At 36.9% G+C, this 72,089-nt stretch overlaps 1 pseudogene; it reads right to left on the reverse strand.

The window, feature by feature from the left end:
* Window positions 1-14,489: 14,489 nt before the first annotated feature.
* On the reverse strand, window positions 14,490-46,481 carry LOC119535468 (annotated as a pseudogene).
* Between the last annotated feature and the right edge of the window lie 25,608 nt (window positions 46,482-72,089).

A 72,089-nucleotide genomic window follows, 5' to 3' on the forward strand; every position in this document is an offset into this window, starting at 1 on the left:
CAATTTCAACAAAGACAAAGCACTGGCATCAGTGCATAGACCAGGAGTTGTTTCAACTAATTAAATTCAATGCATCATCACAACTAGGTGATCCTAAGTACTTAAATAGCCTTAGCAGGCCATAGTACCTTACTTTTCTGCCTGTTGGAGATGGGGAAAGGGGGAGTGATTTGACATCTCCAGAATGGGTTGAGCTGGGTTAGAAATAGGCACCCAGGGTATCATTAAAAGCAAATTCTATAAACAAATCCCTCAAACATAGAAATCTAAGATTGCTTCTTAGGGAAAAAAAAGGAGTAAAGGTTTCTTCACCTGGGGGAAAAGTTAGCAACTCCATGGTTACTTCCTACCTTCTTGTAATCTTAAAGGAGATATTCTCTGAATCTCAAAAAATTTTGTCTTGACCACTTTGGCATAAAATAGTTGAAGATTGCAGGGAGAAATGAAAAGGCCCTTGGAGAGATAACAGATGAAAATACCCAAATTACATCTTTGTTACTTGAGTGGCCAAAACCAGAAAGCTTCATACAACCCTGTGTCTTGGCAGCAAGCATTGCCCTTACACCATCGAATGTCATTACAATCATGTGGTATCAATAACAAATGAATTATGGTCAGAATGTCCAAGGCTTGTTCTTGTAGGCTTTAGATCTGAATTCCCTTTCTCTCAAATCTCAAATTCATGTTCATTCTGAACTCTGGCCAGTTTTTTTGGTCTTTCTGCTGACCTCCAAAGGTTATATAGTTAGGGTAAGATTCAAACTTAGTGCCTGGAACATCATTCTGAGTGGCCAAAATATTTTCTTTATGACTGTGAGGTAATTTCCAAATCATATTGCTTTCTGTAGCAGAGCTTCCCAGACTATTGAGTATTTCCCGGTATAATCGTTGCCAATTTCTGTTTCAAGTCTTGAGTTAAGCTCTTTCAATATGGTATAAATATTCCAACAATTGATAGCATTCTACTGGGACTACTGAATTTGATCTTGATCCCAGATCCCAGAAAGGGAGATCTATGTTTATTATTTAGACCATTTCTATTGTCCTTGTGGTCAGTATGGACAAGACATAAAAGCTTTAACTAGAGTGGTAGGGAAGGAGAAAATAAAGTAATGAGAAGATTTGTTGACAGTCTGATTGTGGGTTATAGAGAATAAAGAAGCAAAGATGACTAAGTCTTCTGAGTAACTGAGAAAGTAATAATATGCCTAAATGAGGTGATAGGGATGATTTAGCTTTGGATGGTCACTTGCTAAGCTAAAAAGTAATGTATTAAAGTAAGATGAAGTATTTTTAAATGTTATCTTAATTTGATAAAAAAATTATTAGAAGCCTACTTCAAAAATCATACTTAATGGTGAATTACTAAAGGAATTCCCATTGGTAAAAGAAAAAGCAAGACTAATTTTACTCCTGTTATTCAATATTGTTCTGGCTCTATTCCCAATGCAATATGACAAGAAAAACAATGTATACATATTAGATTTGAAGATAAGTAGTTTGCCACTGATATGATTTGCATAAAATGAAATAACTAATTAATAACAATGATAAGGGGACAGATAAAAAATAATAAGCAAAAATTAGTAGCGTAACATGGCCCAGCCCTAATCAGATTGAAGTATAAATGTAAACATTTCCTATTCACATTGTGAACTGTAAAATTCATGAAATAAACTTAGAAAGAAATGAGCATAACATACATGGATAAATCTACAAAATGTTACTTATGGACATAAGATTTAAATAAATGGAGATAAATCATCTGACCAGATGAGAATATTCAATATCATTTCTATGTTGATTATCCCAGTCTCCCCCAAACTAAGTATGTTTCATAAAATGTTTATTGTTTTTTGTTTGTTTGTTTAATAAAATTTTAGTCAAATTTTCTCAATTTCCCTCAGCAAAGCTGGTAAAAAGAAAATTATGATTTGGTTATTGGTCCCTTTGTTTTATTTTGCTTTGATTTTTTTTTTTAATTTAACAGGTTTGGCAAATTTATATCTATTTTGTTTAAGTAGGAAATGTTGCTATAATGTCAGTGGGAATGTAAGTGGGACATTTTGGAGGAATATTTGTCAGTATCTATAGTTTAAAATGTTCTTAACCTTTGACCTAGCAATTCCACCTGTAGTAATTTTTTTCTAAAAAATAGGCACATGAAAATATAAAGATGTATGGGAGGATGTTCACTGCTACATAGTATATAAAAGAAAACCTTGGAAACTAACTTGTAGAAGTTGGAATTCACTTCATATATGAATCATGGAAAAACAACTGTAGCTAAAATAATATGGATATTCATTTCTCACTGATGTCAAATTCTGGATAGGCAAACCAGGGTAGGTTTGACACTTGATTATATCTGGGCTCAAGCTCCTTTCATCTTGCAGCTCATCCTCTAGGTACAAGATAGAAGCTTGTGCCTACAGCTAGGAGAATGGAAGAAAGGAGGTAAAAGGGCATAAGGTGTCCGTATCCTGTCTCTTCAGGAAGGATCCTGGAATCTGCCACATGATGCCGCTACTTAATCTCATTGTCTAGAAATTAATCACATGACCAAAACTAGTTGCAAAGGAGACTGGAAAATGTAGTCTTTATCCTGGGCATCCTTGTGTCTAGCTAAATAAGTGGAGAGTCTATTACCATAGACGGAAGGGAGAATGAATACTGGGGACCCAGTTAGCAGGCTCTGTCACATGACAAAATGACCAACCCTGGGAACTATATTACAGAACATCCCTATAATCGAATACTTTGCAGTCATTACAGACACATGGACTGACATGTATCTGGTTTTCCAGAGCTGCTATGAAAATACCACCCAATGGGGTGGCTTAAACAACGGGCATTTATTGTCTCACGGTTTTGGAGGATAGAAGTGCAAAATGAAGGTCTGGACAGACCATGCTTTCTCCTGGGGTTGGTTGTGTCCTGGTGCTCTTGTTGCATTCCTTGGAGTTGCTCCCTCTCGTGGTGATCTGCCTCATTCTCTGGCTTCTCCTACTACTGTGTGCGGAATTCCTCTGCTTAGAAGGACTTCAACCATATGAATTAAGACCCACCCTCATTCAATTTGGCCTTATCTAAATAGGATCTTTGAAGGTATTTAGAATCACAGATGATTCCATACCTTAACTAATAGTAGCATCTTCAAAGATTGTATTTACAAATTGGTGCATACTCACAGGACCCAGGGTTAGGACTTCAACATGTCTTTATGGGGGACATGATTCAATTCCCAACAATATGGAAAGTTGTTGCAGATCAGTGTTTATTTAGTTCCACAGTTTCAAAAAAGCATGTGTGAGAAATGCCTTTATATATTCATCAAAAAAATGTACTAAACATTCCTTTCTGCATTATTTATAACAGCCCCAAACTGAAAATAATATACCGTCTACCCACAGTAGATTCAATAAGTAAAGTATGTTATATTCATATAGTGAAATACTATAGATCAATGGGAATGAACATGGTGTTGTCATATGCAACAAAATGGATGATTCTTAAAAATATAATGTCAAGTGAAAGAAGCCAGGCATAGAGCACAGAACGTATAATTCCATTCATATCAAGTTCAAAAACAGGGAAGATTAATTTATGTTAGAATCCAGGATACAGTTACCTTTGAGGGGTGATAATTACAGGAAAGGGGCTTGGGGGAACTTTCTGAGGTGCTGATAATGTTTTATTTCTTGAACTGAGTGCTGATTATATGGTGCTGTTCAGTTTGTGGAAATTCATCAAGCTGTACACTTATAATTTGTGCAATTTTCCATATGCATGTTATATTCTGTAAGTTATTTTAAAGCCTATGCATATTTGTACATATGTCAAAAATCTGGAAGCTATATACTCTGTTAAGTCAGGGGTCAGCAAACTTTTCCTATAAAGGGCCAGATATTAACTATTTTAGGCTTTGTCCTTGTTGCAGCTATTCAGCTCCCCTGTTGTAACAAGCAAGCAGCCATACACGATAAGTAAATGAATGAGTGCAGCTATGTTCCCATAAAGGTTTATTTACAAACACAGGTAACAGGCTGTAGTTTCCCAATCCCTGAACTAAATTTTTCAAAATGGTTCCCTCTGGGGCTAGGGTGAAGGGGAAGGGTGACTTTTACTCTTTATATGCTTCTGTAATACTAACATTTTTAAATTATCATATTTATCAAAATATCTACTTTTATTAAAATCTCACTGTCACAAATTTTGCCCTGAATTGAAAAAGGGGATCTAAGCACAATCATAATTGATACAATTCTGATGCAAATCAGATGGCAAAGTATTCATCATATTATCTGTCACCCAAAATACCTACAAGAGTACAGCAAACTTTTTGCCAATCAGTAAGAGAAGATTAACATCTACTAACAATAAAAAAATCTATTCACCAAGATTCTTTATAATAGTAATTTTTCACTTAGATGCAGATATTAATTAAGACATACATGGTGTCAACTTTCCACATTACAACAAGAAAGTCATTCCCCTTACTATAAACATGGGGGATGCATTTTGATCAAGGACAGGCATTCCGGTAACATAGGAAAGGAAAATTATGATTCATGGGCTGGAAGAGCATTCACAAATAAGCTGGCATTTGCCTCTGAACTTTGCTAAGATTTCAACTACTTTGCCTTAGTAATAGGAAAACAAATGTAAGTCAGGGTCCGTGGCCTCTAGTGATTTAAAATCTACTTGTAGACCCAAGATATACACAGACAATAGACAATTAACCTTAGACAACCTGTGCCTCTTAGTTTGGCAGGTATATTCAAGTGCTATAAAAAAGGAGAAGGAAGAAATATTGTGGCTCAGAGTAGAGACGATAGACTTTCAAGAAAACACGATGGATAAGATTTAGAAAAAGTGCAGAGGGAACAGCTGGGGGAAAAGCAGGAGAAAACAGACAACAAAGTTCTAAATGAATATGAGCTGCTCAAAAGACAGGGAAACAGTTTGCTTTGGGGAAAAGCCAGTTTAAAAAGGACAGACTTTTTCCCGAGTTCAGAGAAAAGCCAGTGGGAGATTGAGCATGAAAGTAATGGGTTTTTAAGACGACTAATTTTGAGACCATGTGTGCAGCACATGACCTTCTCCCCTATTCCTTCTAAATATCCATCGCTGCTATTGCAAAAATTCAAGCCAGGATCCGGAGGCTCCAATAAGGTAACAGCAGTATAAATGGTTAGAAAGGGCAGACAGTTTACTTTCCACATCTGAATGACCAATGCTTTTAGCAAAACTGTGACTGGAAAAGGCAGTAGTCTACACTAATGCCGTTTTTTTTGTTTGTTTGTGTTTACGTTATTCTTTTATCTGTATGATTTCTACCAACATATTTCAATTTCAACCAAGCCCAAACCCTGAGAACTCCTGAAAGAAGATCTGATCCCTAGCCAAAGCATTTCTTAAGTATTACAAATTTTTGAGAGTGGTGTATTCTTTCATTCCCATTACATCTAGACTCTGACTCAAGGCTTCTGGGCCTTGCAAAGTGTGAGACTTAGTATGATTGTGGTGAGGCCTTTTGCCTTCTCTCATAGGAATAGTAGGCTTGTTTTATTCTTTGTTTCTAATGTTGGTTAGAATTCTTGAATCAGGCAAGACCTTAGTCAAGCCAGTTTGGGGAGGAAGATCTAAAAGGATCTTGTCGGATAGAGAACATCTTCTTGACCAAAAGGGGGATGTGAAAGGAAATGAAATAAGCTTCAGTGGCAGAGAGATTCCAAAAAGAGCCGAGAGGTCACTCTGGTGGGCACTCTTACGCACAATTTAGACAACCCTTTTTAGGTTCTAAAGAATTGGGATAGCTGGTGGTGGATACCTGAAACTATCAAACTACAACCCAGAACCCATGAATCTCGATGACAACTGTATAAAAATGTAGCTTATGAGGGGTGACAATGGGATTGGGAAAGCCATAAGGACCATACTCCCCTTTGTCTAGTTTATGGATGGATGAGTAGAAAAATAAGGGAAGGAAACAAACAAACAAACAGACAGACAAAGGTACCCAGTGTTCTTTTTTACTTTAATTGCTCTTTTTCACTTTAACTGTTATTCTTGTTATTTTTGTGTGTGTGCTAATGAAGGTGTCAGGGATTGATTTAGGTGATGAATGTACAACTATGTAATGGTACTGTGAACAATCGAATGTATGATTTGTTTTGTATGACTGCATGGTATGTGAATATATCTCAATAAAATGAAGATTTAAAATAAAAAAATTAAAAAAAAAAGGATCTTGTCTTCTCCCATTAATACAAGATAATATTTCTCCTTGGAAGATAGAACTGTAAATCTGAGAATGGAAAAATAGAACCTTGAATATATAGTGAAAGGAACAGAGGCAAATCATGGCAACAAAAAACTTCTCTAAAGAGGTAGCTTCAACAGACTTTCAGTCTTGAAGTCTTTGGTATGCTATTTAGGATGAGATTCATGCACGTGCAGTACAGCAGTGAGCCCAGGAGTTCATACACTATTTTATAGGGCTGCTTTCTTTATTTCCTTCCTTTCTCTGATCTCCCTGATACTTTTTACATGGCTTCTCATTTGGTCCTCCAGCCAGAAAGCTAGGACTTATGTTACCCCCACTCTGCTGTACACTTCTGGCAACTGCACCTGTGTTTGGGCTCTGGCAGAAGGACAGAGAGTAAAAAAGCAATGGGAGTTCACTCACTCTCTTGAACAACTCTTGAAAAGAAAGGTCCCCTTACCTCAGAGTTTAAGGCACCTGTAGATCTCTGCTGCTGCTGCTATCTCTGCATTGGGTGGGGATGCAAGGGAAACAAGAAAAGAAAAGAAATATAAGGCATTTTCACCACTCTTCCTGGGCATGTGGAGACCTCTTTTCATGTCGTGTGCCAGATCTAGAGGGATTTTCCAGGAGCTATTTCTGTCTGGGCCAGTAAACACTTATGGGTTTCAGGCTGCTTTGTGCCCAGGCTAGAGGGGTACTGAAGGGAAGAAAATGGTAAACTTGTCACTGGTTCCATAGTACTTTGAATTCTGGTCTTCTTTTCCAATATGCTTGCTACTGTTAGCTTTCAGAGTCTTTACATAGCTTCTCTAGACATTCTCCACAGATGTAATAGGAGAATACAGTTGGAAAAACAGGATGAAATGTGCTTATTCTGTCTTACCCCAGGATTTATTTTTTTAAATAACTAATATCACACATCATAAAAACAATAATGAAGTGAACAATTTTGCATGTCAGATTTCATTGCATGTAGATTTAGTTGCACGTGCAGATTTATTTCTAAATGTAAAACATTGACATATTAGTTCTAGGTGCTAAAACTTTTTCCTTATCTTGCTCTTCACACGGCAAGTGGTGACAGATGCCAGAACTGAATTCCTTAGTTCCATAGAGCATGGTTCCCAGTAAAAGAAAGCATTCTTCACTTGGACTAACTTATTGTTTTCCTGATCAGTTTAGTCCCCCTTTAGATTTGCTTGGTGCTGGGTATTTTCACATAACCAAAAATCACTCAGTAATCACAGCCCCTGATTAGGTGGTGGGAATTATCTTCAGATTAAGTGACCAGATTGATGGCTGACAGATACTTCCAGATGGATGGGGGTATATGACTAGTCTGTTGAGTAGAAATCTGCTGGGAGCTAGTGGGAGTAAGAGAGTAACTAACTGTCTTTCTAACTCACTAAATGAGGTGAGATTTACTCGTCGGACATCATTTTCTATGCGCATGGGTTGTCCAATGAGTAGATAACTGACTACCTCTAAGATCACAGTGCACTGACCTTGCTCACCAGTCCAATTTTTCCTGAAACTTCTCTACTCTAAACTCTCCCTGTCTGCCAGGTTCTCTCTGCCTTAGCTCAGTCTTCCTTTCTAGGTGGCCTAAGTCTCTGACACTGTATCTTACTCTTACTTAATATTTCCCCATGGTATTTTGTGCTTAACATTTAATAAGAAAGAACATTCCAAGTTAGAATTACTCAGAGTTTGCTGCCACCCAGAGTCAGAAACTTACAGGAATTTGCTTCAGATTTCATAATCTTCCACAGCATGTCAGAAGATGAGTAGCAGGGGAATGCAGAAACTGCCACAAAAACTTACCTCTGAGAAATCCACACCTCATCCATTGTCACAGGAAAAAGGAGATGGTTTCTTATTTTTCTGCCATGCAAATTGTGTGAGAGCTCATCCCATTGGTAGGAGCCCAAACTAATTCAAAAACCTATTGGCAAGGGAGTTGAGGAAGTATAGCTCCCAGGCTTCTAGCCCTTGCAATACAAGAAGAAAATTGGATGGGTATAAAAAGTTCTGAATGCCAGCAGTTAATATGTAGAAAAGTGATAATGTTACATTCTGATAAAAAATATGTGTTTAATCTGGCAAGCAAGTCTTGGTTGGTTCTTATCCCTGTGAAACAGAATTTCATTAAATCATCAGATATCTGATGATCATACAGATACAGTTTTAAGCTTTGATTTTGCACATTGTCTGAGGTTAGTGGAAACAAATGAGAGACTACCTCAATTGAAATTAAAGTTCAGTTGAAAAATTTAAAAACCTTCAGTGTAAGTTTTATCTTGTAGGAGGGGATGCAGAATTCTGCTCTTAGTGTTGATTGATCTGTTTGCTACAAATTCTATTGTAGAAAATCCCTCCAAGTCTATAATTGGAATGAAGTTTCTGGAAAACATTGGGAAACATAAATGAGTCATCTGAAATCACTGTAAATTGGTTTGTGATAAATATTGTTACTCAAACTAGGCTAAAATGGAATGTACCCAAAGTTCATAGTAAAATATGCTTATTGTAGAATTACCATTGTGAGAATGATGCATGTATTTTTCTTTACATGTATAGAGACAGTATTTTTTGAACTTTAAAAATATGAGCAAAAAATAACACTCATTTCACACTTGAACTAACCCATTTAAAATCTATCATTAAATTTGAAATAATTCTAGTAGTGTCAAAATGAATCTTTAGGTACCTCCTTAATCTTCCAAAATAGAACAGTACCTCATTTTTTATCACATGTGAGAAACTGAGAATTATAGACACATTTAGGACAGTGTGGAATGTATATGTAGAAAAAAAAAAAAAAAAGCATGCAAGTGAAACATTTTCAAGTTAAAACAAAAACCAGTAGGCGGAACATTAATGCTGAAAGTAAGATGGATAAATTCCCTGACTTCATCAGAACAGTATAAAATAATGTTTCCAAAGAATGGATACCATATTTCCAACAGTATATGGATATTGATCAAAACAGGATTATAACAAAATGAAATAATATTTGTCACTATAGAACAAAGTAAACTAAGCAATGGCCAAACATATGTGAAAATTGTGCATTTGATGCTAATATGATCCCAGACTTCAATTTTAACAAAACACACAAAGCTTGACTTTATCTAGTATGTCAACTTAATTGGTCTTGGAAGTCTGTTCAACATGATCCTCACAGTAAAATCCCCTTATACCTTGGAGACATTTCATATACTTATTCTGGCCATCTCTTCAGCTCATACTGAATGACCATTTTCTACTCTGCATTACTGAAAGACTAGGTGTACCATACTTGAGCAAAGATGTTGATGGCCATGAAATAGGAATTGTTAACCAAGCTGTGAAGGCCTCAGGAATACAGTGTGTCAACGAAGAAAGTACCAACTAAATCTGATCTATACATTTTTTTCTCTCAAGTTATGTCATATATCACACTTTGAACTTCAGTTTATACTTCCTAAACCTGGCTGTAATTATACTGTGGTTATAATTTGGAAATGGAGCTGACCCAGTTGCTAGATAGGATGGCACAATGAAAATTTACATGTTAATTGAAAATCATTTCATGTTCAAAACAGTGATGTATTTAACTGGAATGATTTCTAACCTTCGTGCTTCTTTAGTTGTCCCAAATATCATACCCAAATAACTTGTGCTCTGCCTCTACTCTCCAATTTCATTAGACGATCAGAATCTGCCAGGAGTTTTAGCGCATGAAATTTGGAATTGAAAGGCTGACATCTGAAGCTAAAAGTTCTTGAAATGAACGGTGGTGGTTATTTTCATTAACATCTTTATTTCTCTAAGGATTTTTGGACCTCGGGAAAAAATGTAGTATAGGCCCAAATTGTGAGTTTTGGTGTCATTTTCTCCTCCTATATAAAGAATCCTTTGCATTATGCCCTTTATTTATTGCTGAACTCAAAGACCTTCTTTCATTGGTAAATCATAGTTCATCCACATAAAGGGAGACACTATGGCCTTGCATTATAGACTTCTGCAGCCTTAGCTGTTCTAGCTCTGACTCAGACCTGTCAGATGCTTGAAAACCTCTGTTAGCCTTTGTGGTAAGAAAGAACAAAACATCATGTGCAGAGTCTCCTGGTTTTTCATGAGCATATAATGTTTCTTGTAGAGGAGTTTTTATTTCCCACTGGATCCTGAAGATCCTGTGAGTCAATGTTTGCTTCTCTAACAACTCATCTGAGAAAGGGGCGCAATTCACTTATGCAACATTAGACAGCAAATAATGAATGATCTTGAACCCAGAGCTCCTGACTCAGAAATCTCATGATCTGTTCACCACTGATAGTCATTCTCAAGTCTTGTTTCATTTGGCTAACATCTCATATTTAAATCCATTGAAAGAGGCGCTGGGATTTCCCTAATTTACCTCAAAATTCTTCTAAAATTTTCTTCCAAGAATCCGTGACAACAATCCATAACTAGTTACAATCTCAATGAGGACTGCCTTTCCACCACATGGGGGAACATCCAGTCATGCTCTCAGTAGCTCCTGGGGAGTGTCTGGAATGCGTGTGCAAAATCAACAATTATCACAGAATTACTGTGGCTAGGCTCTCAATCTTGACTTATGAAGATCTCCCGCTTGACTGTGTGAACAGCTCTTAGCTGAATTGCTGAGTGGTTGCAGCACTCCCTCACCCCTTTCCTCTGCACTTTAGAAAGCCCTGGAGAATTCACAGAATTTGCTTCAATGGAAATGGAACTTCTTAACAATAATGTATTTACGTGATCAGAAGGAGTTGGCTCTGGTAGGTGTTAACTTTCTAGTACCACCTTCAGAATGATTAAGAATCTATGAGCTCTTCATAATTTCCAGACCAAATTTAAGCTATGGTGGTAGCTTGCATCCATATCTTTTTCCCCAACTTTAAGGAGAATGCCTCCAATATATTCTTGCTAAGAGTGATACTGAATGTTGGTTTAAGAGTGGTCCACTATTATGGTAAGGACAGAGCTCTCTATCCCAGCTTATGGAGTTTATAAAAGGAAGGGATGCTTTGTCAAAAGGCTTTTTAGGATCTTGATTGACCGTAACATTTTGTTAGTTCCCTAATCTTAAACCATTCTTGTATTCTGGTTATAAATCCTTACATTATCAGGGTTTTATTATTTTAATATCCTGACTTCTTTTTGTCACTTTCGCTTGCTTTACGAAATAAGTAGATTAATTAACTTTATAAAGAATTCATCACTTCACAATGAATTCTTAGTGTTATAGGGTGATTGTTGCTATTAATTGTCTAATTTATATTTTTATTCTTGATTACTGTTCTCCCACCCTCCATTCTTGATTCTCCTGACACTTACTTTTGCTTCTTGAACATTGTGGTTATTCCTTTGTCACAGGCTTTTCTTCTGGAGGAACCCAGGCTAAAAGGTCTCTTTCAACTTAACAGAAGACTGGATATTTATTTTCTAGAAAGGATGGGTGAGATAGATTTTGGATTGCAACCACAGAGAAGGGCAACATGAGTTGCCACTTACAAAATAGAGGCATTAACTGAAAGTTGACATGATGGACAGTGAAATTCCCAGATCCTCTTCTTCTATAGGTCCCAGAGTCTGTCACCTAGGCTTATACACTTACACGGAAGAGTGAGGATTTATCTCTTAGTGAGGATTCATTTCTAACTAGCTAAAGGAGAGATGCCTACCGAAATTGACACTGGTTCCCCAACAAACTGGCCAGATCCTGTTCAGTCACCCTACAGAAAGATCAACCTGTTACCAAGCAGTGCCCTTGCACAAATAGCTTCCCATCAGCATCTTAGTGAAATTCTTAGACAGAGGTGGAGAGGGACAGACAGCCAGGGGGCACCAGAAAGCACCTAATGTGAACAAGAAGGAGGAAAAAGGAATGTGGAGGACATAGGATAAACAGGGTGCTCATGGGGAAAAATCCAAATAAAATTATAGAATTCTCAAAGACAAGAATATGCTGCCTTTGTGAAAGAAGAAGTAGATGGTATATGTGTTTTAAGAGAATAATCAGAAAACAAATAAGATATTCTGGAAATAAAAATATAGTATGAACAGAGAAGGAGCAACATAGAAAGGGTGAATAGAGAGCAAGATGGAACAGATATGGGGGTGGGGAAGGGAGAGGGAGAGGGAAAGAGAGAGAGAAGTCAGGATCAGAGTGAAGTAGTGAAACAGGAGGAGAAAGGGGGAATCCAGAGAGGAAGAATTAATGAGAGGTGTAGCTAGAGAGGAAAGAGGAAAAAGACTTAGTGATGTAGAGAAATAGAGGAGGCAAGACACAGATAGATGGGGAGGAGGAGCAGATGGGAACACAAAGAGAAGGGAAAACAGTTACAGGGAGAAAAGAAAGTGAAATAGAAAGGGCGAAGAAGCAGGGAACAGAAATGAAGGGAGAGAGAGAAAGAAGGGCAGAAACAGAAAAAAGGCAGACATCGGGGAAGATTGGAAGAGGGAGTATTGAATGAGAGAAAGGCATGGTAACAGTAAGGGAAACAAACAGTGGAAGGAGTCAAAGAGGGGAAGAAAATGAGCAAGGAAAAGAAAAGGATCGGGAAATCACGGAGCAGAAGCAGATTAAGGGGAAAGAAACAGCAAACTGGAGGAATGGAGTGAGGAAGAAAATTTTACACACATGCACATATTATACATATTCATTTTAGATTATATACTAGCAGACTATAGATATAGATTATATTCTTCATTTATCTCTATATTTATATAATTTCTACTAATATATTAGAGTTTTTTGATTAACAGAGGGTTAGAAGATGAAGCTTCAGAAATATCCCTGAATGTTCAACAAAAAGACAAAGGAAAATAGAAGACAAGAAGATTAAAAGAGCAACCCATAAAGTTCAACATCTCAATAATGGGAGTTACAAAAGAAGGAATGAAAAAAGGGGACAGGCAGAGGAGATTATCAAAGAAATTATACATAAATTATCCCATAATTGAATGACCTGAGTTGCCAAATTGAAAGGATTCACCAAGTGCCTGTTACAATAAATGAAAAATGACTCACAACCCTTAAATCACCCAGTGAGGTTTAAAAAAAAGAAAGTCACATATAAAGGATCGAGACTCAGAATGATTTTGAACTTAACAACAACTTTGGAAATAAGAAGACAAGGGATGAATGCTTGCAAAACTGCAAATCATCTCCAATGAAGAATTTCATACCCAGCCACACTGGGTACACTGAGTGTAAAATGGTATCTTGAAACATGCATGCTTTGAAACATTTACTTAACATAGACCTTTTTAGCAGAAAGCTATTGGATAATAAATTTCACCAAGGTGAGGGAATAAACTAAGATAGAGGAAGATAAAAAATTCCAAATGGAATTTCCAGGATGTGAGCAAAGGGAAGCCCCAGGACAACCCTATTTGGTTTCTGGTTGAATCCCCTCTCTCCAACACACTATTCCTAACAGACTATTTTTAGAACAGTTTTATACTTACAGAAAAATTGAGAAAATAGTACAGAGGGTTTCCATATACCCCACACCCAGTTCCTGCTATTGCTAACATTTTATGATAGTATGGTACATTTGTTGCGATTAATGAACTAATATTAATATGTTATCATTAACGAAAGACCATGGTTTATTCAGATTTCCTTAGTTTTTACCTAATTTCTGTTTTCTGTTCCAGGATCCTATTCAAGATGACACGTTACATTTAGTTGTCATGTCTCCTCAGTTAGGCTCCTCTTGGCCATGGCACTCTGAGACTTTTGCTGTGTTTTGTTTGTTTGTTTGTTTGTTTGTAAGAGAACTGAATCAAATAGATTTTATTAAACTTTTTAGGATGAGGAAAACAAATGGTAGAATATAAGTCAAGAAATGTTCTCTTGTACTACTGTCTCAAACCATTTTCAATATTTTACAAAATGTACACAGCAAATATGAAGAAATTCAGCACTTCTTTTTTAACCTCTGCTGTAATAAATGCAGCATTAAAAAACATACAGATTTCTCTGTACCAATCTTGGAAGAAGAATTACTGAATTACTAATTTTTATGATGTTATTCATACATATTTTTATTCATGTACTTGGAAAAAGATCATTGCCTATACATACATTATTTATTCATATACCTAGAAAAAGACCATTGCCAATACATACATTATTTTCCTTAACTTTATTTTTATATCAACCAATGTCTGTCATGCAACCATCAAAAGCTTTCCAGTAAAATTACACAGGTTTGTAGTCCCATTTAGACTCTAGCTTCTTAGAATCAGCCACTTTTCTGATTGCTTTCATGAAGTCTTCCTGTACTACAAAGTCATGATCAGCATGAATTGCAAACATACCTGCTTCAGTACAAACATTTCTCAGGTCTGCTCCTTTAAAGCCAATTGCTTCATAATCTATTTCACCATGCTTTGTAATGGGACTTGTGTGGATTTTCAGTGTATCTAATCTTGCTTGTTCTTCTGGTAAAACAATACGTATTTTTCTATCTAATCTTCCTGGATGCAGTAAAGCAGGATCAAGAGTATCTGGTCTGTTTGTAGTCATGATCATTTTAATTCTATGCAGAATAACAAATCTATCCATTTGATTCAGTAACTCCATTAAAGTTCTCTGAATCACTCTATCAGCTCAAGTACCCTCTGAAAACTGACGACCACCAGTAGTATCTATCTTATCCTTAAAAATGATGCATTTCTGTTTGTCCCTGGCATAATTAAACATTTCTCTGATCAAAAGATCACTTTCCCCCATGTACTTGTCTACAATAGAACTAGAAACAACCTTTAAGAAATTGCAGTCTAGCTGGCTAGCAACAGCTCATGCCAAGAGTGTTTTTCGTGTACCTGGTGGTCCATATAACTAACAGCCTTTTGGAGGTATAATTCCTGCACACTGGAATGATTCTGGATTTGTAAGAGGTTCTAGTACCTCTCTTAATTCCCAGATCTGTTCTGATAGCCCTCCAATCTCAGAATGGGAAACATGCCCAGGGTCCTCATGAGACATATTGTAAACCAGTGGATCTACCTGTCTTGTTTTATCATTTATATCAGTATGAACTCATAAATATTTATTTTATACTTCAGGTTATAATCCAACACTAATTTTTTTTGTTTTTTTTTTTTTGCCTCAGATTGTTCTGGGTTGGTCATTGGGAGCATTTTCAGTTGGTTCCTGTATTTCTTTGATAGATCTTCATCAATGTGTGTGTGTGTGTGTGTGCGCGCACGCACGTATTTTAGCACCTCCTTACTTTCTGGCGTTACAAGTTTCTTAGGTTCATTCTGGATATTTCATGCCTCGGTTCTAGAATCTTCCATTTCTCTAAGCAGCCCTGGCTTCTTTAATTGGATAGTAGTATTAGAAATCAAGATCTGGGTTCTAGGTGCACTCGCAGCTCCTGGGGTGTAATTCTTTTAGGGCCTCTAAGCTGACAGAACACAGAAATATGTATGTGTACTAACCAATGTATACTCACACATATATATTTCTCTATTTATCCAGATGTATCTATATTAAGCTAAATATAACTTAAGTTATATTAAGTTAAAATATTATTCTGACTGTTGTCCCCAACTGCTAACAATTATCACATCTGTCATTCTACCTTCCTTCACTTTCTTATCTATAAACTCCCACTCCAACAGCTACAAACTTGGCTCCCACTATCAATCATCCATTTAATTAATTGTTCAATTCCACTGTATGTGTATGGAAAAAGCATAATTGTTAACTGTATCCCTCTGGGAAACAACTTTATCAATTAGAGTACCATGCTTATATGCAGTTACTTTGGCCTTTAGTCTTATAGACTCCACTTATTTTCAGAGTTATTTAGGTAAGCACCTTTCCCTCACCAGCATTTGGTATAGTCATTGTTTTTGAATTTTTGCCGTCTGAATAGGTGTGGAGTGGTATCTCTAATAAGTATGGAGTTGTTTTAATTTTCAATTCCTTGATGATAAATAATGTTGAACATCTTTTCATATGGTTATTTTCCATCTGTATATCTTCTTTCATAAGGCATCTCTGTTCAGATATTTTGTCTATTCCTTAGTTGGATTGTTTGTTTTTTTGTTAAGTTTTAAGGTTTGTTTGTATATTTATTTTGGATTCAAGTCCTTAATCAGATATGTAGTTTTGCAAATATTTTATCTCAGTCTATCACTGGTCTTTTGATTACCTTAACAATGTGTTTGACAGAGCAGTTTTTTTTTTTTTATCTTCATTTTATTGAGATATATTCACATACCACGCAGTCATACAAAACAAATCGTACTATTGATTGTTCACAGTACCATTACATAGTTGTACATTCATCACCCAAATCAATCCCTGACACCTTCATTAGCACACACAGAAGAATAACAAGAATAATAATTAGAGTGAAAAAGAGCAATTGAAGTAAAAAAGAACACTGGGTACCTTTGTCTGTCTGTTTCCTTCCCCTATTTTTCTACTCATCCATCCATAAACTAGACAAACTGGAGTGTGGTCCTTATGGCTTTCCCAATCCCATTGTCACCCCTCATAAGCTACATTTTTATACAACTGTCTTCGAGATTCATGGGTTCTGGGTTGTAGTTTGATAGTTACAGGTATCCACCACCAGCTACCCCAATTCTTTAAAACCTAAAAAAGGGTTGTCTAAAGTGTGCGTAAGAGTGCCCACCAGAGTGACCTCTCGGCTCCTTTTGGAACCTCTCTGCCACTGAAGCTTATTTCATTTCCTTTCACATCCCCCTTTTGGTCAAGAAGATGTTCTCCGTCCCACGATGCCAGGTCTGCATTCCTCCCCGGGAGTCATATTCCACGTTGCCAGGGAGATTCACTCCCTTGGGTGTCTGATCCCACGTAGAGGGGAGGGCAGTGATTTCACCTTTCAAGTTGGCTTAGCCAGAGAGAGAGGGCCACATCTGAGCAACAAAGAGGCATTCGGGAGGAGGCACGTAGGCACAACCATAGGGAGGCCTAGCCTCTCCTTTGCAGCAACCGTCTTCCCAAGGGTAAAACCTATGGTAGAGGGCTCAACCCATCAAACCACCAGTCCCCTATGTCTGTGGTCATGTTAGCAACCATCGAGGTGGGGTAGGCCAATACCCCTGCATTCTCCACAGGCTCCTCAAGGGGGCACTACATCTTTTTTTCCTTGTTTTTCTTCTTTTTTTTTTTTTTTTTTATCTTCATTTTATTGAGATATATTCACATACCACGCAGTCATACAAAACAAATCGTACTTTCGATTGTTTACAGTACCATTACATAGTGGTACATTCATCACCCAAATCAATCCCTGACACCTTCATTAGCACACACACAAAAATAACAAGAATAATAATTAGAGTGAAAAAGAGCAATTGAAGTAAAAAAGAACACTGGGTACCTTTGTCTGTTTGTTTCCTTCCCCTATTTTTCTACTCATCCATCCATAAACTAGACAAAGTGGAGTGTGGTCCTTATGGCTTTCCCAATCCCATTGTCACCCATCATAAGCTACATTTTTATACAACTGTCTTCGAGATTCATGGGTTCTGGGTTGTAGTTTGATAGTTTCAGGTATCCACCACCAGCTACCCCAATTCTTTAGAACCTAAAAAGGGTTATCTAAAGTGTGTGTAAGAGTGCCCACCAGAGTGACCTCTCGGCTCCTTTTGGATTCTCTCTGCTACTGAAGCTTATTTCATTTCCTTTCACATCCCCCTTTTGGTCAAGAAGATGTTCTCCGTCCCATGATGCCAGGTCTACATTCCTCCCCGGGAGTCATATTCCACGTTGCCAGGGAGATTCACTCCCCTGGGTGTCTGATCCCACGTAGGGGGGAGGGCAGTGATTTCACCTTTCAAGTTGGCTTAGCTAGAGAGACAGGGCCACATCTGAGCAACAAAGAGGCATTCGGGAGGAGGCTCTTAGGCACAACCATAGGGAGGCCTAGCCTCTCCTTTGCAGCAACCGTCTTCCCAAGGGTAAAACCTGTGGTAGAGGGCTCAACCCATCAAACCACCAGTCCCCTATGTCTGTGGTCATGTTAGCAACCATGGAGGTGGGGTAGGCGAATACCCCTGCATTCTCCACAGGCTCCTCAAGGGGGCACTACATCTTTTTTTTTTTTCCTTGTTTTTCTTCTTTTTTTTTTTTTTTAACTTTCCCTTCTTTTTTAAATCAACTGTATGAAAAAAAAGTTAAAAAGAAAACAAACATACAATAAAAGAACATTTCAAAGAGACCATAACAAGGGAGTAAGAAAAAGACAACTAACCTAAGATAACTGCTTAACTTCCAACATGTTCCTACTTTACCCCAAGAAAGTTACCTAATATAGCAACATTTCTGTGAACTTGCTCCTACTATATCCATCAGAAATTAACAGACCATAGTCATTCCTGGGCATCCCCAGAACGTTAAATAGCTTATCTGTTCTTCTTGGATTATTGTTCCCCCTTCCTTAATTGCTCTCTATTGCTAGTTCCCCTACATTCTACATTATAAGCCATTTGTTATACATTTTTCAAAGTTCACATTAGTGGTAGCATATAATATTTCTCTTTTTGTGCCTGGCTTATTTCGCTCAGCATTATGTCTTCAAGGTTCATCCATGTTGTCATATGCTTCACGAGATCGTTCCTTCTTACTGCCGCGTAGTATTCCATCGTGTGCATATACCACATTTTATTTATCCACTCATCTGTTGAAGGACATTTGGGTTGTTTCCATCTCTTGGCAATTGTGAATAATGCTGCTATGAACATTGGCGTGCAGATATCTGTTCGTGTCACTGCTTTCCGATCTTCCGGGTATATACCGAGAAGTGCAATCGCTGGATCGAATGGTAACTCTATATCTAGTTTTCTAAGGAACTGCCAGACTGACTTCCAGAGTGGCTGAACCATTATACAGTCCCACCAACAGTGAATAAGAGTTCCAATTTCTCCACATCCCCTCCAGCATTTGTAGTTTCCTGTTTGTTTAATGGCAGCCATTCTAACCGGTGTTAGATGGTATCTCATTGTGGTCTTAATTTGCATCTCTCTAATAGCTAGTGAAGCTGAACATTTTTTCATGTGTTTCTTGGCCATGTGTATTTCCTCTTCAGAGAACTGTCTTTTCATATCTTTTGCCCATTTTATAATTGGGCCGACTGTACTATTGTCATTGAGTTGTAGGATTTCTTTATATATGCAAGATATCAGTCTTTTGTCAGATACATGGTTTCCAAAAATTTTTTCCCATTGAGTTGGCTGCCTCTTTACCTTTTTGAGAAATTCCTTTGAGGTGCAGAAACTTCTAAGCTTGAGGAGTTCCCATTTATCTATTTTCTCTTTTGTTGCTTGTGCTTTGGGTGTAAAGTCTAGGAAGTGGCCGCCTAATACAAGGTCTTGAAGATGTTTTCCTACATTATCTTCTAGGAGTTTTATGGTACTTTCTTTTATATTGAGATCTTTGGTCCATTTTGAGTTAATTTTTGTGTAGGGGGTGAGGTAGGGGTCCTCTTTCATTCTTTTGGATATGGATAGCCAACTCTCCCAGACCCATTTGTTGAAAAGACCATTATGGCTCAGTTCAGTGACTTTGGGGGCCTTATCAAAAATCAGTCGGCCATAGATCTGAGGGTCTATCTCCGAATTCTCAATTTGATTCCATTGATCTATATGTCTATCTTTGTGCCAGTACCATGCTGTTTTGGCAACTGTGGCTTTATAATAAGCTTCAAAGTCAGGGAGTGTAAGTCCTCCCACTTCGTTTTTCTTTTTTAGAGTGTCTTTAGCAATTCGAGGCATCTTCCCTTTCCAAATAAATTTGATAACTAGCTTTTCCAAGTCTGCAAAGTAGGTTGTTGGAATTTTGATTGGGATTGCATTGAATCTGTAGATGAGTTTGGGTAGAATTGACATCTTAATGACATTTAGTCTTCCTATCCATGAACATGGAATATTTTTCCATCTTTTAAGGTCCCATTCTATTTCTTTTAGTAGAGTTATGTAGTTTTCTTTGTATAGGTCTTTTACATCTTTGGTTAAGTTTATTCCTAGGTACTTGATTTTTTTAGTTGCTATTGAAAATGGTATCTTTTTCTTGAGTGTCTCTTCAGTTTGTTCATTTCTAGCATATAGAAACATTACTGACTTATGTGCATTAACCTTGTATCCCGCTACTTTGCTAAATTTGTTTATTAGCTCTAGTAGCTGTATCGTCGATTTCTCAGGGTTTTCTAGATATAAGATCATATCATCTGCAAACAATGACAGTTTTACTTCTTCTTTTCCAATTTGGATGCCTTTTATTTCTTTGTCTTGCCGGATTGCCCTGGCTAGCACTTCCAGCACAATGTTGAATAACAGTGGTGACAGCGGGCATCCTTGTCTTGTTCCTAATCTTAGAGGGAAGGCTTTCAGTCTCTCACCATTGAGTACTATGCTGGCTGTGGGTTTTTCATATATGCTCTTTATCATGTTGAGGAAGTTTCCTTCAATTCCTACCTTTTGAAGTGTTTTTATCAAAAACGGATGTTGGATTTTGTCAAATGCTTTTTCAGCATCTATTGAGATGATCAATTGATTTTTCCCTTTTGACTTGTTAATGTGTTGTAATACATTGATTGATTTTCTTATGTTGAACCATCCTTGCATGCCTGGAATGAACCCCACTTGATCATGGTGAATGATTTTTTTAATGTGTCTTTGGATTCGATTTGCAAGTATTTTGTTGAGGATTTTTGCATCTATATTCATTAGGGAGATTGGCCGGTAGTTTTCCTTTTTTGTAGCATCTTTGCCTGGTTTTGGTATTAGATTGATGTTAGCTTCATAAAATGAGTTAGGTAGTGTTCCATTTTCTTCAATGTTTTGAAAGAGTTTGAGTAAGATTGGTGTCAGTTCTTTCTGGAAAGTTTGGTAGAATTCCCCTGTGAAGCCATCTGGCCCTGGGCATTTATTTGTGGGAAGATTTTTGATGACTGATTGGATCTCTTTGCTTGTGATGGGTTGGTTGAGGCCTTCTATTTCTTCTCTGGTCAGTCTAGGTTGTTCATATGTTTCCAGGAAATTGTCCATTTCCTCTACATTATCCAGTTTGTTGCCATACAGTTGTTCATAATATCCTCTTATAATTTTTTTAATTTCTTCAGGATCTGCAGTTATGTCACCTTTTTCATTCATTATTTTGTTTATATGGGTCTTCTCTCTTTTTGATTTTGTCAGTCTAGCTAGGGGCTTGTCAATCTTGTTGATCTTCTCAAAGAACCAACTTTTGGTGATATTTATCCTCTCTATTGTTTTTTTGTTCTCTATGTCATTTATTTCTGCTTTAATCCTTGTTATTTCTTTTCTTGTACTTGGTTTAGGATTGGTTTGCTGTTCATTTTCTAGCTTCTTCACTTGATCCATTAGTTCTTTGATTTTGGCTCTTTCTTCCTTTTTAATATATGCGTTTAGTGCTATAAATTTCCCCCTTAGCACTGCTTTTGCTGCATCCCATAGGTTTTGGTATGTTGTGTTCTCATTTTCATTTGTCTCTATATATTTAGCAATTTCTCTTGCTATTTCTTCTTTAACCCACTGATTGTTTAGGAGTGTGTTGTTTAACCTCCAGGTATTTGTGAATTTTCTAAGTCTCTGATGGTTATTGACTTCTAATTGTATTCCATTGTGGTCAGAGAATGTGCTTTGAATAATTTCAATCTTTTTAAATTTATTGAGGCTTGTTTTATGTCCCAGCATATGATCTATTCTGGAGAAAGTTCCGTGAGCACTAGAAAAGTATGTGTATCCTGGTGATTTGGGATGTAATGTCCTGTATATGTCTGTTAAATCTAATTCATTTATCAGATTGTTTAGGTTTTCAGTTTCCTTATAGGTCTTCTGTCTGGTTGATCTATCTATAGGAGAGAGTGATGTGTTGAAGTCTCCCACAATTATTGTGGAAACATCAATTGCTTCCTTATTTTTGCCAGTGTTTCTCTCATGTATTTTGTGGCACCTTGATTGGGTGCATAGACATTTACGATTGTTATTTCTTCTTGCTGAATTGCCCCTTTTATTGGTATGTAGTGGCCTTCTTTGTCTCTCAAAACATCCCTGCATTTGAAGTCTATTTTATGTGAGATTAATATTGCTACACCTGCTTTCTTTTGGCTGTAGCTTGCATGAAATATTTTTTTCCATCCTTTCACTTTCAGTTTCTTTGTGTCCCTGTGTCTAAGATGAGTCTCTTGTATGCAACATATTGATGGTTCATTTTTTTTTGATCCATTCTGCGAATCTATATCTTTTAATTGGGGAGTTCAATCCATTTACATTCAACGTTATAACCGTGAAGGCATTTCTTGAGTCAGCAATCTTATCCTTTGGTTTATGTTTGTCATATTTTTCCCCTCTCTCTATTAATATCCTTTATTGTACCCATACCGAATCTCTTTAGTACTGAACCTTTCTCCAAGTCTCTCTGTCCTTTCTTTGTTTCTCTGTCTGTAGGGCTCCCTTTAGTATCTCCAGTAGGGCAGGTCTCTTGTTAGCAAATTCTCTCAGCATTTGTTTGTCTGTGAAAAATTTAAGCTCTCCCTCAGATTTGAAGGAGAGCTTTGCTGGATAAAGTATTCTTGGCTGGAAATTTTTCTCACTCAGAATTTTAAATATATCGTGCCACTGCCTTCTCGCCTCCATGGTGGCTGCTGAGTAGTCACTACTTATTCTTATGCTGTTTCCTTTGTATGTGGTGAATTGCTTTTCTCTTGCTGCTTTCAGAACTTGCTCCTTCTCTTCTGTGTTTGACAGTGTGATCAGTATGTGTCTCGGAGTGGGTTTATTTGGATTTATTCTATTTGGGGTTCACTGAGCATTTATGATTTGTGTATTTATGTTGTTTAGAATATTTGGGAAGTTTTCCCCAACAATTTCTTTGAATACTCTTCCTAGACCTTTACCCTTTTCTTCCCCTTCTGGGACACCAATGAGTCTTATATTTGGACGTTTCATATTATCTATCATACCCCTGAGGTCCATTTTGATTTTTTCAATTTTTTTCCCCATTCTTTCTTTTATGGTTTCATTTTCCATTCTGTCATCTTCGAGGTCACTGATTCATTGTTCAACTTCCTCTAGTCTTGTACTATGAGTGTCCAGAATATTTTTAATTTGGTCAACAGTTTCTTTAATTTCCATAAGATCATCCATTTTTTTATTTAGTCTTGCAATGTCTTCTTTATGCTCTTCTAGGGTCTTCTTGATTTCCTTTGTCTCCCGTACTATGGTCTCATTGTTCATCTTTAGTTCTTTGAGTAGCTGCTCTAGGTGCTGTGTCTCTTCCGGTCTTTTGATTTGGGTGCTTGGGCTTGGGTTATCCATATTGTCTGTTTTTTTCATATGCTTTATAATTTTCTGTTGTTTTTGGCCTCGTGGCATTTGCTGAACTTGATAGGGTTCTTTTAGGATTTGTAGACCAATTGAAGTCCTTATCTCTAATTTATCAGATCTACAGCTTCGTGGAGTACACTTTCTCTAACTAACCAGCAGGTGGTGCCCACGAGCCACCTGTTCTCCACAAGCCAGTTCTCCCCTGCTTAGCCTTTTTGGTGAGTGGGGGAGTGAGTCTTGTGGGGTCCAATTGGTGTACCAAGCTTGCGTGTGTAGTTGGTGTTGCCTGCCCTGTATATGGGGCGTGTTTCTGGGCAGTCCGGGTGGGGGGTGGATCTAACAATCAAATCTCCCTGGTGATCCTAGAGTTTTATAGCTGGATAGAGCAGTTTTTAATTAAAAAACAGAGAGTCTCATTTATCAAATTTTCTTTCACATATTACGCTTTTCATGTTGTTTGTAAAAACTCATTATCAAACCAAGGTCATCTACAATTTCTCCTGTATTATCTTCTAGAAGTTATATAGCTTTGCATTTTACATTAGGATCTAGGATTCATTTAGAGTTGATTTTTGTGAAAGGTGTAGGATCAGTGTCTAGATTTTCTCTCTGTATCTCTGTCTCTATCTCTAACTCTAATTCTATCTCTGTCTCTGTCTCTATCTCTGTCTATCTCTTTCTCCTCTATCTCTATCTCTCTCTTACATCCAGTTGTTTGAGCAGCATTTATTGAAAGGCTATTCTTTCTCCCTTGAATTGTCTTTGCTCTTTTGTCACAGATCAGTTGACAATATTTGTGTGGGTCTATTTCTGGGATCCCTATTCTGTACCATTGGTCTACATCTCTATTCTTTCACTACTTCCATGCTGTCTTGATTATTGTAGTTTTAAAGAAAGTCTTAAAGCCAGAGAGTGTCAGTCCTCTGCCTTTGCTCCTCTTCAGTGTTTTGTTGGTTATTCTGGGTCTGTTGCCTTTCCATAGAAAGTTTGGAAACAGGTTGTCCATATATGCAAAATAGCTTCATGTATTTTTGAGGATTGCATTGAATCTATAGATCAAATTGGGAAGAACTGACATCTTAACAATATTGAGTTTTATACTCTATGAAAATGGAATATCTCTTCATTTATTTAGATCTTTGATATATTTAATCAGAATTTTATAGTTTTCCACATACAGCTTCTGCACATATTTTCTTCAGTTGTATCTAAGTATTTCAGCTTTCCATGCTAATGTAAATGGTCTCTTCTTTCGAGTTTTCTACACAATCATGTCAACTGTGAACAAAGAGTTTTATTTATTATATTTCCTTCCTAATTTTTGTACCTTTTATTTCATTTTCCATCTAATTGTACTAACTTGGACTTCTAGTGTGATATTTATTAGGAATGGTGAGAGGATGTCATCCTTGCCTTGTTCCTGAAGTTGAAGGAAAAGCATCCAGGTTCTTACCATTGAATAATATGTTACTTGTAGGTTTCTCTATGGATATTCTTTATTAAGTTAATAAAGTTCTCTCTTCCCCTAATTTTCTGTGAGTTTTTATCAAAAAAACCTGCTGGATTTTGTCAAATGCTTTTTCTGTATTTGTTGATATGATCACATGATATTTCTTCTTTAGCCTGTTTATGTGATGGATTACATTAATTAATTTTTGAATGTTGAACCAGCCTGGCATACCAGGAATAAATCCCCTTTGGTCATGGTGTGTAATTCTTTACTACATTGTTGGATTTTATTTGCCAATATTATTTTGAGGATTTTTGCATTTATATTCATGAGACGTATCAATTTGTATTTCTTCTATCTTGGAATGCCTTTACCTGGTTTTGGTATTGGGGTAATGTTGGCCTCATAGATTGAGTTAGGAAATGTTCCGTCTGTTTTTATTTTCTGGAAGAGATTTTAGAGAATCAGTATCACATTTTCCTTAAATGTTTTGTAGAATTTGTCAGTGAAACCATATGGGCCTTGTGCTTTCTTTTTTGGAACGTTATCAATTATTGATTCAATTGATTCAATTTCTGTAATAGATATAGGCTTATTCACTCCTGTGTCAGTTTTGGTAGTTTGTGTCTTTTGAGTAGTTGAAAATTATATTTATGAATATAATATTTATGAATAAATCTGGGGGCATAGTTATTAATAATATTATTTTATTCTTTTACTGTCCATAGATCAGTAGTGACCATTACACCTTCTTTTCTGGCATTGGTAATTTGTGTCTTCTCTCTTTTATTCTTAATTCATTCATGTTAGAGGTTTACCAATTTTATTTATCTTTTCAAAGAGCCAGATTTGGTTTCATTGATTTTTGTCTATTGTTTTCCTGTTTTCAATTTTACTAATTTCTTCTCTAATTTTTATTATTTCCTTTCTTCTACTTGCTTTAGTCTTTTCTAATATATGTGTTCAATGCTATGCATTTTCCTCTAAGCACTGCTTGAACTGTACCCCACAAGTTTTGATAAGTTGTATTTTCATTTTCATTTGTTCAAAATATTTTCAATTCCTTTGAAACTTATTCTTTGATGCATGTGCTATTTAGTAGTGTATTATTTGATTTCTAAGCATTTTGGGATTTTCCAGCTATCTTTCTGTTACTGACTTCTAGTTCAATTCCTTATGGAATTAGAATCCTTCTGTAACTTCTATTATTTTAAAATTTTCATGTGTGTGCTTTTTGTCCCAGAATGTGGTGTATCTTGGTGAATGTTCCATGTGTGTTCTACTGTGGTTGGATGAAGTATTCCATAAATGTCAATTAGATCGACTTGATTGATGGTGCTGTCAGATTGATCATATCCTTACTGATTTTTTGCTGGCTTGATCTATAAATTACTAGAATAGAGGTATTGAAGTCTCCAATTACAAAAGTAGATTTGTCTGTTTCCCTATGCAGTTTTATCAGTTTTCCTTCACATTTTGTCATGCTGTTGTTCCAAACATACATGTTAAAGGCTTATTTTGTCTTCTTGGAGAATTGACTCCTTTTCCATTATGTAAAGCCTCTCTTTGATAATTTTCCTTGTTTTGAAGTCTGCTTTCCCAAAGATTTATATATCTTCTCCAGCTTTCTTTTCATTAATGTTAGCATATTATATCTTTTTCCATCCCTTTACTTTTAACATATCTGTGTCTTTGTATTTAATGTGGGTTGCTAGTAGACACTGTATACTTGGGTCTTAATTGTTATCCATTCTGATAATTCTGCCTTTTAACTTGTGTGTTTAGATCATGCACATGTAAAGTGATCATTGATATTGTTGTATTAATATCTACCATGTATTTTTAAAATTTTAAACTGTTTTCTATTCATTGCAGTTGTTTTATGTTTTGTTTTATTTTTATTTCCCCCTCTTCTGCCTTTTCATTTTATGTTATTCTATTTCTCTCCTCTCTTAGCATATTAATTATGCTTTGAGTGGTTGCCCTAGACTTTACATTGTACATTTACAACTAATCCAAGACCGTTTGCAAATAACATTATTGCACTTTATAGTTAATACAGGTAACTTATAGTATTCCTGATTCTTCCCATCCCTTATAATATTGGTGTCATTCATTTCACTCATTCATATACTGTAATAACTCAATACATTGTTAATATATTTACTTTTAAAAGTTATCTATTACATCATTTATGAATAAGAAAAAGAAACTATTTTATTTTACCATTCTTTGATACTCTTCCTTTCTTCATGTAGAACTGAGTTTCTGACTTATTTTCCTTCTCTTTGAAGAATTTCTTTTAGGAATTTTTTTCAGTGTAGGTCTGATGGTGATGAATTCCCTCAATTTTTGTTACTCTTAGAAAATTTTTGTTTCTCCTTCAGTCCTGAAGGTTAATTTAACTGGATATAGAATTCTAGGTTAGCTGAATTTTTCTTTCAACACTTTAAATATTTCATTCCACTCTCTTCTTGCTCACATGGTTTCTGATGAAAGGTCTGATTTAAATATTATTCTTGTTTCTCTGTACATAAGACTTTCCTCCCCTTTGGCTGCCTCCAAGAATGTTTCTTTGCCTTTGGTTTTCTGCTGTTTGAATATGTCTAAGTGTAGATTTTTTTTTTGGAATTTATCCTTCTTGGTCTTTCTTAACTTCCTGGGTCTGTAATTCTGTGTCTGCCAGTTGTTTTGGGAAAATATTACTTCAAATATTTCTTTTGTTCCACTCTTTCTTTCTTCTCCTGTTATTTCAATTATGTAAGTACTATACAGTTTTTAATTATCCTATGGTTTTTTAAATATTTGAAATTTTTGAAATTGTCTTTTTCTCTTTGCATTTGAGTTTGGGATGTTTCTATTGACAGACCTTCAAGCTCATTAATTCTTTTCTTAACCTTGTCTAATCTACTATTGAACCAATCAATGCATTCTCAACTGTAGGTGAGACCTTTTGATTAGATTATTTCCATGGAGGTGTGGACCCACCCATTCAACGTAGGTCTTAATTGGTTTACTGGAGTTCTTAAGAGAGCTCAGGGGCCAACACAACTCAGATGCTTGGAGATGCAGACAGAAAGATGTTTGGAGATGCTGGGCTAAGAGATGAAGCCCAGAATTTGCCCCAGAGAAGCTAAGAGAGGACCCCCAGACACTTAGAGAGAAATGCCTTGGGAGAACAAGCAAGGATACACAGGAGCTGAGAGAGAGAAGCCAAGAGACACACAAGCCCAGAGATATTTTGGAGAAAGCCATTTTAAAACCAAAACCCAGGAGTAAAGGACCAGCAATGCCAGCCACATGCCTTTCCAGATGACAGAGGTGTTCTGGATACCATTGGCCTTTCTTCAGTGAAGGTATCCTCTTGTTGATGCCTTAGTTTGGACACTTTTATGACTGTAGCCTAATAAATCCCCTTTATAAAAGCCAATTCATTTCTGGTATTTTGCATAACAGCAGCTTTAGCAAACTGGAACAACATATTAATCATAATTATTTAAAAATATTTGTCTGATAATTCCAAAATCTGTACCATATTTGAATCTTGTTCTGATGCCTTGTCTCTTCAGACCATGTTTTCTCTTGCCATTTAGAATTCTTTGCAATTTTTTTGTTGCAAGATGGCCATAATTTATAGGGTAATAGGACCTGAGGTAAATAGTCTTTAGTGTGAGGTTTTATGTTTATTTGACTAGTAATTAGGCTGTGTTTAAAGTTTGCTATTGCTGTAGGTGCCAGAGGCTTCAATTTCCTCTAGTGCCCTTGTTTTTGTCTCCCCTGTTGTCTTTAGGTTTCCCTAAAAACTCCTTCTTAAATAGAATCTGCTCCTTGTAGACCTTTCATCTCTAATCCACTGTTATTATACTGGAGCCCTGTGGTAGTGGTGGTAAAGTGTGGGAGGATGAGATGTATCCTGTAATCCTGTGATTAAGTCCTAGAATTTTAGTGGGTGTATCCCCTGGGTGTGACATTCTCAAGTATTTTGTAGCTTTCTTGACCCTCTTCCAGCCTTGTAGGTGAGACAGGAAGGCTGCAGAAGGTTGAAGTTGGGTAATTTCTCTTTCTCCAGTTAGATAAGGCTCTTAAGAAGTCTTTTCCTCTGCTGACTGGGCCTTTAGGCCTTTGTTGTAGAAAATGTTCTGAGCATATTTCAAAGTAGCTACTTTTCCCCTCCTCCTGCTATAAACATTTTTTTTTCCCCTTGGTTCTTCACTGTGAAGACTTGGTGGGAGTCTTTGAATTAAAACTCAAGAATTTATGGGGCCCCCTCCAAAACTTGACCCCCAAGAGTTTTTAACTCTCAAGTTAGTACACACTCAATCTGTAGCAATTCGTAAAAATTAGCATTTAAGTGCTCCTACCAGTTTATAGCTTCAGTGGCTTCTCCTCCCACTGAACTGATCTTGATTATGATTCTTTGTAGTCACCTGTCTCTACAGAATTTGATGTGGCAGTTTATCCTGTGACCTGAATTCTCTGACAGGTCTAAGGAAAGTCATGGATTCTCAGTTCTGCTTCCTTCTCTTTGTGAGGTTGGGAGTGACGACTTCCAAACTCTTTACATGTTGGAACTGAAACTGGAAGTCTACCTGAAGCCCCTTTCATTGCTACATTGGACAACAAGTTTTACTCACCCTCACTTTCTATCAAAAAGCTCACGATCATTGATTAATTGCTAAGGCACTTGTTATTTCTCTATAAAAATAAAAAGTTCTCAAAGAAACTTAATCCTGTGTTCATTAGCAGGGTAGGTGTGTGATCAAATTTAGGCTTACATCTTTGCTCATTTTTCCAGTGCCTTTGGAGTTGATCATTTTGATTCAAGCAATCGCCTTTACCTGATTGTGAGACATACCTAAGAGAAAGTATAAACCAGGACAGATTTCAGCCATTCACATAACAATTGTATGATTCTTTTAGGTATCTGTACACCATTCGTATTATTATTTACCTATTTCCCCACGTGCACCCTCTATTAAAACTCATCATTATCCTAACCATTTTTTTTAAAGAAATCCAAAAGCTACTGTAAAGCATTATTTAAATATTCACAGTTCTAAAGGATTTTCTATCTGTAGGCACAATAGGATGCTTTGTCAGTAATTTGTTTTCATTTCCAGTAGCCGACCATGAAAAAAAGATTTCATCGTCTCTCATGGGTGACCATAACTTTCCCTGTCCCAGTCTCCAGAGCTGATTGTCGTGATGTTTCTGGGACTGTATTATAGTGAAAATTACACTGTTGGTAATGAACAGTCAGGAAAACACTGAAGAACCTAGAAATATATGTTTTCTCAGACTCAGACCTCTGGAGGTTCCTCCTATCTCTACAATGTGGTGATTATTGTAATCACCCCAAAATGCTAAAATCTCTGCCTAAAGGGGCTGGAGGCACATGGTTTGCATGCCTTGATATGTTTCTAGAAATTTCAACTTCTGATAATCTTATTTAACTCATTCCAAATGTTAATATATTTTCCTGTCATATCTTTTATTTAAAATTACATCACTGTATTTTCGGCTTATTTCCTTCTCTAAATTTTTGTCACTCAGTGTCTAATACATTTTTATCTTGTTCTAATCCTGTAGGAGAAGTTGAAGATAACTCCTACCACTATAGACATTCCCAACATATAAAAATTCCACATAACCCTAGGAATCTTCATAGAAACTTAACTCACAGTTGTTCCATTTATTCCCAATGACCCAGATTTGGCTTAGATAGTAATTCCCAAAGATTTGAGTAAAGGCTTTCTAATTCTAGGTAACACCTGCAATCTGTTGGCTCAATTTGCAGCATTTGCACCTTATTCTAAAGAACCAATTATGGAAGTTTGATGAGATACATTTTAACAAATCCCAAATACTATCCTGTTGCATTCTAACATCATACCTAGATAAATGCCAACTCTGACCTAACTATAATGAAGAAAATGGACTGTTACTGTTTTTTCTTTCAACAAAAACTTGACATTTCCAACTCTTTATCTTCTCTGTTCATTTCCAAAATACCTCTATGTCATCTATTCACACACATAACTTCTTTTGGCAAGCATAATGTCACTAGTTGATTCTCTGCTAAGATCCATCATGCATATCATATTTCTCCACATTTTACACATTTAAGTGCTAACGTTCTAGCTACAAATTTTCGGATATCCAGAATGAGCCAGTTATTGTGGGATTTTGAATTTCTTTCCTTAAGTGTTTGATGTTCTATTGGCCATCTGGCTCAGTGCGCATGATGCTTTGTTAGTGTCTCAAGTTATGCTTGGAGAAGAACTTGTCCAAAGTCTCCATTTCACCTCCATTTAATGCAACTGTTGGTGAGTATGGACATTCTCTTCAAGATCAACATTGCTATGAAGAAGCCCTAAGAAGACAATATTGCCCTTGAATTGGAGCAGTTACCTGGCAATTACCAATTGTAGACTTCTCTGTGTTGATAGGAATCATTCAACAGGTTCTTTTTTAAAATAGGTAATTATCCTTTAAAGGATGAAACTCTGTTTCATAGCCTGCAATTTTGTTAACCACTCTGTTTAGAAAACCGGGCTCCCTCTGGTTTCTCAGTGCCGGTAGCTCCGCTTGACGCATGAGCTTGGGGCAGCGTTGGTCATGCCACTTCAGATTACTGGATCTCACAGGATGCTGTGAGACAGACACACCCCAGGGTGACTCACTGAGTGGGAAGTTTAAGAAGATGGTTTTCCTCAGCCATCAATTAGATGAACCACATTTTCCAGGAGAAAAACAGCATCTTGAAAAGTTCTTTACAAACAAAACTTTTTTGCTCATAATGCTTTGGGTCATGTTTTCTTGTGAAGGGAAATAGGACTTTAACCTTAATTGCACTTACAAATTAGCAAGTAAAATAATGCCGACCTTTCTCCTCTCCCTTCCTTCCTTTCCTTTTTTTTTTCTTCTTCTTCTTTTTTTTTTTTTTTTTTCCTTAGAAGGAGACACTTTCATGATTTTAGGTCTGGTAAAATTAGAGCATCCTTCCTCTTTGCCTCTTCCTTCAGACCTGTGGTTTTGATGAACCACATGGTGAATAAGTTGTAGGTGCAAGACTGAGTCCTGTTTCCTCTGCCCCTGGTTATACTTTATACACTTTCTTTCTACCTTAAATTGTTACCTCATTGAAAAGAAACTTGGGAAAAAATATTTACAGGTTGTGCCTCTTTGAAGATGGCAATTTGGATTTAAGCTGTAAGTCAGGAGGAATCAATTACTGTATGAACGATGTAAACCTCCTTGCCTTGTGATTTTCTGATTTTCTAGTGCTGGCTGCATGTTTGGTAAGTACAGAATAGGTTTCTTCCTTTGTATTGTAAGAGTCCCAAGGCCAAAGGAAATGTCTGTGATTTCTATCTTCGGGTGTACTGGTGCACCTAATACACATTCAGCAATGTGTTCAAAAGCAGACCTCTTCATCATGTAAAAGAGTAAATAAGAGAAAAAACATGCAATAAAATCTTTTGTACAGAATATCTCATTTCCAAGATTATACTCATTACCCTAAACTTGAGGCCAAAATGGCAATGACTAATAGCTGGGGGTCCCGCTAAATAGAGTCTCTGGATCTGGGGATCATCTCATGCATATTCTTCATATAAACATCTCTTGGATCAGAGGAGGATGGTCAATTATCACCTCTCGCTACCTGCACTGTCTTGTGATGGTCGCCCTTGGGTTCTGTGAATTGTAGGGATCCAGGAACATAAAGTATCTCCCTGCTGGTTGGTCTCTTAGCATTTTGTCTCCATTGGAGCCAACTTAAAGTAGCCAAATATAACATGTGCTCAGTAAATGCTGATGAAAGTAATGACAACGGAAGTGACCAGTGTAACAAGGTTTACTGTATGATTTTATATGAGGGTGTGTATATATAATATTCCACTTAGGTCTCTTGATAATTGAAGAAGGTGCTATCTCCATTTCACATATGAGAAAATGGAGACTTTAATGCGTGGCTTGCTCAAAGTCAGAAAACTAAGAAGTTGTTGATCCTGGCTTTAAAATGTGAGTTCTTAAATATTAAATAATGCTGCTTCCACAGTTATATTTCCTCTCTATATCAGATATTCTGCCACTTGTTTCCACTTCAGTTCTCTTCCTATTTTTTGAGACTTAATTCACAGTACAGTGGTAGGATAACAGATACTAGGAAGAAACAAGAAAGTCCATCATCTAAAGTTTAGCTCAAGGGAACATGGAATCCTGATGAGTGTTCTAGAATCTTGAAAAGCTAAGATCACTGGCTGTATAACTTTTCTTACTGTGTATTTAGTGGTTAACTTTTCTTCCTAGTGAGTTACCCAACTAGGATTCTAACTCAGTTTGTGTTGGCTATAGAGTAAGTTGTCATTTCTTTCAAAAACAGAATTTCAAGGTGTCTTGAAAGGCAATACTGGGTAATAAAATGAGAAGAATGAAACAACTGACTGCACACATCTTCCTGGGAGTTTCCTATAATAGATCCTCACCCTGCCCACTCCACTATTTCCAATCCCAGCTCTATCCAGTTCTTTGCACCTGGAAAACCTCACAATTCAAGACAACTCAACTCTCTTAAAAGTTGGTTGTGGAGAACCTAAGACAGTGGCTAGGAGAGACAGGGCAAAAAAACACCTCCATGAAAAATACTAGATAGAGGCCAGAAAGTGACCCAGAAAACCAGTTCCAGCAATGCACCAGCTGGTCAAGGTCTGCTAAATCCACAGGGACCGTGCACTTGGTGAAACTGGGAGTCTGCATTCTGAAACGAGTGAGTGAGCCTGCTGAATGTCCAGCAGCCATGCTGTGGTGTGGGGAAACCATGGGTTGGCATTTGGAGGTGGACTAGTTCTTTTTTAAAAAAACCCAAAAGTGGCTGCAGATACGGCAGGCAGAACCACACAGTGAAATGCAGCAAGAAAGGGCTGTGTGAACACCTCAATATCTGGCGTGGAAGATAGCCTTTCGCACACCCACTGCTAGTCATCTCGGAGCAAAGAGGGTAGAGGTGAGCCAAAAGGGGAAAAAAACATGCCCCTTGCAGCCATCTTCCTGGCAGGCTGGGAACACTCCTACCCAGCACCAGAGCCACAGCCCAGAGCTGCGCCAAGGGACCCAGTGTGATGGGAAGAGTTTCCAGAAACACTGCGCACACGCCACAATATCAGGCATGGACAACAGCCTTTCACGAACCCACAGCTAATTGTCCTAGAGCTGGGAAGGCAGAGCTGTGCGAAAAGGGGGAAATTAACACGCCCCATTCAGCCATCTTTACAGCAGGCTGGGAACACCCCTGCATGGCCCAGCAGCCCAGGGCTTCCCTTGAGGGACAGTGCGCACTTGTGATGTAGCACAACCTTCCCTCAGCAGAGACCCTAGAAGGGCACGGCTGGGAAGAGGAACCCACCCAGAAATCCCAAGGACCCTATGCCAATACCAAGGACTTGTGGGTCAGCAGCAGAGACGATCTGTGGCAAAACTGAACTGAAGGTTTAGACTCTTGGAACAGCCTTAAATCTCCAGGAACACCTGGGAGGTTTGATTATTAAAGCTGCCCTGCCTCCCTAACTGCTCAGACACACGCCCCACATTCAGAGTGGATAGCACCAACAACACACCCAAACTTGGTGCATCAGTTGGACCCCACAAGAACCAAACCCCCACACACCACAAAGACAAAGTCAGGGAGAACTGACTTGAAGGGAATAGGTGACTCGCAGACACCATCTGTTGGTTAGTTAGAGAAAGTGTACACCAACAAGCTGTAGATCTGACAAATTAGAGACTGGTGTCTGAATAATCCTTAATATCCTAAAAGAACCCTATCTAGTAAAGCAAATGCCAAGAGCCGAAAAACAAGAGAAAATTTTAAAGCATAGAAAAAAACAGACGATATGGATAACCCAAACCCAAACACCGAAATCAAAAGATTAGAGGAGACACAATACTTGGAGCAATTAATCAAAGAACTAAAGACAAACAACAAGAGCATGGCACAGGATATAAAGAACATGAAGAAGAGCATGGCACAGGATATAAAGGACATGAAGAAGATCCTAGAAGAGCATAAAGAAGAAATTCCAAGAGTAAATAAAAAAAAAAAGATGATCTTAAGGAAATAAAAGAAACTATTGAGCAAATTAAAAAGATTCTGGATACTCAGTACAAGACTAGAGGAAGCTGAACAATGAATCAGCAACCTTGAGAACCACAGAACAGAAAATGAAAGAACACAAGAAAGAATGGAGAAAAAAAATTGAAAAAATCTAAATGGACCTCAGGGATATGATAGATAAAATAAAACGTCCAAATATAAGTGTCATTGGTGTCCCAGAAGGGAAAGAGAAGGGTAAAGGTCTAGAAAGAGTATTCAAAGAAATTGTTGGGGAAAACTTCCCAAACCTTCTACACAATATAAATCACAAAGCATAAATGCCCAGCGAACTCCAAATAGAATAAATCCAAATAAAACCACTCCAAGACATATTCTGATCAGACTGTCAAATACTGAAGAGAAGGAGCAAGTTCTGAAAGCAGCAAGAGAAAAGCAATTCACCACATACAAAGGAAACAACATAAGACTAAGTAGTGACTACTCAGTGGCCACCATGGAGGCAAGAAGGCAGTGGCATGACATAGTTAAAATTCTGAGAGAGAAAAATTTCCAACCAAGAATACTTTATCCAGCAAAACTCTCCTTCAAATTTGAGGAAGAGCTTAAATTTTTCACAGACAAATGCTGAGAGATTTTGCTAATAAAAGACCTGCCATACTTCAGATACTAAAGGGAGCCCTACTGACAGAGAAACAAAGAAAGGAAAGAGAGATATAGAGAATGTTAACAGACATATATAGAACATTACATCCCAAATCACCAGGATACACATTCTTCTCTAGTGATCACAGAACTTTCTCCAGAATAGACCATAGGCTGGTACATAAAACAAGCCTCAATAAATTTAAATAAAATTGAAATTATTCAAAGCACATTCCCTGACCACAATGGAATACAAATAGAAGTCAATAACCATCAGAGACTTAGAAAATTCACAAACACCTGGAGATTACAAATGAGGGGGAGATGAAAACATTCCCAGATAATCAAAAGCTGACAGACTTCATCAACAGTAGATCAGTCCTATAAGAAATGCTAAAGGGAATTGTGCAGGCTGAAAGGAAGGGACACTAAACAATTGACTGAAACCAATGAAGAAATAAAGATTTCCAGTAAAGATCACATGGTAAGTATAAATACCAATACTACTGTATTTTTGATTTGTAACTCCACTATTTACTTCTACAGGATCTAAAATACGTGAAGTGTAATGATAAATCAGTGGTTTTGGACTCAAAGTAAAATATGTAATTTTTGACAAGAACTACATAAAGGTGGGGGAATGGAGGAGTATAGGAACATAGTTTATGTGTCCTATTGAAGTTAAGTTGGTATCAAAGAAAAGAAGATTGTTATAGGCTTAAGACATTAAATTTAAGCCCCACGGTAAACACAAAGAAAGTATCAGAGAATGTGATCATAGAGATGAAAAGTAGAGTATGGGTTACGAGAAGTGGGGGAAGGGGCAATGGGGAATTAATAAGAAATGAGTGCAGGGTTTCTGTTTGGGGTGAAGGGAAATTTCTAATAATGGATGGTGGGAGGGTGATGGCATTGCAACATTGTGAATGTGATTAATCCCACTAAATGGAATGCTTGGGAGGGGTTGGAATGGGAAGATTTAGGCTATATATATGTTTCCACAATTGAAAAAAAAGACAGTCTAAATAGATAATGACAATTAAATGCCATAGATGATCCTGGATGAGATCTAAGAATTGAGGAGAAAAGGCTCAAAAGGACACAATAGGGATATAAGAAAAAAATGAAATATAGAATGTAAGCTTTATATCAATCTTAAATTTCTTGAACTTCTTAGCTACACTTAATGTGATTACACAAATGAATATTCTTGTTCATAAGAAATGTATATGTGAATTATATTATTTGTTCAAGGATGTATGCAACTTGCTCTCATATGTTCAGAAGACAGAGCAATAGATGATGGATGATAGACAGGGAGGGACAGAGGGAGAGAGGGAAGGAAAGAGAGAAATGGTAAAGTGACAAAATATTAAAGTTGGTAGATCGGAGTATTGGTGGAGGGGGGTTGGGGTATGCTGCAGTTCTGTGTATGGGGTTTATATTATTTTTGCAACTTACTGTAAGTTTGAATTTATTTCAAAATAAAAATTAAAAAAAAAGTCAGTTGTCCCATTGCAACTGGATGCTGGCTACCTGTTGAGAAGGATGATCTGTTCCCTACTTAACATCCCTCCTTAATGATCCTCCTTGCCTGCCATAACTACCAATTTTGTGCCTTCTATAAATATCATCCATTCTATGACAGTCCCATGTCTTCTGTTCAAATTGATAGAGATGAATATATTGAGCACTCATGTTTCTTGTTGCTATCATCTCAACAATGAATATAGTAAGAAGCCAAGAGGGGCTAAGTAAACTTTCCATGGTTTCTAGTAAATGGTTAGCATCCTAACCATTATAGTCTCTCTCCAGAACCCAAGTTCTTAAGCACCTATACTGTTCACAGATCTTCCCTATCCTCTTTTTCTAAAATAGTATCAAACTAGACATAGCTCCTCCAAGGCCTATATTACTGTTTATATTTGTTATCTGAATCTGACTTTCTAAAATTCTTCAGAATTGTCTCCTGTATCACAAGTACCCAGTGTGATTTTATTTGCACTCATTATTAAAAATGAAAAACAGTGTTCTGATTAGGGAGAAACTGAACTTGCCAGATGTTGAAATCAGCACATTCTTCATCATGCTAAACTTGTGTCAGTTTCCACATTGTGATTTGTTGATTGTATATTCTCCTGACTCTGTCCCAATGAATCTAAACTTCAGCAAGTCTTTTCACAAGGAATCTTGGGAAAGTTTTTCCTGTAACGAGTTCTTATCATGGTTAACGTGGACAACTAGAGATGATAGCTGAAAGGACTATTAATGGATTTGATTCAAGTTGGGGAGAAGTTTCCAGGACTGCTTAGCAGATGTCTTAGTTTGCCAGGGCTGCTTATGACAAATACCACATAGTGGGTTGGCTTAAAGAACAGGAATGTATTGGCTAGAAGCCCAGCATCAACGTATTGGCAGGGCTTGCTTTTCTCCAGAGTCTACGGCGTTCCAGCCATCCTCTGTCACAGGGCGATCTCTCTCTCCTTATGTCTGCTCCTCCGATTTCCATTGACTTATGGCTTCTGCTGACTCCTGGCCTTTACCCACTGCTGTATCCAATTTCCTTTGCTCATTGGGCTTCATCTATATGGACAAAGACCCACGCTGATGCAATTTGGCCTCCTCTAAATAGGATCGTCAAAGATATTCTTCACAAATGAGTCCACGCCTTAACGAATAATAACATCTTCAAAGGTCTTATTTTCAGGTGGGTTTACACCCACAGGAACACAGATTAAGACCTGAACATGCCTTTTGTGGGGGACATCATTCAATTCCCAGATGACGTTAATAAGTATATACTCATTTAATCTGGATGACGAGAAACTGGGGTGGCAATGACAGAGCCAGAGTGAAAATGGAACCGAGAAGCCTTTAAATGTGACTGATCACTAAGCAGAGCCAAATGTAAAATCCTGCACCCAGAGTAAAAAGGAACTCTTTAAAATGTAGCATGTGGCTTAACAGTAACGCATGGTAAAACAACTCAGTTTCAAGAACCACTCTTTTGAGTCAATGTTAGAGTGATCACACAAATTCACTGCAATATTAGAATGATATATTTATACCTGAATCCAGAGAAGTACAGTAGACTTGATATAGTCTCACTACATCTAGGGAATGGAGTTCCACTGTGGTTACTTCCCTTTAGAGAACACATACAGAGAATGTAGAAAGGAAAATAAAGCCACACACAAATGCGAATGATTGTAAAATATGAAAAGGTTTCTGAATTGGCATTAGTGCCACACAAGTTTCAACATTCAGGAAATTTATTCTGCCTTAATGTCACCACCTTGCAAATCCATATTTACAAATATATAGATAACAATGACAATGTATTTTTTGTTACTTGCATATACATTGTGATTTCTAATGAGATGCCGGGAATTTTCCCATAGAAATGGAAATATTCATTACTGTAAGTCATTGCTGGTAGAAATTCAGTAAATATTTCCTTTTCCATAGATAATAATGCAGGTATAATTTGGTACTATGATTCACCTGCCAGCTCTTTTATTGTCTCAGAAAATACCAAGAAATACATATTTTCCTCAAATAAAGATGATTCAAAGTCAATAAAAGTTTTCCTACAAAGGAAACATCAGACCCAGAAAACTTTACAGAGTAATTCTACCACATAATCTAGGGGGAAAAAAAATCTAAGTTTTCACAAAACTTTTCTAGATAATCAAGAGTGAACACATCCCACCTTGTTTTATGAGGTCAACATTTTATACTAAAACTTGGCCAGAACAATCCAATAAATAAAAAATTATGTAAAAACCACACTCAAACAAAAATGCTAAATATTAACAATTAAATAAAATGCCACCAATCCATATGCAGTAACATATAAGAAAGATAATACTTCATGAATAAGATGAGTTTATCCCAGAAATACAATGTTGATTTAATAACAGAAAAGCAATTAATATAATTTACCACATTGTTAAATTAGAAGGGAAAAGGCAGGTTACTGTCTTAATAAATACAGAAAAACACATTTAAAAATCCAATATCCATTTATGATTTTTAGAAAATGTCTTAGCAAATTATAAATTACATGGAACTTCCTTAACCTGAAAAAATGCAATTAAGAACAAACAAAAAATTTAGAGAAAACTTATGAAACCTAAAGGTGTAATGTTGAAGGCATTTTCTTTAAGATCAGGAAACAGATAAGGATGTCTGTTATCACCACTTCTTTTCAACCATCCACTGGTGGTTCTAATAGAACAGGGGTGGGGATGGGAGGAGAAGTAAAAGCAAAATAAGGGGAAAAAAAAACAAAAAATCTCATTATTTTTTGCAGATGATATAATTGGCTATATGAAAAATCCAAAAGAAGCCACAGAAAAATTAGGAAATTTAATAAGAAAATTTGGTAAGGGTTCTAGTAACGGTTTAATTAATTTTAAAAAGTCAGAAGCAAACAGTTGTAAATCAGTTTAAAAAGAAACATTTTCACTCACAACTAAAACATAAGAATATGTAAGGACTATTTCTATCAAAAAGTGTGCAAATCTATAATAGAGAAAATTGTGAAATTTTATTAAAAATCTTGAAGAATGACTTAAATAAAAATAGAAATAACCTGCTCCTGAAAAGACTTAGTTTTGACTCTGTTAAAGTACAGACTCTATGAAATTCCAATAAAAATCCCAAAATGGTTGTAGTGGGTGCTGTGGAGCTGTAGGGCCAGTTTAATGTGTCTCGGCAGAAGGTGAGAGAACTCATATAGAACTGGATCCTGAGGGTGCTGGCTGAAGTGTGTGAGAACATAATTCTGGATAACAGTGATTGTTTTCACTTGGGAGCACATTTCTTCATTAAATGATTTAATTCACTAGAAAGGACCCCAGGAGACAATGATAACAGTATGAGTCTTGAATGCCTGGAAAAAACAAATCCTTATCAATGAACCAGAAATGCTAGAATTACCATGGCAGGCAGTAGAGAACAGGGTCAAAAATTTCAGAGAAGTGGGTATTCAAAAGTGGTTATACAATCTAATGCTAAAAACCCTGCCAGCTGACTATATCCTCCAGGAAGACCTGGAAGACATTCCACTTATTAGAATAATAACAGATGTACTGGTGAGAGAGGCACACAGTACCACTGAGAAGCTCTCTTCATGAATTGCCATTAGAGAATAAAGCTCACTGATTGCAATGGGGATGATCCAAAAGTAATAGAGGCCAGGAGGCATGGCTTTACCATCTGAATTAAAGTGGGCGCAGTTCTCACAATAAATGGCAGGGTAGAGTGGCAGTCAAGAACAGGTATGGATATGGTTAATAGAAAACAGTGTCCCGAGAAGCCTGGGAGATGGACAATTTTATGACCCAAATCCATTGTCTTAAGCAGAGACTGGGTCACTAGGAGAGAGGATCCTGCAACATCACAGCACATTTACCCAGTAGTCATTTCTCCAGGTCTTTCTTAAAAGAACATGTAGTCATTTATCACTGGGAAAAGACGAAAATCCAAGCATTTTGAGGAGTGTTGGCTATAGCAACAGAGTTGACATTGATAGTAAGAGTCCCCAAATGGCCAGTGGTCCCCTTTTTAGGATGAAGGCATGTAGGAGTCAAGTAATAAAAGCAGTCTTGACCCAGAGGGTCTCCTGAGTCCATGGACCTAGCTGGTGGTCATTTCCCTCAACCCTGATTTTAAGATTGGAATAGATATACTTAGTAATTGGCATAATAGTCACATTTATTCTTTGATCTGTAGGTTAACACCTATCTCAATGAGAAAGTCCAAGTTGAAGCTGCTGAAACTTCTCTCCTTTCCTGGCCAAAATAGTAAATCACAGAAATATATTGTATCCTAGAGTGGTCAGAGATGTATGCTACCCTCCTAAAGTGTGCAGAGGTGGTGCTCTCCACCATATAACCACTTAATTCACCCATGTTCCCTCTACAAAACTAGATGGATCCTAATGGATGATAGAAATCTACTTCAGACTCAACCAAGGTTTATTCCCAATTGTAATTTCTGTGCTGGATGAGGTATGTTTTGCTAGAACAGATTAACACAGCTTTAGGTACATGATATCTCTGATTAACGTGTAAACACCTACCAGAGAGCATTCATTCTGCAAGTGCATTAAACCACCACATATACAGAAAGATGTAGCCAGTTGATCTCAGCCATCCTCTGTCATTGGCTGCCTCAGTGATAGCACAATGGACTCAAGAATGAATAGTCGTGGTGGCAGCAATGGAGGCAATGCAGGGTCCTGTGCGGCAATGCTGACTTAGCTACTACTGTTGAGAAATTTCCAGACTTCCAGCAACAAAAACCAATGCTGAACCCTCAATTCAGCATATTCCTCAAGGGTAATAGTCAGCCACTTGGTGGCAAGTTGATTACATGGGACCCCTTTCACTCTGGTAGGGACCAGCAATTTAACTCATCTGCAGTTGACACAGACTGTGTGTTTGGTTTGCCTTTCCTGTTCACCAGAGCTCAACCAGCACAAACAGAAGACTTGCAGAGTGATTTACCAACTCAGAACAGTGACTACTACTTAAGACTGTCTTTGACCAAGGGACCCACTTTACAGGAAAGGAGGTACAGCTTGGACACATGTCCATGGGATCCATACATCTTATCACAAAATGCTCTACCCAGAATATACTGGCCTCATAGAGCAATTGAATGGCCTTTTGAAGGTACATCTTAGGCATTAATTAGGTGAAGATACCTAAAAAGATGGGATGCCATCATCCTAAATCAACAACCACTTATTGGTGCTGTGTCCCCAGTAGGTAAAATACAAGGGTTTAGGAACCAAGTGGTGCAAGTAGGAGTGGCCCTGCCATCCATCACTCTTAGTGACTCACTTGGGTAGGTTGTGGTTCCTTCTCTGCAACCTTAGGCTCTGTAGGTATAGAGTTCCCAGTTCTCAAAGTGGGGATTCTTCCACCAGGGAAACCAGAAGAGTCTCATCAAACTTTGAGCTAGGGGTACTGCCCAGTCCCTGTGGGCTCCTTTTGTGGAAAGAACAGCAGACAAGGAAGGTGGGTAATTGACTCTGATCATCATCAAGAGGAGGTAGGGGTGCTATTTTGGGTTAAATTGTACCCCCCAAAAGACATGTTCAAGGCCTCATACCTGCTCTTGTCACCTTATTTGGAAATCAGGTCTCTGAAAATGTTACTAGTTAAGATGAGGCCAAACTGGATTAGGGTGAGCCCTATTGCAACATGACTGGTGTCCTTATAAGAAGGGGAGAATTAGAAAGACAGAAGAGGGGAAAGCGCTATGTGATGACTGAGCCAGAGAATGCCATGGATTGCTGCCAACCCAGATACCAAGAGAGAGGCATAGGACAGATTTTTCCCTACAGAATTTAGAGAAAGCATGGCCCTGCTGATGCTGTGATTTTGTACATCTGGCTTTCATAAGGGTGAGACAATAAATTTATTTTGTTTTAAGCCACCTGGTTTGTGGTACTTTGTTACAGCAGCCCTAGGAAACTACACAGGTGCTGTTATATAATGTGGGAAAGGAAAAATAAGTTAGGTGCCTAGACGATACACTGGAGCATCTCTTGTCTCTCCCTTGCCCAATATGGAGAGTAAATGGACACATGCAGGTGTCACGTCCTGAGAAGGTCATGATGACTAGAGTGTCAGACCAATAGGAGTGATGGTTTAGGTCATGCCATGTAAAAGCCACCTAGACCAGCAGAGGTGCTAGCCATGAGTGAGGTGAATCTAGAAAGAGTGGTGAAGAAGAATGATGAAATCAGTTATGTTCTTGCAACCAGCTGCAATGGTGGGGCCTGTAGTTAATTCTACTAGTCTTCTTGTAGATTTCCCACGGAAAAGAGACCAACCAGAATCCTGAAGAATCTCAGTGTAGTGCATGCTGTGGGCATGATCCAGACCCCTTCTTAAGGAGCAAAGCACTCATTCCCTGAGCTTCCTGGTATGTTGACAGAGACAATTTATAGCTCAGTTGCACTCTGTGAGAATTGCCTTCAGCTGAAGACTTGTTCAAGGTTATATCCCACTTGCAGGAGCAACCCACACTCAATGATTGCTGACTGCGGAGGTTGAAAGACTTGGCCTCTTTCACTCAATTTGATACATCTCTGAAGAGCCTTCCCAGCTCCAGAGCTCCGTCTGGGATACTCGGAGGCCTTTGCTGTGACTGCATTACAACTCAACTTCTTCCTCTGTTCAGTCCTGTTCCTTCACTCGGTCTCAGGTGTTGATCACAAATGCACTCCCCAATAAACCTCCTCTACACAAATCCCCCTTCTATAGTCCATTTCCCCAGGAACCCAAGCTAAGAAAAGTGTTTACTATGGAACTTGGAAAGCTGATCTCAAAATTTGTGTGAAAGAGCAACAGTCAGGAATAGTCAAGAAACTCCTAAAGAAGAACAAAGATGGGAAATGAATGGTGGTGTCGGGGGGATATCAAGACTTATTATAAAGCCGTAGGGAATAATAGAGTATAATTTCACCACAGAAATAAATAAATAAGCTGATTGAGAAGAATAGAGGATTGGACATAGATCCAAACATACATGGAAATTTGATTCAAGAGAGAGCGAGTGTCAGAGATCACTGGAGGAAGGATGGTCTGTTTAATAAATTGGGTTGGGAGAATTCTCTGTCTCACATCTGAAACAAATTATTGCAAGTGGATTAATGACTTAAATGAAGAAGACAAAACTGAAAAACATTGAGATGATAATAAAGGAAAATATCTTTATATCAGGGTAGGGAAGGATTTCCTAAACAAGACACAGAAAAGGATAGGCCATAAAGAAAAAGATTGATATATTTCACTATATTAAAACTAAGAATTTCTGATCATCAAAAGTAACCATAAACAGAAAGAACAAGTAATCCAAAAATTAAAAAAGATATTTGAAATTCATACAACTAAAAAGGATTAGCATTCAGAATATATGAAGAAATGCTACAGATGAATAAGAAATGAAAAATTCCATTTTTCAGAAACAAGATTAGAAAAGGCATCTTGTGACTTGAATAATAATCTCCCTCAAATAATTTGTAACAAAATGGGAAGTGTTTGAAAATGTATACCACCCAGCTAGACATACATGAGTTTATCCAGGGAAGGTGCGTACTGGGTTTCAGATTCTGAATATGGACTACCACTTACATTTTGCTAAGCTATATCCACTTCTTTTTACTTTTCCAGTGATGTCAATGCTCATTAAAAGCTCAGCTTTAAAAAATTCTTTATGTGTTATTTAAGTATTAAGAAAAATTGGCTTTGTTTCAGTCACTCAACTTTATTTTCAATTCTTAAACACTAAGTTAAAATTCTTCCACCAAGCATAAGAAGCAAGTGAGAAATATACATGTATGCATATATGTGTGAGTGTGCATTTTATATGTTTGCTTGTTATAAATATGTAGTATTTATTTTTAAAATCAGCCCTGAAGGAATTTCTGATCCAGAAGATTTGAAGCATGGTATAAACTCCCTAGGGAATATCAACTAGAAATGGATTATTTGGCCTGTTTCTCAAGGTAAGTTCTCACTCTCATGATCCAGTAATATCAAATATCAAATGTGCTGCCTCTTCTCTCACACTCAGTCCTTGGCAGGTATCACTAACTGATTTAGCATCTTTTTAAATAGGGTACCAACTTTATCAGAATCCCTTCCCACAGCGTGTTTCAGGAAGCTACTCCCAATTCATTAAAGTAGGCAAAATAGATGAAACTTATTTGGCATTTCTATACTAGACCAAGGACCATGATAAATAGACATTTTTCATTTTTCCTTTCCCTCCTCTACAAATAAGGCAAAGTGTTTCTTCCCCTCCATGGGTACCCCTGCTTGCATTCTTGAGCACCAAACCCCAGAACCGGAAGTACTGGATGGCCCACTGGCACACCCTGCCATCTTCTAATGCTAGAAGAGTTTGTTTTTATAAAAGCCAATCTTATTTTTAGTCCTACTCACTTTAGTCACTATAACCAAAATTATGTAAACTTTCTAAATAGACTAAATATTCTAAAAATATAGTAAAACACCAGCCTCCACATGAACCAAGTCACAATATGCGTGTCTGGCCTAAACCCACAAATGAGCATGATGGGAAGGTCATTTATCAAACTGCAGTGACCGTAATATGCTCCCATTGCTCTATCAAAAACAAATGCAACCAAACGGCTCTTACTCAAAGGGATCCAATTAGCATTGGGAAAGCATTTCTTCTCTGCATACCAATAAATACTTATCATATGAGACCCTACATTTTAAATTTAATAATTATATGAATTGTCTTTTGAACATTTTTCTATAACTTGGAAAATGGTGGAACTTTTTTACCTTTGCAAACTACCTTGAAGAAAAAAAATCTGGAGCTGTGCAAAAAGAATGTTTCAATTGATACATAATACTTACAATGTGGCTTTGGGTACTTTGAATCCTAAATGAACGACCTCAACCTTAGGAAGAATTGTGAAGACAAGTGCATTGAAGATTACAATATAGGTATAGTTTGACTATTTATTCACCACCTGCAAATATAGCTCCATAAAGCCCCTTTCCCTAAGTATTTCAGGTCATACCCACGAGCTCATGAAGGTGTCCTTTCAGCTTCCAGGCCTGCCTACTGTCGCTTTCTTTCTCTTCTCCTCCCGTAGCCATGCCTAATGGACATACCTCTACTGATGTCTCTGAATCATCTCTGCTAAGTGTCTTCTCTTCGCCACTTGCTATTGGAAAGGTAGCAAAGCTAAACTTTATACTTGCCACACTGTCTGTATTTACTTCAAAATATTTCAATATAGACAGTATGATGTGTATGTGTGTAACCAATCTTCCATCTTCAAGCTAGAGTAATTAGTAACAGTTGAGGTCTTCCAACCCTCAATTCACATTCATGAGTGGGTTAGTTACTCCTTGAGAGACTCTAGCAGGTATTCAATATCCAGAGGCAAACACAAAAGTACTTAAAATCTCTCCCATTGCACTCTCTGATTAGCTGTTGGAAATAAGTTTTCCTTGGTGAAATGAGCGGTGATCAAGATATGTGCTTAGCTAGGAAGATTAGTGTGGGCACCTTGACCCTGTCATAAATGGGGTGTAAGAATCCATGAGCTCAATAGCCTAATACTTTTGGAGTAAATAAAGCCTTGGACTGGAATTCCATATCCCACCACAACGCCTCCTCTCCACTGTCCACTGCCATCTTTCAGTAGAGGACTGTGCCAGTTTATCTGACTGAAAAACAAGTGATCCTGCAGCCAAAATATTTGTTTCATTTCCCTTGGGATAAACCTTTAAAGCAAGGTGATTTCAGAGTAGGAACTTCTGGGAGCTTTGAGGAACAGATTAGACTGTTTTTGTGCCTGCATACTAATAAATGCACATGTGAAAAGTTCAGTTTGAGACTTATTTCAGTATAATGTCATTGTGAGGTTTGGGGAGAAGAGTCAGAGATCCCTCCCACCACTAGCTGTTGAAGGCTACTGATATATATCAAAAGAACCAGAAATTGGCTTAGAACAGTTCTTGGCAACATCTGTTTGACCAGAAAAATTTAAATGAGCACAAACATCTATTGATAGCATGGCTGTGGGGAGAAAAGTGGAAATGAAAATACAGCCTGTTTTTAAAAAACAACTGACAATGTCTATTAAAACCCTAAATTTTCATATACTTCAACCCAACAATCCCACTTTAGGAACCTATCCTATGGATGTAAGAGCATGAGAATATGTAAAAGGATATAGGTAACAAAAATTTTTATTGCAGCATTGTTTGATGTGCCAAAAATTATGTGTAAGATGAGTGGCTGCCAAATGGAAAATGGTTTAAATTATGCATGGACTATTATACAATATTTGTAACTATTATTAAAGAATAATTAAGAAAGGTTACTGAGTTAAGGGAATTCTGAAATGTGTTGAGTGAGAAAAATGGCATCTAGGTAAGAGAGTTTAATATTCCATTTTAAAAATTAAACAATGATGGGAACGACATTATCAACATGGTAACATTAACAGCTACTGAAAAACTCTCCCCAGAGATTCAGTACAAGAAAGGACAGTTCTCACTTGTTCAGAACTCTGGAGGAAGGTATAGACTGGAGAAGGACCCACAAACACTGAATCAAAGAAAGAGAAAAATATCAGGTAGGAAACTTCTGTCTCAGAGCAGCTGGTCCAAGAAAAAAACAAAACGAAACAAAACTTCCCACGCAGCTTGGGAAGTTCCCAGAGGCAGCATCTGAGACCCTCCCACCTCCCACTGGGGACAGACTCTAAAATTCCTCACAGCAGTGAGACAGTCCCCACTTATATCCAGACACAGACCCAAGCCCACAGGGATCCACAACAGGACTTAGCTTCAGGGGAAGGCAGAGTACAAAAAGGCAGCAAGGAAGAGCTCCCAAAATGGAGGATCATGGAGGGAACTGCAAAAGCTTCCCTAAAAGCGGCAAGTAGTCAGGCAGAAAATACACAAATCAACTGTTGGGGAGCCCGGGGGACAGGGAAGGACACTTCAAGGTCCAGGTCAGTAAGGGACAAAGAGACTGAGAAAATGTGGACAGAGACTGTGTTTCCAGCCCTGGGTCCTGGTGTCCATCCCCTACCCTTGAGGAAAACAGCAGCAGGAGGCCCAGTCCTTGCCTGGGGGCTGGCTACAGATTGGGGCAGCTGGGGGAATCCTCCACCACACGTAAAGTGGGGACACAGCCCCACACTGAGCCAGATTTTTGTTGGCAAAGTGAGAGCACAGGGACCCTGCAATTTCAGCCCCATGCAGTTGGTTGCTGCTGGGATTCCAGGAGGGATACAGTTTCTGAGGGTGATTAAGTCACTGAATAGTGCCATCTTCTGGACAGGCTGGAAGGTGCAGGGTAACTGCAGGGCTCTTCAGATTCTCTCCAGACTTTATCTCAGGCCCATCGGAGCTGGTCTACACCCCCTACATGGGTGCCTGGCCCTGTTTGAGTTGAGAATTACGGACGACCCAACTGTCAAAGCAGTGCCCTAATACAAACCCAGGCTGCAACTAAACCCTAAACAAGAGAGAGAAATCAACCTTCAGAACAGACCCGTAAAGATAATCAGGTGACCAGATACCAGCAAAAAATTATAAGACATACTAAAACTCAAGAAGAAATGGGCCAGTTGAAGTAACAAATCAAAAAGTCAGAGGAGATAGAGAATCTGGAACAACTAATCAAAGATGAGTAAACAAATCTCCTGAATCAATTCAAAGAAATGAAGGAAAATGTGTATAAAGAGATAAAGGATATTAAGACACTAGAAGAGCATAAAGAAGAATTTGAAAGAACACATAGAAAAATAACATACTAGGGAAATGAAAGACACTGTAGATGAAATTAAAAATATACTGGAGACACACAGCAGCAGATATGAAAAAGCAGAATCAGTGAGCTAGAAGACAGATCAACTAAATTTTAACAAAAGAACAAATGGAGAAAAAGTGGAGAAATTGAGCAGAGTCTCCGATAAATAATTGATAACACAAAGCACACAAATGTAAGCATCCTTGGTGTCCCAGGAGGAGAAGAGAAGGGAAAAGGGACAGGTAGAGTATTTGAAGGAATAATGATTGAAAATTTCTCAACCCTTATGAGAGACATAAATGTATAAATCCAAGAAGCCCAATGTACTCCAAACAGAATAAATCCAAATAGACCTACTCCAAGACACATAGTAATCAGACTGTCAAATACTGAAGAGAAGGAGAAAATTGTGAAAGCAGCCAGAGAAAAGCAATTCACCACAGACAAGTGAAGCCAAATAAGACTAAGTGCTGTTTCTCATCACACACCATGGAGGTGAGAAGGCAGTGGAACAATATACTTAAGATACTGAAAGAGAAAAATTTTCAGCCAAGAATTCTCTATCCAGCAAAGCGGTCCTTTGAAAATGAGGGAGAGTGTAAAATATTCACAGATTAATATTAATGAATTAATATTCATTAATATTAATGAAGCTGAGAGTTCATTAATAAGAGACCAGCCCTGCAAGAATTACTACAAGGAGTCCTGCCGGATGAAAAGACAGGACAAGAGGCCTGGAGGAGGGTACAGAACTGAAGAATAGTAGTAAGGGTAACTTAAAGGATAAAAAGAGAGAGAGACAGAGAAAATAGATCTAACAAATAAAAACCAAAGGAGAAAATAGGTGAATCAAGAACTGCTTTTACAGTAATAACTTTGAATGTTAATAGATTAAACTCCCTAATTAAATGACACAGATTGGCAGAATGGATTAAAAAATACGATCCCTCTATATGCTGTTTACAAGAGACTCATCTTAGACCCAAAGATGCAAATAGGTTGAAAATGTAAGGGTGGAAAAGATATTCCATGCAAGTTGTAACCAAAAGAAAGCTGAGGTAGCTATACTAATATCAGATAAAATAGACTTTAAATGCAAAAATGTTATAAGAAATAAAGAAAGACACTATACAGTAATAAAAGGAGCAATTAAACAAGAAGAAATAACAATCATAAATATCTATGCTTCTAATCAAATTGCCCCAAAGTACATGAGGCAGACACTGGCAAAAGTGAAGGGAGTAATAGATGACTATACCATAATAGTGGGAGACTTCAACACACCACCCCTCCAATAGATAGAACAACTAAACAAAGAATCAATAAAGAAAAAAAGAGCCTAAATAATATGATAAATGAACTAGACCTAACAGATATATATATATAGAACACTGCATTCCAAAACAGCAGGATACACATTCTTCTCAAGTGCTCATGGAACATTCTCAAGGATAGACCATATGCTGAGGCACAAAATAGTCTTAATAAATTTTAAAAGATTGAAATTATACAAAGTACTTTCCTGATTATAATGGAATGAAGCTGGAAATCAATAACAAACAGAGAACTGGAGGATATAAAAAAAATATGGAGCTTAAACAACACACTTTTAAACGATCAGTGGGTCAAAGAAGAAATTGTAGGAGAAATCAGTCAATATCTCAAGAAGAATGAAAATGAGTACGCAACATATCAAACCTTATGGCATACAGAGAGGGCAGTGCTGAAAGGGAAATTTATAGCCATTTATAGCTCTAAAGGACAAAAGAGCTAAAATAGATGGTGACGATCTAACTGAGCAACTGGAGAAACTGGAGAAAGAACAGCAAACTAATCCCAAAGCTAGAAGAAGGAAAAAAATGACAAAAGATAGAGCAGAAATTAACGAAATGGAGAATAAAAAAAACAAACAAACAAAAAAAAACAATAGGATCAATGAAACCAAAAGTTGGTTCTTTGAGAAGATCAATAAAATTGACAAACCCTTAGCTAGACTGACAAAGACAAAAAGAGAAAAGCTGCATATAAATAAAATCAGAAATGGGGGGGGGCATTACCACATAAAAATGGTCTTCAGTGGTTGCTATGAACAACTGTATGCCAAAAAGCTAGACAACTTAGATGAAATGGACAACTTCTTACAAAACATAAATAACCTACACTGACTTGAGGAGAAATAGAAGACCTCAACAAACCAATCACAAGTAAAGAGATCAAATCAGTCATGAAAATCCTACCAACAAAAGCCCAGGACCAGTCAGCTCTGAAGGCAAGTTTTACCAAGCATTTCAGTAAGAATTAATACCATTCCTGCTCACACACTTCCAAAAATTGAAGAGTTGGGAACACTGCCCACCTCATCCTATGAAGCCAACATTAACCCAAAACCAAAGCCGTATAAAGAAACTACAAGGAAAGAAAACTTCAGACCAGTCTTTCTAATGAATATAGATGCAAAAATCCTCAACAAAATACTTGCAAAAAAATTTTTTTTTTTGCAAAACCACATGATTATCTCAATTGAAACAGAAATGGCATTTGACAAAATACAGCATCCTTTCATGATTAAAAAAAAAAAAAATTTCAAAAGGTAGGAATTGACGGAAACTTCCTCAACATGATAAAGGGCATATATGAAAAACCCACATCTAACATCATCCTCAATGGTGAGAGACTGAAAGCTTTCCCTCTAAGATCAGGAAGAAGACAAGGATACCCACTGTCACCACTGCTTTTTGACATTGTGCTGGAAGTGCTATCTAGAGCAGTTAGGCAAGAAAAAAATGAAAGGCATCCAGATTTGAAAGGAAGAAGTAAAACTGTCACTACTTACAGATGACATGATCCTATATTTAAAAATCCAGCAAAAGCAACAACAAAGCTACGTGAGCTAATAAGTGAGTTCAGCAAAGTAGAGGATACAAGATCAACATGCAAAAATCAGTGGTGTTTCTATACACTAGTACTGAACTATCTGAGGAGGTAATCAAGAAAAATAACATTAACAGTAAGCAGGGTGAGGCTTCTGTAAAATTTTCTCTGGTATGTTTTGTAGGAAGTAATGACACATTAGTAAAATCATTTTTGCTTTTTATAGTATAAAATTCAGATGAAATAAGAAAGTATGAATGATATTCCAATCCTCTATCTTTGTTTTTATAATTCTTGTTGAATTAGCAGAATCTTTCTACTGAAAACTGGCACTATAAATCATGATGTGACTTCTAAGGAATTCATTTGATGGGAGGTGGGGTGTAAAGGAAATGAAATAAAACCTGTATGGGATTTTCTTTGCTGTTGTTTTTGGTTCTTTTGTTTTGGGCTAAGGTTTTAGTGCAGTTAGGGAAAATATGAAGTGGTAGAGAAATGGGATTGTGTGATTTAGGGATTAATAACTGAACAATATGGCCCCAGTGAGACGTACAGGTGGGGTTTAAATGATGGGTGTGAAGGAAAATGAATTAAAAGCTAGTCTATTTTTGTTTTGGTTTTGGTAATTTTGCTTTTTTAACCTAAGGTTGCATTTGAAGCTATATTTATCCCTCTAGAAGATTATCAGTAAAATACAAAAACTAGTCTTTATTTCAGACTTTTAGGTGTGTGTGTGTGTGTGTGTGTGTGTGTGTGTAAACTGGCAAAACTTGCAAGCTGTAAGTTCTAATGAACTTAGAAGAGACATACCAATTTCTGTCTCATCATGGCATCACTATTTATCTACCTTTCCCATAACTAACTTCAGATGTCTGACCACAAGTTATGGTGAGGCTTTGCTTATGTTGAGTGCAGCCTGTAACCTAACTACTTAGCCCCGTAAATGCCACTCGCTCTGTGAATTCAATCAGTACGGAAAAAGAAAAGTGTAAATGTCAGAATCCACCTTAGGCATTTAAGCTGACTCCAAAATTTAATAAAAATATTCATATAAATTCCAACCTTTAAATATTTTACTTTCTACCTCAGGTCCATCAAATTACAAGTTAAATACTAATTTTAGTTGATTGAATAAAACAACAGACCAAAAATTTGTAATTATTTGCTTAACATGCAATTATGTTTGGGTAATTTCACTGAAATGTTTTTATTTGTGTCATGAAAAATATGTATATTAACACTATTGAACATTTAATAATCTGTCACTTTCAAAATACTTTGAAATATCAAGTCAACTATAAATTCTTTAAATTTTAAAGAGTTTAATCTAGTTGTACCAAGAATAGCAACACAGAAAGATATTATTCAGAGGTAACTTTTTTGACTATTGCAAGGAAAATGTAAATTGCAACCATGTTTTCAATAGGTTCAAAATCAGAAGTTAATTTTGTATTTCAAGGGAACAAAATTATTTTTTTAAAAAAGCCAATCCATTATTCTAGATCACAGACTTATGAACTGACAATATGCTAGAAAAGATTTAAAGGATTCCCACAAATAGTTAAATGCAATCACCGGTGAAATACAAAATGAACGCATTCTAGATAAGTGGTTCCATTTAATTGCACAATTACTTGAGATACTTTGGTCTCTTTATCTCTGTGTCTCTCTCTTTCTCTGTGTCTTTCTCTCTATATCTCTGATGATGAAGAAACCATTGATAAATAGAGAAACAGAGAAAGAGAGAAATCAATATAATCTTAGTATTTGTTATACTTCATCAATGAGTATTTGAGATTATTGCTTGGTCATTGCAATCACTATCTGTAAATCAGTGTTTGATTAGTTGGTTTTCAGGTTGCCAACTTCTAATATTTTATTTGGTGAGGTTGAAGCACTGTACACTATCAACCCACCTTCCAGATAATGTTTCATTACTGTATCAAGTTTGCCTTAAGAAAATCACACTCTCTAAATAAACAACCATATTAAAATTTATCTGGTGATAAAATTAATAAAAATTTAGATCTATTTATCATAAGAGTCAGAGGTATGTTTGATTTAAAGCTCACCTATAAAACACTGTTTATCCTGACTATTCGAGGACCTGACTTCTTGCTTAAGTGGATGGAATCATTTCTCCAGAGGTGCCTGATTTATGGTAAGCCTATGACCAATTTATTAAATATTCAGCAAAATACCACAAGACAGTTACCCATGCCCAAGAAAACACAATGCAATGATGAGAGGAAGAAAAACTTAAGAAAAAAAGGAAAATGAAACTAGCTTATCTAGAAATAATCAGTGAACTTATTGAAGTGGATTGTACCTCAAACTATTGGAAGGGCACTATTAAAATAATCACATATGATGCTAGCATTCTTTCCACAGTTAGCAAAGCCAGTTGATGAATTTTCATCAGGCTTTTCATAATAATTGTAGTATGAAAGCTTAACTTTTTTCCCCATGCTTTAGACTTATAAAGAGCATGACTTGCTTTTCAGTGATTGGGGTCTGCACTCTAAATTCATTATTTTATAATCAATTATATTTTTCAATATAAAAAAGACTGTGTATTATGTAAAAGAAACCATTTATTTTAATATAAACCATTGGAAGTTTAAAATTAAACTGGGAGAGAAGCTTCTGTTTTATAACTACAATGAAATAATAAAATAACAGTGGTTATAACATTCTTTTTACATCATGGACCCCTTTTTTTCCAGGAAAAATGCATATTAAAACTAAATTTTGTACACAAGTTGTATGCATACTTGTCTTTTGACTCCAAAGTTTAAAATCTTTGAAGTAGAAGTTGGAACCAAGTTAAGGAATGCATGCATGCCAGCAATAGAGATCTCTGCATAATGTTTATTATTATAAGACTGAGCCACAATTTGACTCATACTCCTAGCAGCCAGGGGGAAAAGGAAAAGCCTATTTGGTGACTCTTATCAAGAGAAAGAAACATAGCACTTACTGAAAACAAAGCTTTGCCTAGCAATAAATTATAAATAATTTCCCTTGGGCCTGTTTAGTAAACTTTACTTGAAACTCTGCATAATCTCAAGTGCTATAGTAAAATTTCATGCGGCTTCTTCTTTGATGCTTTGACCAGCCCATTGGTTGAGTCATATAGGATATGCATTCAACTTACCCTCTTGTCCATAACTTCTCTCCTTGGAGTATGTTCCCTAAAATTTTACTGCTCACCTAAAATTGGGCTTTTGGTAGGTACAGTTCAGATACCAGTCTTCTGGGAATCAATAATACATCCATCCTTTAGGAAAATAGGAAAAGAAGACACAACATATGTATAATAAGAGTTCACAAAGAAGCAAACCAAAGCAATAAAAACAGAGAGACAAAAAAATCTATAATTAAAAAAACTTTCCTGTAATAAAAAGATATGAAATTACATCTTGAAAAGGCACACTAAATACCTGGGAATATAGAGCAAGAACACTGAGAAAAGTTAAATGAAATTATTGGTCTTTAAAGAATGGATGCTTTAACATCTGGACAAAAAGACTACGTCACTCATAACTGAAAGAAAATAAGATTGTCTACAGAATATTCAATAGCCACATTTTATGCCAGAAATATAATCTTAGTCACATATTTTATATCCAGGTAAACTGATTTTCAGGTATAAATTCAAACCCTTATCAATATCCCATGAGTTCTTCCTAAGTACTCTACTAGAAAATAAGCTTCATGCAACTACAATGACTAGAGATACAGCAGTTTAAGGACTGGTAGTGAGCATTAGCATATAGTTAATTGTAGCACTATGATTAAATGATGGTAATGAGGGAAAAAGTTTAGTATGTAATAGCTATATGTACCAGTCCTAAAGTTGATGTCTCCTTCTAAAGGCACAGAGTTAAGTAGGGTGAAGGAATAGTGATAGAAACTAGGCCTCTTTGAAATATACCTTCTTTTATAGAAATGGCTTGGAAACTATTTAAATACATACTCCAAGGGGAGAAGTTACTGACAAGAGGGTGAGTTGAATGCATATTTTAATTTTAATTAAAAGATAAATTAAAAAAAACTATCCCTGAACTGAAACTAAAATGAGATAAATGAATCTAGATGGATACTTAGTTCCTGGTATAATCACAAAGAAAAGAACAATCCAAGTGCTGTTAAAACAGAGTTTGACTATACATCCACAATGGAATATATTCTAAGGACAAAATATGCTGCAAAAAATTTTAAACATTTTCATTAACCATATTGTAGGTGGTAGTATTGGTTTTTGTTATTCAAAAAATGTTGTGTGTATAATGTCTAATTCTGTGATATTATAATCCCAGTGTCCTTCATGAGCAAGATTTTTGGCAAAAGAGAAAGGAAAAACAGATGTAGGAAAAAAGACTTTAAGCAAAAACCTTTTAGTCCTGAATTTGAAGTGTCAATATAAATTGAAGATGCTTCCTGTTTTTATTTTTTAAACTATTCTCTAAATTTTTTCACTAAAAAGGCCTAGAAATAATGCCCCCACCCCCAGTAGCAATGAGTACCCCAGTACCCAGATTTTGATGTTGAAATACAATTTCCCTCTGAAAGGAACTAGGGCCTATCAGAGAAATGGCTAATTCCAGGTCTGGGGAAGGAAATATATCAGTTCATCTTTGAAACGCTTGTCACACCAGATAAAAGGAAGCTATCAAAGACTACTAGCTTTGTGTCAATAGGACTTGGGATAAATTTTTTAAAAAACTCATAGGACTGTGCAACACAAACACGGTACAATTATAATAATATTCTTTCATCAATTGTAACAGACATACCATGCTAATGCAAGGTGATAATAATGGGGAGGTGTATGGGAACTCTGTATTTTCTGTTTGATTTTTCTGTAAACATATGACTTCTTTAATACCAGTAATAATAATAATAATATAGAGAGAGGACTTGGGAATCACTTGAAAAGACTGTTAAAGATGAGGCAAGATGATGATCAATGAGGATAAAAATTGGAAGAGACTGAAACACATCAAATAAGTTTAAACCCATGAGTTCATGATGCTATTTAAAAAAATAATTGGTCATCCATTGAAAGATACTATTGAACCAGCACATTATTTTGAAACCGCACAGACAAGAGAATCACTGGGTAACCAAACAGGAGTAAGATTTCTTTGTGGTATTTCAGCAAATAAATGAAATAATAGAGTTAGAATATCATCATTTTCCAACACATTTTGAATTAGTGAATCTAGGCATTAAGCATCAATGACTGCTAATACCACAAAGAAAAAGATAACCAAATATTAGATGCCTACTGATGGAGTAATAACCATCTCTATTAAGGAGTCTTTCCAGAAGAATCAAACCTGAATCTGACCAATCCTCTAGATCCAATTACCAATTTTTAGAAAATACAGAGGATAGATGAACATGTTTAACTACACTATGGGGATGCAAACAGCAAAATCCTACAGGACAAACAATCAAGTTTGCTAAGCACATAAATTGCAGGGGGTGAGTAGTTTTGGGTGTAGGAGATAGTAATAGGTGAAAAGAGACTGAAAGATTATACATATGCACATACACACATATACCAATCATTGTGTGTAGGTCTTATTTGGATCCTGATTCAAACAAACTAGAAAAAATTATGGCATTAAAGAGACAATTGGAAATTTGAACACAGTGAGTATTTAACAGCATTTGGGAATTAATAATTTTTTTAAAGATACAGCCATGGTACTGTGGTTATGTTAAAAGAAAGGAATCCTTTTCTTTTAGAGTTAAAAAGTGATGTGGATAAGGGTATACATGAAATAAGTTTGTTGAAGCTGAATAATGGTACATGGGGCTTTTTATGCTCTCTATATACTTTGAAAATTTCAAAAATAAAAAATTTAAAATAAAGGCATACATTTGATGGGTTTGCCTGCTTGGTATTGCTTTGTCTTGATGGTACTTAAAGGGTTGCTATTTTTCTCCATTACAAGATATTTTCTTTCTCCCTCTGTGTCTGTAAAAAGCAGTCAGTGCTGCACCTAAGACCAGCAAGGGTTAAAGAGGACCCACAGTTGATACATCTGGGGAGCATTAGCTATAATAAGGACAAGCCAGCAAGAAAAGGTAGCCGGAAGAAGCCGCTGAGTCCGCTCTGGTCAAGTCTTGAGGTCATTTGAATTAAGGGATTGCGGTTTCCAGTTTAGCAATGGACATATATCATTTCAGCGCTTTGTTTCAAACCCCAGCACAAGAGTTCCTTTGGTTTGGAATTTGTACAAAACTAAGTAGAAGCCTTCTTTATTCTCAGTAAGCAATTTTAAATGTTTTGTATCACAACACCTTTCAGGACAGAATAGACACGATGTACATTTATGATAACAAAAATTTAATGTTTTCTATGTTGCAGAAATTCCCATTAGCCAAATATGTGAATATAATGATAAGCGCTTAGTTTAATCATCCTGTCAATATTTATTATGTGGCATCACTGTGAAAATCACAAGAATGATTATACGGGCATTTTAGTTTCATGGAAAGTGGGACTTGGAAGTCAAATGGAAGTTGTTTAAAATCTTGATTCTGCTATTTCTCAGCTTGTTGGGTTGAACACTCTCTAGTACTTGGTTCCCTCATTTTAAAAATAGGTCCTACACTGGCAGAATGGATTAAAAAACAGGACCCATCTATATGCTGTCTACAAGAAACTCACTTTAGACACAAGGACAAACATAGAATGAAAGTGAAAGGTTGGAAAAAGATATTTCATGCAAACAACAACCAGAAAAAAGCAGGAGTAGCTATATTAATATCAGACAAGTTAGACTTCAAAAGCAAAACAATTAAAAGAGACAAAGAAGGACACTATATATTAATAAAAGGATCAATTCATCAAGAAAACATAACAGTCATAAATATTTATGCACCAAACCAGAATGCCCCAAAATTCATGAGGCAAACACTGCAATCACTGAAAGGAGAAATAGATACCTCTACAATAATAGTTGGAGACTGCAATACACCACTCTCATCAATGGGTAGAACATCTAGACAGAGGATCACTAAAGAAACAGAGATGTTGAATTGTATGATAAATGAACTAGACTTGACAGACATTTATAGAACACTACATCCAACAACAGCAGGATACACTTTTTTCTCAAGTGCTCATGGAACATTCTCTAGGATAGACCACATGTTGGGTCACAAAGCAAGTCTCAACAAATTTAAAAATATTGATATTATACAAAACACTTTCTCAGACCACAATGGAATGAAGTTGGAAATAAATAAAAGGCAGAAGGTCATAAAATTCACAAACATATGGAGGCTAAACAACACCCTCTTAGAAAACCAGTGGGTAAAGGAAGAAATTACAAGAGAAATTAGTAAATACCTCGAGGCAAATGACAATGAAAACACAACTTATCAAAACTTATGGGATGCAGCAAAGGCGGTGCTGAGAGGGAAATTTATTGCCCTAAATGCCTATATTAGAAGAGAGAGCAAAAGTTGAAGAGTTAACTGCTCACCTGGAGGAATTAGAGAAAGAACAGCAGACTAACCCTAAAGCAAGCAGAAGGGAAGAAATAACAAAGATTAGAGCAGAAATAAATGCAATTGAGAACAGGAAAACAATAGAGAGAATCAACAAAACCAGAAGTTGGTTCTTTGAGAAAATCAATAAAATTGATGGACCACTGGCTAGGCTAACAAAAAAAAAAGAGAGAGCAGATGCAAATAAATGCAATCAGAAATGGGAAAGGAAATATAACTACTGACCCTGCAGAAATTAAGGAGATAATGAGAAGATACTATGAGCAACTATATGCTAATAAACTAGACAACTTAGATGAAATGGACAACTTCCTAGAAAAGCATAAACAACCAACATTAACTCAAGAAGAAATAGATGACCTCAACAAACCAATCACAAGTAGAGAGATTGAGTCAGTCATCAAAAAGCTCCCAAAAAGGAAAAGCCCAGGACCAGATGGTTTCACATGTGAATTCTACCAAGCATTCAAGAATGAATTAGTACCAATCCTGCTCAATCTCTTCAAAAAAATTGAAGAAGAGGGAAAGCTACCTAACTCTTTCTATGAAGCCATCATCACTCTAATACCAAAACCAGGCAAAGATACTACAAAAAAAGAAAATTATAGACCAATTTCTTTAATGAATATAGATGCAAAAATCCTCAACAAAATACTTGCAAATCGAATCCAGCAGCACATTAAAAGAATTATACACCACGACCAGGTGGGATTTATTCCAGGTATGCAAGGCTGGTTCAACACAAGAAAATCAATTAATGTAATACACCACATCAATAAATCAAAGCAGAAGAACCACATGATCATCTCGATTGATGCAGAAAGGCATTTGACAAAATTCAACATCCTTTCCTGATGAAAACACTTCAAAGGATAGGAATAGAAGGGAACTTTTTCAATATGATAAAGGCAATATATGAAAAACCCACAGCTAACATCACACTCAATGGGGAGAGACTGAAAGCTTTTCCTCTAAGATCAGGAACAAGACAGGGATGCCCACTATCACCATTGCTATTCAACATTGTGCTGGAAGTTCTAGCTAGAGCAATTAGGCAAGAAAAAGAAATAAAAGGCATCCAAATTGGAGAGGAAGAAGTAAAACTTTCACTATTTGCAGATGACATGATTCTATACGTAGGAAATCCAGAAAAATCTACACCAAAGCTAGTAGAACTAGTCAATGAATACAGCAAAGTAGCAGGCTACAAGATCAACATGCAAAAATCTGTAGTGTTCCTATACACAAGTAATGTGCAACAAGAGGAGGAAATCAAGAAAAAAATCCCATTTACAATAGCAACCAAAAGAATCAAGTATTTAGGAATAAACTTAACCAAGGACACAAAAGACCTTTACATAGAAAACTATAAGAAACTGCTAAAAGAAATTGAACAAGACCTGAAAAAATGGAAGAACATACCATGTTCATGGATTGGAAGACTAAATATAGTTAAGATGGCAATTTTACCTAAACTGATTTACAGATTCAATGCAATACCAATTCAAATCCCAAAAAGTTACTTTACAGAAATAGAAAAACCAATAACTAAATTTATTTGGAAGGGTAAGATGCCCCGAATAGCCAAAAATGTCTTGAGAAAGAGGAGTGAAGTGGGAGGTCTCACACTACCTGACTTTGAAGCATATTACAAAGCTACAGTGCTCAAAACAGCATGGTACTGGCATAAGGACAGATATACTGATCAATGGAATCGAACTGAGTGTTCAGAAGTAGACCCTCACATCTATGGACAACTGATCTTTGATAAGGCAGTGAAGCCGAAGCAACTGGGAAAGAGCAGCCTGTTCAATAAATGGTGTTTGGAGAACTGGATATCCATTTCCAAAAGAAAGAAAGAGGATGTCCATCTCACACCTTATACCAAAATTAACTCAAAGTGGATCAAAGACCTAAACATTAGCACCAAGACCATAAAACTCTTAGAAGAAAATGTAGGGCAATATCTTAAAGATCTTGTGAAAGGAGGTGGTTTCTTAGACCTCACACCCAAGGCACGAGCAACCAAAGAACAAATAGACAAATGGGATCTCCTCAAAATTAAACACTTTTGTACATCAAAGGACTTTGTCAGAAAAGTCAAAAGGCAACCTACACAATGGGAGATGATATTTGGAAACCACATATCAGATAAGGGTTTAATATCCCGAATATATAAAGGAATCCTGCATCTCAATAACAGAAAGACAAACAATCCAATTAAAAAATGGGCAAAAGACATGAACAGACATTTTTCTGAAGAGGAAATACAAATGGCTCAAAAGCATATGAAAAAATGCTCAACTTCACCGGCTATTAAGGAAATGCAAATCAAAACCACAATGAGATATCATCTCACACCTACCAGAGTGGCCATTATCCAAAAAACAGAAAATGACAAGTGCTGGAGAGGATGTGGAGAAAGAGGCACACTTATTCATTGTTGGTGGGAATGTAGAATGGTGCAACCACTCTGGAAGACAGTATGGAGGTTCCTCAGGAAGCTAAATATAGATTTGCCATATGACCCAGCTATTCCATTGCTGGGTATATACTCAGAGGAACTGAAACTTAAGACACAAACAGACATTTGTAAACCGATGTTTATTGCAGCATTATTCACAATTGCCAAGAGATGGAAACAGCCCAAATGTCCATCAAAGGACGAGTGGATAAACAAACTGTGGTATATACACATGATGGAATATTATGCAGCTGTAAGACAGAACAAAGACATGGATCATGTAATAATGTGGATGAACCTTGAGGACATTATGTTGAGTGAAGTTAGCCAGAAACAAAAGGACATATTCTGTATGGTCTCACTAATATGAACAGACATTAATGAACAAACTTTGGGAGTTAAAAGCTGACAACGCAGGTGACCAGAAGATAGAAAGAGGGCAGAGATCAGCCATTTGATGCTGAAGGACTACAGAATGTTTAGGATTGATTGCATAGATCCAGAAATAGATAGCATAATACTGTGTGATGGTAGCACAGTATTGTAAGTACACTGAACAAAGATGTCTGTGAGTAAAGCTGAAAGAGGTGGGATAGGAGAATGTATGACACCAGAGTTAAAGATAGATGATAAAGACTGGGACTGTATAACGTGGCAAAAACTGGAGTGGCCAATGACTGTTACTAAATGTACAAATATAAAAATGTTTTTGCATGTGGGAAAGCAAATGAATGTCAACCATGTAGAAATTTGAAAAAGTGATGGTATTCAGGAAAAAACATAATCAAAGCAAACTGGAGTCTATGGTCAACAGTAACATTGTAATATACCTCCATTAAATGTAACAAAGGCAATATGCCAATGCTAAATGTATATGAGAGGGGGATACAGGGGAGTAATATGGGATTCTTGGTAGTGGTGTTATTTGCTGTCCTTAGTAGTATATTGTATTGTATGACATGTTATTTTTCTTTTTATCATTTTTTCTTATTGCTAAAAAAAAAAAAAAAACAATTTTTCTTGTAGTAATCAGTATGTTCAAATGCTGACTGTGGTGATAAATGTACAACTTTATGATGATACCATGAACAACTGATTGTACACTGTGGATAAATGTATGGTATGTGAATATAACTATAAAATTGTAGGAAAATAAAAAAAAAAAAAAAAAATAGGTCCTACAGGATTGTAGTGAGGTTTAAAGATGATGCCGAAAGCACCTACCCCATAGTATGCATGCAGTATGTGGAAATACTGTTTCTAGAGCTGCCTTCCTACGGTCAACAACTTTGCCACTTGCCTTTAAATAAAGCAATTTTATTAGGCATCTTTTCCTTATGTAAAGACCACTATGATGTGCTCTCTTAGGCTACTAGCTCAATCTCTGTTTTGGACAACTTGGAACAAATTGACAATTACAGATTAATTATTCTCTTATGATAAAACATTTTTGACTAAAAGTTTAAGGCTATCTGTTTAACAGTGTATCCTAAGGCCCCAAGTATTGGTTTTAAATTTCTAATACCTTGATACCTTAATTAATAATAAGAGGGATGCAAACATAAGTGCAGTGGATTACGCTATTTGAGAAAATACAGCTCTGGCTTAGTCCTGATGAACACAGAATACTGACTGAATATCCCCACTCTCCAGGCACTTACAGTTTGAGCTAAAGACTAGGAGGTAGCTTCTCTTCCTAGTCTCTTGTATTTTACAGTTGAAAACAGAAGTGAATAATTAAGTTGTGTATAACACATTGACCTAAACTTAATGCATGTAACCTTACACCATGCTTGTAACCAGCCACTTCTGGACTCCGTCCTAAGCAGCATGTGCTTGCCCTCATTATTGCTAGGTAGTAAAAAAACAAGTTATTTTTGAATCAGAAGTTCTGAATTCAAGTCTTTTTGTGATCTTCCATTTACTACCTGGGCAAAGATCTCCCTAAGCCTTAATTTCCTTACTTGTTAAATATTACAGGACATACCTCATAGCATTCCTCTGAGTGGACTCTAAGGCATTAAACAGATGACTGGTATCTCTTGAAACAAGTACATACGTGTAGAAGGTTTTGTAATTCTGAAACAGCACGTGTTCCCATTCTGATTGTATTAAAAGACATAAACATTTAGGGGAATAGACCTTTTTATTTTCTTCCACCATGTAATTCAGGGAGTGGTGGCACATATTCCTGCCCATATTGTGTAGAAAATATCGAAAGAAAAAGAGAGGAATTTGGAAGAAGTCAGACTTCACAGGTTAGGGAGGGAGAAAGATTGTAAAAAATAAGAGGTGTCTATTCCATTTATAGATTATAAATTAAATTCTTACTAGATACTGAGATAAGCTTATTTCACTTACAATAAAAGCTGAGGCTAACAAGGCTAACCAGCAGCCCAATTGGCATTTGATGTAAAGACAGACGCTTCCAAAGTTAAATATCTGATAGTTTAGGTAAAGTTAGAAAGGCCGTGAGGCCTCTTTACCAGCCTGTGGACCTCCTACCTCCATTCTATACAATCTAGAGGCTAGAGCACTGAAAAATATTATACTTTTTATTGGACTCAGCATACTTATTTTATAAGCAATCTAGTTTCATTACATTAAAGTTAGAAGTGGGAAAAGAAAACAGAAAAAAAGTGCTGCATAAAAATGCATCACTCAGAAGTATCTTCAGATTTTGTATGACCCTATACATAATATATTTTTACAAAAATCAATTAATCAGATATATTCCATGACTTATTTTCCTCACTTGATACTCCCCTGAATATTTTCAATGGTATTCAGTATAGCCCTCCATTAAATTTTGTGAGACTATAATACTCTGTTACATGGAGGACTCGTGTACTTAACCAATGCTCTGTTGCATCTTTGTTGGTTTTACTCCTCTTATAAATATGTATCTCAAATATATACATTTATACTAAGGAAATATGATGAGTGAAAATTCCCAGAAGTGGAATCTCAGTGTGTTTTAAATTCCCCTCCATAGTCCCCCCAGCTTGTGCTCCTTAAAAAAGATTTACTTCTTTCTCTTTCCAGGGCAGACTTTCATATTAGGTTCTCACCTGTGTTGGTGACACAGCATATCAATGAGAAGAGGCCGTAGAAATTTGATGGCAGTTGGTATTTTTTTGATCCATCTCCCTTGAACTGGGTTTTGGTCACTTGAGAGAGTATTTCCTCCCACCCCCAGCCTGGCTGCTGGTGACTGACTCCGGGAATGAACAGGGTCTCGGGGAGGAGAGGCATGTTCTCTGGAATGATGGCCACCACCATAATTTGGAGCCGTCTCTTCATTTGAGGGCTTGAATCCACATGACTAGATATTTTGGAAAGCTTTTGAACAGCCAAAACTTTTAACTCAGAAGTACCTTGGTTCTGTACAAAGCCAATACCATTGTACTCTTTAGACCTTTTAAACTGTGAATATGAAATATGATTTATCAAACATTTTAATGGATGTTTTGTGCATTATTTATCTCTGATTCCATGAAGGCCACACATTTGTAAAGCTTCTTCATCAGGTTCCAACTTTCTATTACTACTCTACCAAATTCAGCCATTTTCCATGAAGAAAACCAGAATAAAATGTCTTGCTTCAAAATCAGAATCCAATTACATTTTTGGTTTCAATGATTATGCATAAGAAATACTTTGGTGACCAGAGCTCTGTAATTTTTAGTGACTAACTATAAGGAAAATATTTTTTAAAAAAACAACTTTAGTCAGTGCCTCTGTAGCTTATACAGACTGATATGCCCAGGGTTCCATGCTACGCGTGTTCTCAACATATAACACACTGTTGGCACTTCCTACCTCAACACCTAATTTAGGGGATTCCATGTACCAGAGGAGTCAGGTTGTGGCCAAAATTACGAGGCCAACATTCCCAACAGACTGCTCCTATGTACATCCCTGCACACGGCTTGGATTCATCCGTATTTGATTTGAGTGAATAATGCCAGCCCTGGAAAGAGGGGAGGTAGATTAAGACTTGTATCTCAGAGTACAGAAAAATATTAGGATACAGCAGATTGGGACAGAAACAGAAAAGGAGAAACACGCATGAACCAACTGATGCCAATTTAATTACAATCAAGGATCTGGAAGCAAAACAGCTGCCTACATCGGTAGTAGTCTTTATGAAATACTGCTTTCACCAGGTCTGCCCTGTCTTATTTTACCATACCTAAGCTTACAGAAAGTTTGACCAGTCATTTGTTGACCTTTTGCTAGTTATGTTAAAATTAGTTTGTGTGTCTTCCTCATACAAATGGGTCATACAAGAAAGGAGAGTGTAGAGACAAAAGCTTGACTAAAAAATATGTATCCATACGCATGCAAGCAACAGGCTCCTTTTCAATCCTGGTTCTGGCAGAACAGTGGTAAGCAGCTGGGGGCACGGTTTGCTTGACTATGGGAGTCTGTGGGGGCACAACTAGTTACACTAACCAGGAAGGAGTTTCATCAGGTCAGGACGGTATCTAAGCAGCCCTTGTAGCAAGGATCACATTGCTGGTGACTTCTAGCTCGGCAGATACACAGCAACTCAGGGCACAGGGAAGGTCAGAACAGACTTGTGCAGTCTGCTTAGGCATGCTTGGAGGAGGGAACCTGTCTCAGTGCAGCATTGCCATGGGTCCCAGAGCTGCGGTCCCAGGGAATCAAACTGTACCAAATACAAGTTGAACTCAGTTGCAAGGATGACAGTGGGAAAATCCCAGTTAGCTATGGTATTGGCAACTGCAACCCCTATATTGGTGAGTTGACATCACTCTAGAATATGCCACTAGTGTAGAGAATTCCAGTTTTGTAATTTGTTCAAAACACCTTGTTGGCCCTAGAAAGGAGGTAGTTACAGGGCTTAAAGAGGCAGAAGCATTAAGCAGGTTAAAGCCTGGGGGTGGGGGAAAGGCATCTGATATTGACAACCAATCCATGGCAGTGCTCTTTATAACATACTGAAGTACCAAACCCAGTCAGGACCGATGTACCTTCACTCAGCCCTGATGCCAACGTTGGGTCAGGCTTTATGCGGAGGTGACCATCTGCTGGCATGAAAGGGCTCAGTAGATATTGGAAATCAACCTACTATTTTTCCAGGAATATCCAAGTGAATAAGTAGAGTGGAAGCATACCCATAGGGACTTAGACCAAAATCGAGGTCCCCACACAGCTAGTATTAGGGTGGGTGAGCCCTATTGCATAGTAGGAAATGGACAGAACATAGCACAGCAGAATCTATTTTAGGGATCTCTAAGGAGCCACAGCATGTCTTAGCAGGAAAGACAAAGTGGAGCCTGGTAGTTAACATCAAATGATAGTGGAATGGAGACTTAAAGAAGGATCAGCTTTTTACTTAATGAGAGAGTGACACTAATTTGCTATAGCAATTCTCCCCGTAACAGTGTTCTCAAGGGGGTTGTAAGAACCACCCAAGGGCATTTTGGAAATTTTAAGAGGCTTTTTTTTTTTGTCACAATGATCAAATGCTACTGACATACAGTGAGGTGGTCAGGGATATAAGAGATCCTGCAATCAAATAGTTGTCTTGCATCCTGCACAACTTCTAAATTGTCTCACCAAATGCTCACATAGATGAAAAATCTACCTGTACTTTCTAAACCTAGAGCTGAACTTCTTTTATAGGTATAAACACAAAAGTATTTTTGTGCAGTTTTAATATATGTTGACTCTTCTAGTAATGTAACTGAAAACTCAGAAAGATTGTATTTGGTTTGGCATTGATTCCAAGAGCTGTTCAGCATCTCAGAAAATCACATCACTGATAGCAAATTCATGACATTGGGGGAGTCACCTACACAACACACCTGCATCATCAGAACGCAGCATCCAGCCACTTAATTGTATCTTCTGGGGCAATCACATCTGAGAGATTATAAGTTAAAATGAATTCCACTACAAACAAACATACAATAGAGAAAACAGAGCTAAAAGTTAGTTCTGAGAAAAGATTAATAAAATGGATGAATACCAACAACAACGAAGAACAGAGTAAAGGCTCAAATTACCAATATCAAAAATGAAAAAGGTGATACCATTAGAAGCCATCCAGACATTAAGGAGATAGTAAGAGACATTAAGAGACAATTGCCAATTAATTTGAAAATGTATTTTTAAAAGATCATGTCCCTAGAAAAATGCATGTCACCAAAGATGGCACATGAAGAAAAAGAAAATATAATTAGTCCTATATGTATTAAAGAAATTGAATTTGGAATTAAAACCCTTCCCCCAATATAAAATAACATCATTCTTACTGAAGTTCTTCCAGATAATAGAGAAAAGGGAATACTTCCTAACTAGTTTTATGAAGCCAGCATATCATTAACCACAGCCCAACAAGGACATTTCCTTTTCAAAAAAGGAAAATTAAAGACTGAACTTTCTCATGAACTTAGGTAAAAATTTTAAACAAAATACTTGCAAACGTAGCCCAGCACTATATAAAAAGGACAATAGACCATGACCAAGAGGGACTTATTCTGGAAAGTCAGTATTGATTTATCATCTGATAATCAAGCAATGTAATTTTCAGTTAATAGAAAAAAAGGGAGAAAATCATATGATCATCTCAAAAGATACAAGAAAGAATCTGATAAAATTCAACACCCATTCATGATAATAACTTATAGTTCAATGGGAACGGAAAAGGTCTTCTTTAATCTGATATCAAGCCTCTCTAAAAATAATCTTATAGCAAATATCATATTCAGAGGTGCAATATTGAAAAGTCTCAATATGAGATTGGGAATGAGTCATGGATGCTTGCTATCACCATTTTTATTCAGCACCATGTTAGAGGCCATAGACTGTGCAACAACGCAAAATTAAAAAATGAATGGCATAAGGATTGGGAAGGAAGATATAAAACTGTCACTATGTACAGACAACATGTTTTATACATGGAAAATACATTAAAACTATATGTAAATTAGTAATTGACACTAGCAAGGTCGTTAGATACAAATATTTCAATGTTATAAAGGAATTATGTTTCTATATATTGGCAACAATCAATTAGAAAATAAAACTTTGAAAAATTACACCAGTTACAGTAGCCTAAAAAAACTCAATGTGCTGAAAATGTATAAGACCTCTACACAGAAAAAAAAAAAACTATTATTGAATAGAGAAATTAAAGATAACCTAATTTACTGGAGAAACAAACATGTTTATGGATTGTAAAACTCAATATTGTCAAGTTGTCAATATTGTAAAGTTGTCAATTTTAGATTCAATGAAATCCCAATAAAAGTTCCAGCAGATCTTTTGGTGCCGATTATCAAGCCAATTCAAAAATTTAGAAATGCAAACGATTGAGAATAGCCAAGGCAATCTAGAAGAAAGAAAAAGTTTGAGAACTTATGCCACTAAATATGAAGGATTATTATAAAGCTCTAAAAATTAAGCCAATGTAATATTAGGCTATGGGTAGACAAACAGACTAATGGTAAAGAATAGAGTCCAGGAAAAAATCCAAATATATACATTTTGTTTCTGACAAAGGTGATACTGAAAAACGTTACCATGGGAAAGGATGGTCTTTTCCAAAAACGTTGCTGTATTCATTGGATACCAGTATGAAATAAAATGAATCTGGAGCCCTACTCCCTGCTGTACTAGCAGAGTCTACTTTTTAAAGGAGATTGGCCATGAAAAGGTCAAAAGATATAGAATATATGTAGTTTCTGGGGTCAGTAGGATCAAAGAGAGAGCTTCGTTTCTTTTTCTTTTGCAGTGTAATGGAGTAAGGACAAAAAGATTATATTTAAGATATGAATGAAAAAGTTACCTGATAGACAATATTTAGACTGTTTCGTGGTTTCAGAAGCTCCACTGGAAGCTTCTTCCTTTGACGTCACCATAGATTGAAGGAACACATATTTTACAGTGTAAAGATTTATTTAAACAATGTGCTTGGACCTATACCTTTTGTACATCTGTGAATATTAGAAGTCGAAATAAAAGGTTGGCTTGTTTTTCCACAAGAGTTCTCTCTGAAATAATTTAGTTTACTTTTACAAAATAAATTACCATATAGAGCAGGCATGACAAATCCAAATGTCTAACAGATTCATACAGATTACATAAATATATGAAACCTAATGGGGTATGAGGCAATAGGGAGCAATAGGGCCTGTGGAATTTGAGAATGTGTGTTCTGCCAAAAGTTATTCAAATTCAATTACAAAACTGAACCACACAGAAACAAAACAAAAACACTGGGCCAGCTAAACAAAGTATTTGAAAGCCATATTTAGTCTGTAGTTTTGCAAACTTGGTTGGGGTTTTCTTTTATTATTTTATGGTTTGGCCCCTGCCTTTGAAGATTCTTTCATATAACCTGCTGATAGGAGACTAAGCTTTACATCTTAAATAATCTAAATGTTACTACCTGAAGGAGAGTTTGTGTTTTCATAAATGTCAAAGCCTTAAGCTAGTTTGTTTATTATTTGAGGAAGAAAGCTGGAAAGACAAGTGACAGGATAGTCAGAAAGAATCAACAATACTAGAAGTAGTATTGAAAAGAGAGACTGAGACTGTGGACCATCAGAAATAGTGATATAACAGTAAACCCAGTTGGTTATGAATTATTCCAAGAAATCTGCACATCTGCACTTGTCATATTGTGTCAGTGACTGTGACAGAAAGATGTTTTAAAAAATGCTTTAGTGAGTCAGCAAATTTCATTTGTTAAATCTTCTGCCATGCTTTGTCATTAGAAGTGTCTTGCATACAACAGCCACTGATGGAGTCTTTGAATTTTGTGTCTTGATATCTGCTGTCTTAGATGCCACAATGAATAGGAATGGTCTGTTCTGTTCCTACCTACACTGGTTTCACTAGGTTTTCATGGGTCCAGAATTGCAAACACAGGAAAGCAGGAAGAAGACAGGCCATTAAGCTCAGGATAAGGCACACCTTGGGTGGCCCATTTTACTAGAACTGGCTTGACCCAGAACTACCTCCCTCATTTCTGAAGGAAGAGGTTCATGGAATCTTTGATGCAGTCACTTTCTGAGTATAAACTAGCCTTGGCTTGTTTTGTACCCTAGGAAAATCTTCACTCAGCTTTGCGAAGAGGATGAGCTCTTTATCTTCTTCTCATAAAGAGGTGGAGATGGTATGCAGGTCGTCAGAAGTCTAACCCTGATTCCCCACTGGTTCCTTCTGCAGTGGTGTGAGTTTCCCAGGGCAACCTGTAAGCAGCATCAAGGTCTTCCATCGATCCCTCCAAGGGAATCTTATCCCTAAAGCAAGACCTGAGTCAGTACAGCCTGACAGAGCTGGCACCCCTGTGGCGGTCAGCTGGGGCTGTCATAGCCACAGCCCCACTGCCAGACCTGGCACCTGGAGGCACCTGTTTCCAGAAATGCTAGGGTTTGAGGGAGTCCTTGACTGTGTATGTATTTATGATCAAAACTGTATATTTATATGAAATGACTGTGGATTCTTCTAGTTGCCTTTAGGTTTTCTTGCCCTTGAGATAACTGAGAACACTGGCAGCCATCAGGAATCTAAGCAGGTGACACCATGGAGAGGGAGAGCAAAATAAATGCTGTTTCCTACACATTCTATCTTACCTTGGGACTCAGTCCTTATAAGCCACTTCCAATTCTCTTGCTTCATTAGCTGCCTATTTGCTTCTTATTGAAAAACAGGTTGTTTCAAGAATATAAAATCACTACAGTGTTTGGCAACTTTGGTTAGGGTTTCTGACCTGCAGCTGGTTTTCAGTTTATGACACCCATTATTTTAATTAAAAGTTGCAGAAATGTTGCATAGGGATCTGAGATCGGATGCAGGTTTTATTCACTGAAGCATGGCTCAAAGCCAACAGGTGGTCTGTTTCTGTTTGCTCTGAATAGTGTCATTTGTATCACGCCTTTCTTATTGAAATGTGGCTTCCAGTATAGCTTTGGTTAATATGAAATATTGAACTTGTGTCCACTAAATTTAAATTTATTCCATGGGGAACAAATCTAAGCTTCAGTTAGGGAGAGAAGAGATAGCTCTGAAGTTGGGGAAACTAGAT

The sequence above is a fragment of the Choloepus didactylus genome, chromosome 5, assembly GCF_015220235.1.
Source record: "Choloepus didactylus isolate mChoDid1 chromosome 5, mChoDid1.pri, whole genome shotgun sequence".
Lineage (NCBI taxonomy): Eukaryota > Metazoa > Chordata > Mammalia > Pilosa > Megalonychidae > Choloepus > Choloepus didactylus.